Source organism: Rhinichthys klamathensis, unplaced genomic scaffold (assembly GCF_029890125.1).
Source record: "Rhinichthys klamathensis goyatoka isolate OS25496 unplaced genomic scaffold, OSU_Roscu_1.1 h1tg000064l_1, whole genome shotgun sequence".
In the NCBI taxonomy this organism is placed as follows: domain Eukaryota; kingdom Metazoa; phylum Chordata; class Actinopteri; order Cypriniformes; family Leuciscidae; genus Rhinichthys; species Rhinichthys klamathensis.
In genome coordinates this window covers 4,461,188-4,533,276 of record NW_026606607.1, presented here as the reverse complement: position 1 = coordinate 4,533,276, position 72,089 = coordinate 4,461,188, and the positions used below count along the sequence as shown (strand labels likewise).

Genomic DNA, 72,089 nt, shown 5'->3' with positions numbered 1-72,089 from the left:
CAGAAACGTCCTACATGGAGTTATGAAAAATGTTAATGTTAATACCTTTGATAATCTAAAAGGAATTGAAAGTTAATTCAAGTCATTTTCATCTTTTTACCATGTTGCTTTATGTAACATTTCTCACTTGCCCACAAGGCAATGCACAATGGCAACGCTTTGACAAACCTCTGCTAGAGTTTTAATGTTTTTTTTTGCACCCACATTTGAACCTGTTTCGTCCATGGTTTCGTCTCTTATCTAAATCTGACCATGGAGTTTACTTTGGAGTCAGTTCAGAGCTGAAGCTGAAGGTGATTTGCTGATAGGCTGTCCCAATTAGTGGCGCCTGCACAATCCAATCACGTTGAGAGGGAAACAACAAATTGAGGGTTTTCGAGATTTTTCTTTTTTCCTTTTTTTAAATTTTTTTTTTTAGAAGTAACGGGTACTCACGGTTATGCATCGAAATGTAGTGGAGTAAAGAGTACAATATTTGCCTCTCAAATGTACTTGAGTAAAGTCATGAGTAATCCCCAAAAATGATACTCGAGTAAAGTACAGATCCCTCAAAATTGTACTCAAGTACTGTACTCAAGTAAATGTACTCCGTTCCTGTCCGGCTCTGGAACCAATGAGGTTCATTTTCGTGTTACGCAGCACGTTTAAGCTTCAGCAAGAACCAATGAGGTTAATTCTCATGTTACGCAGCACGTTTGAGCTTCAGCAAGAACCAATGAGGTTCATTCTCGTGTTACGCAGCACGTTTGAGCTTCAGCAAGAACCAATGAGGTTCATTCTCGTGTTACGCAGCACGTTTGAGCTTCAGCAAGAACCAATGAGGTTCATTCTCATGTTACGCAGCACGTTTGAGCTTCAGCAAGAACCAATGAGGTTCATTCTCGTGTTACGCAGCACGTTTGAGCTTCAGCAAGAACCAATGAGGTTCATTCTCGTGTTACGCAGCACGTTTGAGCTTCAGCAAGAACCAATGAGGTTCATTCTCGTGTTACGCATCACGTTTGAGCTTCAGCAAGAACCAATGAGGTTCATTCTCATGTTACGCAGCATGTTTGAGCTTCTGCAAGAACCAATGAGGTTCATTCTCATGTTACGCAGCACGTTTGAGCTTCAGCAAGAACCAATGAGGTTCATTCTCATGTTACGCAGCACGTTTGAGCTTCAGCAAGAACCAATGAGGTTCATTCTCGTGTTACGCAGCACGTTTAAGCTTCAGCAAGAACCAATGAGGTTCATTCTCGTGTTACGCAGCACGTTTAAGCTTCAGCAAGAACCAATGAGGTTCATTCTCGTGTTACGCATCACCAGAGCCATATAGAGAGAGAGTTGCGACAACGGAAGTTCTAAATGCTTGGTTGTCACGTGATTCGCGGAGACCTCAGATAGTTCCAGGAAGTGCTTCGGCGCCAATTCAAATCGATGGAGATAGAGAGCTGAACTGTGATTTTTGGTAGTTTGTAGTCAATAAATGCGTTGGTTTACAATATGTATATAATACATTGACATTTGGATGTAGTATGTGTATGTAGTTACAGCAATATTGTTTTTAAAAGATAAAAATCTGCTGATATTTAATGGTTATTGTGGTCAACCAGTGTTGCCTGCCTTTGTTAACATATTTTCTGGCTAACTTTACCTTGGTTACAGACCGTGTTGCAGTTGTTTTGAAGTATTTTTCTGTTCTTAAACTTGTATGGTATTTAAGGGTTATCATGTAATGTTCACTATGGTTTCACAAGGACAGGAGACTTGCAGGAAACAGGTGATTGTCTTAAAAAGCCATTGCAAAAAGGTAAAATGTAAAATTGCATTCATCGTAATGTTTACAATGCTTATGCACTTATTACTATATAAAAGAATACATAATATATTTCATTTTAAAACAAAACATGATTATACACACACTTACATTATTTTCTAAGTGTCCAAGTACATTATTTCCTTAACATAATTTGATAAATTCATGACATACATCACTTTAATCTATAAAACCTATTTAGTTTAAATTCATTTTTAGTACATTTAGATAATACATATTTTATGTTTTGTTATCTTAAACCCCCCAAAATGTCAGGTTGTGTAACTGTCCGCACAAATGAACAGACTAAAATACTAATTTAAATGGTGTTTTAATCATATAAAAATAAAATTCTATGGCATCATTTTAACCTTTCATATAAACAAATTTTATACATTTCAGTAGATTTATAGCTGATAACTGAAAACCTTTTGTCTAACAATTTGTATGTCAGGGGGGCACAACTGCAAACATGGCTCTCTTATTATGGTAATTGCAGTGTGCATGATAATGCATTGTCCAGAGGAGCCATAATGATCCTTGTAGATCTCTATCAAATACTGGTAATTGCTTTAAAGTTATGGGTAGGTTGGTACACTTTCAGGTGAATTTAAACACTTAGAAATGTTCACAACTGAAACTTGTTCAAATACATTGTTCATGACACAAAAATATACATTACATCAGTTTTGAAAAGATTAAAAAAACAAACATTTCTTTGTTTATTTGTCAATGACCTATATATATATATATATATTTCTTTTCAAAACTGATGTAATTTGTTTATTTTTCAATGACATATATACACTTTTGCACTGAATTAGCACAATGGGATTTATAAATGTCTAATAAACTGCACGTCAAGCATGTTGTCTGGCCTTTCCTCTATGTTGTCAGACACAGAAAATATGCTCAAGTCAGGAGCAATCTGATCATACTTAGGTGTATCTGCACTTTTTCCACAAAGACCAACACTGGGAAGTTTAATGTTTATTAAAAATAGGGAGGAAGTAAAGTCTTGCAAAATCCAAGGAGCTGAGATTGATGAGGGTACAGCGTCAGTGCAGGAGTCTTCAAGATCCACCGAATCCTCTTTGTGCTTCTTGTGTTGAAAGAGATAAAGGAAACAAAAACGGGATAAATTATATATAGGAGTTAGTATATAATACAGTTATGGTATTTATAATACCCCATTTAGCCTAGTGTGATTTGATCTAGAACACGGCTTGCTGCCGTTTTAAGCATGTTTTTAATCTTACTTATAAACTTCCATCTCCCTTTCCCATCAATACAAATCAGCTGAGCTAAATCATAATATAGAAAGGTAATAGTCAACAGAAACACAATGAATAAAAAACGCCAACCATACGTTTTTCCTTACTCAAATATGAAATCTAAAATAAGGATTTTTCCCCGTTATTGCACATTTAATATGGAATGAAACCGATATTCTGATTTTATCAATTACAACTATCACGCTCCCCAATGTTATATTTAACCTCTGTTTAGAAGTATTTCCCTCTTATTATACAACAAAGGATAAACATGCATTAATAGAACGGGTTTAAACATTAATATGCTGTTCGTGGTTTGTTATGCGGTACTAACTTTATCCAATGACCTTTATTTTACCTGATAACGTCCCCTAAAACTACTAATTTAGAGAGCAATATCAACTAGCATGCTTTAATACAGTTAAAGTTACAAGTTAATTTGATTCAGATGTACTGATAAAATACAATCTTATTCTTTAAACGTCTTACCTTTTCAAAGTGCATCACAAACGGTCTGTTCTGCTGTAACTCTACCGCACTGCTGCTACTTCCGGGAACTATTGAGAGGCTCCGCGAACCGCCATTGCTGTAAAAAAACGTTCCATTGGAGTCAATGGAGTTGTCGCAACTCTCACTCTATATGGCTCTGCGCATCACGTTTGAGCTTCAGCAAGAACCAATGAGGTTCATTCTCATGTTACGCATCACGTTTGAGCTTCAGCAAGAACCAATGAGGTTCATTCTCGTGTTACGCATCACGTTTGAGCTTCAGCAAGAACCAATGAGGTTCATTCTCGTGTTACGCATCACGTTTGAGCTTCAGCAAGAACCAATGAGGTTCATTCTCGTGTTACGCAGCACGTTTGAGCTTCAGCAAGAACCAATGAGGTTCATTCTCGTGTTACGCAGCACGTTTGAGCTTCAGCAAGAACCAATGAGGTTCATTCTCGTGTTACGCATCACGTTTGAGCTTCAGCAAGAACCAATGAGGTTCATTCTCGTGTTACGCATCACGTTTGAGCTTCAGCAAGAACCAATGAGGTTCATTCTCGTGTTACGCATCACGTTTGAGCTTCAGCAAGAACCAATGAGGTTCATTCTCGTGTTACGCAGCACGTTTGAGCTTCAGCAAGAACCAATGAGGTTCATTCTCGTGTTACGCATCACGTTTGAGCTTCAGCAAGAACCAATGAGGTTCATTCTCGTGTTACGCAGCACGTTTGAGCTTCAGCAAGAACCAATGAGGTTCATTTTCATGTTACGCAGCACGTTTGAGCTTCAGCAAGAACCAATGAGGTTCATTCTCGTGTTACGCAGCATGTTGAGCTTGAGCAAGAACCAATGAGGTTCATTCTCCTGTTACGCATCACGTTTGAGCTTCTGCAAGAACCAATGAGGTTTGTTCTCACGCGTTAACGATCTTTTTTTTGTTACAATACAGGCATTAGAATTTTGTTGGGGGAAATTTTAGGATTTAGGATTAGGACATTTTTAGGATTAGGACATTTAAGTAGCTTTTATAAACGCGTCTTTAAAAAAAACATTACTGGTGTGCATCTTGAGAAAAAAAAAATAATGGCATTGACATTTTTGTAGATATGCCAGTGCACGTTTTTTTAAATTTATTTTTCATATGCCAGTGCAAGTTGCGTTCAGTTAAAACAGCTCAAACATGCATTTTAGTCATTTTCTGCCATTCCGTTTCTGCCTGCTCTTTGGCTCTGTCTATAAATGCCCACTAGGGGGAACTGTTATTCAGGAGATCAGTGGTTCCCAAACTTTTTAGAGTGATGTACCACTCAGGCATTTAACATCCTTCTGCGCACCGCCTCTCTTTCACTGAGACTGCAGTCTCACCTTTTCCATTAAGGGTCAATATTTGCACTTAAATTGATTTTCAGGTGCATTTTTTACAAATCTAACCCTATTAATTAAATCAGTATCAACAAAAGCCATCTTTGCACTGCAGTGGCACAAACCACATCTAGATGTAATTACGTACTGTTTAATGCTGCTCAGAGGTGGCATGAATGCAATTACAATGGCATAAATAATGTTTTGAGATAATGTTTTAAATAGAAATTGTTAGTCCACTTTAGACATTCTACTAACTATAAGTAACTTTGCAACTACATGTCAACTAACTCTTATTAGAGTATTAGTAGACTATAGTAGACTGTTAGGGTTAGTAGAATAAGTTAATTTGTACTTGCAAACTTACTTATAATCAGTAGAAAGTCAATTGGGGAGCGTCAAAAATTTGTTTAAAATGTACACGTAATATTACCTTACTATTTTATAAAATATGTGGATATTCGGGGGAAAATAATATGCATTCTTGCTCGTATAATTTAAAAACAACATTCTCAAACAGTGTGTGTTTTTGTATCGAACGGCGTCTGAGTCTTAAATCGGTCTCTATGCAGTCTGTCTGTGTCTATATTTGTTCTTCATGCTAGTAAGTGCTAAAAACCCAAGGTACATAGTTGAGAACGGCAGTAATGTAGCGTGATTTGCTAAGGCAGCATACTGTGCACGCTCTATCATATGCACACTGCTTGTGTGGATGCAGTCAGGTTTGAAGATATTTTAAAGAATGTTTGTAAATAACAATTAATGGACCAGATTGACTTCCATAGTATTTTTTTGGGGAATTCTATGAGGGTCAATGAGGTCCATCAACTGTTTGTCCATCAGCATTCTTCAAAATATCTTCTTTTATGCTCAACCGAAGAAAGAAACTCATACAGGTTTGGAATAACATGTGGGTGAGAAAAAGATTACATAATTTTCAATTTTGTGTAAACTATACCAGTAAGTACAATTGAAAATTTTATTATTCTGTCTAGATTCTCACCATGGATGAAGTTGGCATCGGAAAGATCAGCAAACAATGGACAGGACTTCTCCGAGAGGCTTTCACGGATTCTGACAACTTTGGGATACAGTTCCCTATGGATCTTGATGTGAGAATGAAGGCAGTGATGATCGGAGCTTGCTTTCTCATTGTGAGTTGGAGTGTATGGAGGATATGGTTTGTATTGTGGGAGAAAGGCCAAGAAAGTGTTAGTAATGACATTTATGTTCATTTTTTTCAGGACTTCATGTATTTTGAGTCGAATAACTAACTGCTATGCAGAGGGTGTCGTAACGTCCAGCTCTGTGGAAATGGGTGAAGAGAGATGTTTACCTTTGCACTTCATACATCTGTGAAACCCTATGGAATGCATGTGAATATAAAGGGAATAACGGTGCTTTTAGAGACTGAAAATAGCTTCAGGTGTGTGATAGAGCTGGTTGTACCGATTAAAGTGCATTGTTTTATATTTTTATCTACACGTAACAGATTAATAAAAATAACTCATGCTATGAATGGCATTTATAGGAATAGTTCACCCCAAAGTGAATAAATCTGTGGCTATTTACGCATGTCCTGGCTGCTCCTTTTTCACCATGAAATGAAATATACACAACAGCCATACGAGAGATTTGTGTGAAGAACAGAAAGTGAACTATTCCTTTAAGAGCTGTCAGTACGACTATGCATATTCAATTTTGCAGTAATACCTGCACTGAATGACCAGTATTATCCTTTACAAGACAAAATTATAATTTATTGTGAAACTGTTTTCAACACTTAGTTTTATTGATTAATTCACAAAACTATATTTTGCATGCAAACAGCTAAACAGTTGGTCAAAATGTTCATGAACATGTAGTAATTTGTTATTTATTGTGTGATTTATTTTGCTTATATATTGTTTGTTTGTTTGTTTGTTTGATTTGTAGTGTCAACAATAAGCTTATAAATATGATTATGTTTTTTAAAGAACTTCTTTCGTTGTACTCAAATTCTCCAGAAGAGGGCAATGCTGATCTTTACTGTAAGTATATAAAAATGTCAATGTTTTAGGTTCTCTAGGTAAGATATTAAATATTATTAAATGTTAATGTTTGTTATGACTCAGGTTTGCAATTTAGGCATATCTTCATCTCCATGACGCTACATGAATGCCTGTTATAGTTTATGTCTGACTAACAGAATGTATTTCTATCAATAGACTGTTCTCACTGTTTGTTTGTTTTGTTTAAAATGTTATGTATATTATATATATATATATATATATATATATTATATCTAGTGCTAAACATAATTTTATAAACTACACACGTTTGTCTAATCATTGTGTAGCCGATGTACTGTTATTTTCAGTCACTAGTTATAATTTAATGTTTTGATTGAACTTGTCATAAAAAAAAAAACAACAACACAAAATTGTGTCTTCTTGCATAAACCCTTAATTGAAATGGTATTTGTTGGGGAACTTAGGAAATGTATGTATGTGTTTACACACACACACACAAAAAATAAAAATAATAATAATTTCCTACTCTATATTTTTGTTTTATTTTCCAGTACAAATATCTAAACATTCTTAAATCAAGATACATTTTCTTGAGATGCTAAATTACCTTAAAAATTTTGAAAAAATGTTTTCTGAAAAATTGGTCAAAATGAAGAGTTTATGCTTAAAAATAGAATAAATATCTGCCCATGGAATCAGAAAAAAATTATCTTGTTTTCATCTTAATAATTTTTAAAAAAATATATTAAGTAATTTTGCTTCTCAGCTAAATGTATCTTGTTTCTTTTACCTGGAAAAAAAGACAAAAACACCAAATAAGAACTTTTTTTTTTTTTTTTTTTTGCAGTGTAGATATGAATATTTGGTGGAAACGTTTTACCCTCAAGCTACAGTCAACAAGTCAGCAGTAATGCCTCCTAATGAACTGAGTTATGAATACTGATGTAAGAGATCATGGCTGTACGTCATGCAAAAGCTGTTTATTGGTTTTAGAAAAAATATATATTTATTACAATTTAGCAGAGAGTTCTCTTCCATACAATGAAAAAAGATGTCCAGTCAAGTTACCTTTATTCATATAGCACTTTATACAATACAGATTGTTTTAAAGCAGTTTACAGTGAGAAACAGGAAAATAATAATTCAATGATGCAAACAGAATTAAATTATGCTCTAAAAAGGTAAGAGTAAACAGTCATTATAGCGTTGAATGTTCAGTGACTGCAATCTTGTGTCCTTGTTAACGTCGGAGACACCTGTTCTAATTCCGCCCTGAGCGAGTCAAGGAGGCCCGGTTACATTTGGTGCCGTGACCCGGGTGGGAGCGTGGTTTAAGGGGGTGAGTGTAATGGAGGCAAGCTAGTAAGAGCTGTGCGTGTAAACCTCACTCCCCTGACCTCAATGCAAGATCACCTCGCACTAGCAACTGAGGCTAATGACTACGGTCTTATAGCGTCCTTGTTAGTGCGCCCGCCACCCATGCCGGAGACACCGGTTCGAATGCCACTCGAAGCAGATCAAGTAGGACAGGTAACAGATAAAGCAGCTCTGGATAAAACAGTGATTATCCAGCTCAGTTTAGTTCTCATCCAATAGGGTCAGTGCAGTCAAGTCGCTAAGACCATAGTCTCTAACGTCAGTTGCTAGTGGGAGGCGATATTGCATTGAAGTCAGGGCGAGGCCATCTCAAAGAGGCACAAAATCACTTCCATGGACCTTTACCTGGACTGTTCCCTGCTGGAGGAATGACCTAACTCAACCCGAGCTGCTGAGTCTTTAGCCATTTTCAAGAAACTGCTAGATACATCTCTTTCGGTGAACACTTGACCCATTAAAGGGTAACTAAACCCCTGGTCAGAGCCTGACTCCACCCACTGGCAATATTTGAAAAATGCTGGAAAAGTGGGCGGAGCCCAGCGGAGATAGAGGGGATGAACGGATACTCTATCCTGATCGTTTTCAATACTCGCAATTCCAACTCCTGACTCGCTACAGTGGTTTTGACGAAACAAGATGGTTTTTATACTGCCATGGACGTGGTAGCTCGTACCAAGGGCGTGGTGAGCTGAAACCTGCTTACGTCAGCTCTTACCGCTACTATCACGAACTACCGCAAACATCCAATAGGAAAATTCACCTGCAGTAGCCACCGTTCAACCTGAAGAGGGCAGCACTCAGACGTTTTTACACCATATATTGTAGAATTAAAACACTTTATACCCAAATGTCAAAAAAGTTACTCGAATCAATGAACAGCATTAATAAAGCCCCAGTCTTACAGATCATTAACTAATAAAAAGTTGGTTTAGTTACCCTTTAATACTAACACTTAATATTCTATATCTGTTTTTTTGTTTGTTTTTTTTAAACACGCCTTGCTACTTGTACTCTACTAGATTAAATGGGACTGGTCACAGCACTTGCATATTGTTGCCCTATTGTTACTTTGATTGCTTCTATTGCTCTCCTCATTTGTAAGTCACTTTGGATAAAAGCGTCTGCTAAATGATTACATGTAAATGTAAGAAATGTAAAAGTGCTCCATTATCTTGCTCTGAACATTTTGCTCAACAGCTGGCTTTCATTGAGTGGAGGAAAACAAAAACAGCTTAAACATTTTGATATAAATATCTGCTTTTGTGTTTCAGAGTAGAAAGAAGAAAGTCATATGATGACTGAGGGGAAATAAATGATGAATTTTAGAATAGTTTTTGGATGAATATTCCTCTATCACTTCAGCAATGACGTTCTATTACAATATTACCTGTACGGTTTGTATTTGCTATTATGATATTGTATAGTCTATTTCACTTCCATGTACTGTATATTTAATCTGCTGTGAGTTTATATTCATTCAAGAACTGCTTTCAGGGAGCGAAACAAAATTTTTGACTAATATTGTCGATTTTGGAAAGACTGTTGGGTGCTCAAATGTCAGAGTTGTAACAGTGTTGTTATTGAAAGGAAGAACTTTTAAGTCAATCAGATAGGCAAACTGGCTTTCACGACTCACTCAAAATACTGAGATTGGACAGAGCCAAATCAATCTGCCAAGCAGGATGAGGACGTGAAGGTTTCCTCTCGGATGTCCCTGAGTGAAGCTTGGTTTGTGTTCTGTCTATTCGTTTCTAAAGAAAAATAAAGGATTACAATTGCTCAGGTAGCATTACAGGCCAGTGTTGCAATGTTTTACCACAAACCGCTATGAGTAACAAAAAATCAGATGATGGATTGAAGCACTTCTTCGCCCTTTGAAGAGCCTGCCTTTTTTCTATAAAGGGATATTTACATCTGGCCAAGACCACTGTGTCATCATGTGCAATGACCCAGATTTTATGATTTGAACATTTGAATGTTTTCTGGATAGTCAAACCTGGCTTTGGGAGCCCTTTTGAGCCTTTTTTAAGAAGAACTCATTCTCTTCATGACTTCTAAATTATTTCAAAACAGGTTTTCTTTTGTTGACTTTTGGACAAGGACTAATGTATACATACGCCTGATGCTGTTCTGTAATCTCCTGTGATGGGAGTATGGTATAAATAAAGCGTTCATCACTGAACTTGTCAAACTTTAAGAGCAGGGTTGGGTTGAAACAGCTAAATGTTTACTTAAGCTGCGATCGGTGTGAAGAGAACATCTCTGGCTTGTGTCTCCCCTTTTGTGTAATGACAGTGAAAGAAATGGTTCCCTGGAAGTTCAATGTACTCTCTTCTAAAACCTGGAGAAATATCTTGTTTGTTCTGTAACAACTTTACCCAAAAACCCAACCTTTATGTCAACCCATATATCAAGTAAATTGGTTTATAAGAATGTTCTCTAAGAAGAGTCTTTCTCTGTCTTTAAAATATGGTCGAGAGGAATCTTCTTTCAGGAGCAGAAGGATGTTGATCCAGGAACATGTCCTGTTAGCTAAATCTTGGTAAGCCACCCAAGACAATATATGTATGTAAGTGAACACAAATGTCACCGTCAGGAGTCTTTGTATGACAATTCAAGCCAAAATGATACATTTTACTACTTAGAACATCATTAAGTAATTGTTTTATTAATTTAAAAAAGTTTACTTTTGAATAATTAAGTATTTAAAGTGATATACTTTAGTGGGATACTTTGTCTTTTAATTGAGTAAGTTTTAAACAATACCCATACTTTAACATAGGTGTGTAATTAGGCCTATATAAAGTATGAAATGACCTGGTTGCATAAATGTGCACACCCTTTTTATAATGGGGCATGGTACACTGTCTGGAATTAACCGATCACATTTAAACTTTTGCTAAAAAGGTAATTATAATCATTCAGTCATCATTTAAGTGATGCTGGTTAACCTTGAATAAAAGCCATCTTCTATGGTTACATCTTATTACTGAATCCATCCTGAAAATGTGCCAGGCAATGGGTTTTTTTGGGTTTTTTTGTGGGGTTTTTTTGCAAAGCTGGACTAATAAAATAATTTATACATATACATTAATCAGTTTACATTTGGCCTTGCCATTGTGGGTCTGCTCCAAAAGATATATAGGTGACATGGGGCATGTATTTAATCCTTCAAACATTCGATTATGCGTTGTGTCATATTTATTTGGAAAGATTGAAACAATTGCTTGAATACGCAAAAACCCAGTGCAGCTCGATTATAAATGTGCTTGTACACTGAAAGAGAACGCTTACTGGAAGTGTCAGAACCAACACGCTATCATGGCAATTCGTAACTGTTTAACATTTTGGAAAAATGATGATGAATTTGTCTGCATTTCTATGATCCCCATGTTTTCGTAGGGTCTGCTCATGCCCCACAGTTTCTGCCTGAAATTTTTTAATACAATCAACTTGGATGTTTTTTTTTTTTCTGTTTAAATGACATTAAACTGACAAGTTGAAAATTGCTTAACTTATTTTGATGAGTTAAACCAATGAAAAAACATATGTTGTCAACTTATTGATCATATATATATATATATATATATACAGTGCACTAAGGGTTTCGTTAAGGAGTGGGAAATGGAATGGAAAATCATTGAAATGTTGTTCCAAGACAAACAAGGATGCTGATCCAGCAACATGTCCCACTTGGCGAAATCACAGTAAGCCGGCCAAGGCAATATTAAGTGACCAAGAACATAATATTGTACATTATGTCTATGATACAGTCAATGATAATACTTAAAAAATTAATATAACCTAAGACATCCATCACTTTTCTCATTAAATTAATTCCATGATAGTCAACTCTCCAAGCTGAAACTAAAATACCAGAACACTCCTATAAGAGCGGGGGATGTACACTACCTCAGCTCCAGATACAATGCACACTTTACCTTGATTTATAGGGTTCAACTGAAGTGCATATGTCAGAAAAAAAACAGCAGTGTGAGTTTTCTTATTTAAGTGCATTTATTTTCTGTATATAAAGGATGTTTAGGAATGTGATGGCATACCTGCAAACAAATAAATTATGTCATTGCTTACATATACAAACTTCAAGGACCCCTAGACTGTATGGAATTTCCTGTATCAGTGTGTAAAGACCATACAGTCAAACAGAGGTCCTACAAACATCTGTGCAAACAAAGCTTGGAGATACAGTCTCCAGTGGGATGGGACACTGAGAACTGGCTCGAGATACAGTGCAGCTGAATGAATCCACTGAAAACTGCAATGTTTAGGCATCCACTCCAGCTGAGTTATTGTTCAGAGTTAGTGAATGCCGTGGCGAGACTCTCCTCTTAGGTCTTGTCCACATGTGATTGGCCTCCCTGAGATTTTCTCAGATATACTTTTTTCTAACCATATACTCTAAATCCTGCTTAAAGTGCACATTCCTCGAAAGGCTCGTCCTTTCTTTTTCCCCCTGGAAATGGTGATGGTCAGGGTGTATAAATATATCCGAGAATCTCATTTCAGGCTGGCCTCTCTAATGATCATGTTTGGTATTACTCTAATGAGAGACTGCTCGTGAAGCTCACCCTGTATAATTAAACTTAAAATGAAGATGTCTCCCAAGAGGACAACTAAAGTTACCCAATGGAGTCCTTCCTTGGCTCCACCTAAGTTCTCATTGATTTATAACCGTCTCTTCGGTCAAACGCATGATGCCGTTGTGTGACCATGTCTCGAATGGTCACTGAAAAGTATAGTTTGAGAAAAAGACGTCACCCTCAAATTATGTTCATGCTGCTCTTTTCCGTACAATGCAAGCATACAGTGACTAGGGACTGTCACAAAGCACCAAAAAAGCACCAAGTAGCCCATACTTAAAAGGTTGTGCACTAATTCAAAGTCATCTCATGTCAAATGACAGCTTTGTGTGAGAACCAGGCTGAAATGTAAAGTATTCAAATTATATTTAAAGTATATTTATATTCAGTGTTGAAACATATTACCTTAGGTTTGATGTCTATAATATTGCACACCATTGATTCCTGCATGACCAATCAATGTGGGAACTTTGAATACGCAGGATTTCTAAATTAAATATGAGCAAATGTCAAGATTTTCAGTGACAATAACAATACAACATTTATAAATTAAATTTTCCTTATGAAATTTGTATTGAAACTTGCATGTGATGTATTTAAATATATTTGTATTTACACATCTGTAATGAAGAAAATGTAATTAAGTACATTTAAATATACAGTAACTAAATATAAAATCAAATAACACAAATTACACAATTATAATCAGGTACTTTAGTATGTTAGTCAACATCAAAGTGTGTTAAGAAACAGATATGAAAGTTTGTTCTTTTTAAGCAGAGTTTAGTGGCCTTATATTTCATTGATTTAATAATATGTGTATTAATATTATGTACAGTTTTTCACAAGAGTAGTCTTTTCAAGCAAATGTGTGGCCAATTGACTCCATACCCTATATTGTGTGTTTCTGAAATATCCAACACTGTTATCTGCCTGTCCTCAGTCTTGCAAATGGCGCCATTGCGGATGATTGCCACCCATATGAATGATGGGTTCTCAAGGATGGTTATAGAGCAAGATGAAAATTTGTGTTTCCATGGAGGTCAAGTTCTCTTTGTGATTTTGGCTGAAGTGTGGGATTTCCCATCTTAACTGCACTCAAACCAGTATACAGATGTGGAAATGAGGTGGTCAGACTGAGAGAGACTGGTCTATCAAGAGGCACTGGTCTTCTATCGTTGCCAGTTTGTAATTAACGCAAAGTGGCAGGATCAAAGCCATATATTTGAAACAAAAAAGCTATTATTGGAAATAATTATAGCAAAGGATTCATCAGGTCCATGAGATCATGGCGTCTTGGATGGGTGACTCATCATTGTAATCGAGAAACCATTTGCCAGGCCTGCCAGTACCGCAAAGACACGTATATATATATATATATATATATTCGGTTTGCTCCCTGTACTAGGGGAAAAAACTAGGTGGGCTAATGCTTTTAGATTGTCTTACTGTGTAGTTCAAGACAAAAGGTCTCAACGTCTGTTAAAGTGTTTATCCCTGATTCATTTATTGGTTCTACCACCGCCTGACTCTGTCATCAACATCACAATTCACTGTACTTGAGATTTCCGATGAATGGAAATATAGATGGAGATTCCTGAACGCCTTTATTGCCCGCAGACATCAATGTCTCCTCAAACTAATCTCTTTGCCTTTCAAAGAAATTACAACAAGAAACACTTTGATTAACTTTATTTCCCTTTTAGGGGATCTTGTACACCATAAAATCTTAAACTGCCTTGAATAGACACCAAAACCTTGGCCAATAAGAAGAATTCTCACATTTCATCCCAAAAATGAGATTATTTGCATTCAGACAAAATTTCCATGACAATTAAGCACATTTTACCTTGATATTATTATTATCATATTGCGTATATAAGTTTTACTTTGGATTTTTTGTTGTATTCATAACTCATTACAATTATACAATTATCTTTGTGTATGTGTGTGTGTGGTCGTGGTAAACCCTGCTTTTTGGGTACCACATGCCCCCAACAAAGATAGAATTGACCTTGTGGTGACTTTTATTTATTTATTTTTTGGTCCCCATGAGGAAAACAGCCTATAAATACTCTAATTATTATTATTATTATTTGAAAATTTAAGAATGCAGAAATGTTCCTATCATGGGTAGGTTTAAGGATAGGGTTTAGGGTTAGAGGATAGAATATACCGTTTGTACAGTGTAAAAATCATTATTATGTCTATGGAAAGTACCCATAAAACATGAAAGCCCAACGTGTGTGTAAGTAAGCATGCAAATATACATTAAAAAACTTAAGCTATGTTCAGACTGCAGGCAAATCAGATTTTTTTTTCTAAAGTCAGAACTTTTCAGGTAGACTGTCCAGTGTCCACACTATCGATTGCAAGTGATCAAATAAGATTTGTGTGTCCAGACATAACCAACCCGTCACAAACTTAAGATCCAAACTCAGTATTTATTAGAAAGGATAATCCACAATCTAAGTAAGAACAGGCAAAGGTCATACACAAACACACAATCCAAATGTTAACTGTGTACATGGCAGAGGCAAATAGAGAAATCCAAGGAACAGGCAGAAAATCAAAAGAAGGACACAGGAAAAACAGGAAGAGGGTCCGGCAGGGTGTTCCAGGTCGACCTCTGTGCTCATTTCAGGGCAGTTCATAAACAACCTCTGCGGCCATGTCGAGGCAGACAGGCAGTTCAGGAATGACCTCTGTGGTCGTTTTTGGGGCAAACAGGAGGACTCAGTTAGCTGGAGCGCATAGTCTTGAAGCATGTGTGAGATCACTCCAATGGTGTGACTGAACGTCATAGACGGGATAACGACTCTTTAGAAACCGCTGCGCCCCAAAGCACCTGAGGTGGCGGTGTTGGCTGACCGGTCCCCGGTGAGTGTACACCACTTCCCTCCGGAGGGGCATGCCCTCAGAGGCCTAGCACTGGTGGCATCATGACTTCTTGGCTGAAGCCTTCCTTGCTAGAAGGATGTTCCTCAGATCTGTCTTCCCGATGTCAGACTTTGAATTTGAGCGTTTCCCCGACCCCCAATCTTTTTGCGGGGGGCTTGAGAGGCAACGCTCTGCTTTTGCTGTGCCCGTTGTGAGGAGCTGGTTTCCGGCTAAGACCTTAGAGCGGCGAGGGAGATCCTGCTGGAATGCTACCGCCTGCTTTTTGGCCTCCTGAAACCTCTCAACAACTGAGTTGACGGGGTCGACGAAGAGACCAGGAGGTGAAAGCAGGGCATCCATCAAAAAGGACTTGTCCTTCTCTTTTATTTTAGGTTCAACCATAGGTGCCTCTCCGAAGCTACCAGGGCTGCCATAGACCGACCTAGACCGACCTGCCATAGACTGACGTAGCCCAAAGAGACAGGTCTGTGGCCCGAGGCAGTTCTCAAATTGTATCAGGATTAACTCCCTTGCCCTCATCCAGGTCTTTTAGCAGGTCGGCCTGGTATGCCTGCAGTATACCCATTGTGTGCAGGCATGCCCCGGCCTGACCTGCTGTAGTATAAGCCGGCTCGGAGGGAAGGGTCGGGGCCTTGATGGACGATGCCGTGTCAGGGAAGAGATAGCGCGTAAGCGTCTGCTCCACCTTAGACATTGTGCCATAACTATAGTCTTTCAACCCCAGGATATTCAAATAATTCAAAACCTATACTCGCGGGAGGAAGTGGATAGTGAAAAAATGGAAGGCCCCGACGTAGAGGTTGTGGATTAGCCTTAGTAACAATTTACAATAAGGTCTTATTTGTTAACATTAGTTGATGCATTAGCTAACATGAACTAAAAATGAGCAATATCATTTTTTTAAGCATTTGTTAATCTTTGTTAGTAAAAAAACTAAGTGTTGTGTGTTCATGTTAGTTCACAGTGCTTTAACAAATGTTAGCAAATACAATTTAAAAGAAAAATGTACGTGTAAATGTTGAAATTACCACCGATTAATAAATTATGCTGAAGTATTGTTCATTTTTTGTTCATGTTAAGTTGCATGCACTGAACTTACATTGTTAACCGTATTGTAAAGTGTTGCAAATACTTAAAAGGCAATACAATAAATACTACTTAAATTATTAATTATACTCTCTTTTGATTTCGGGTTGAAATATGAAGTGTGGTTTTGGGAGATTAACCCTTTAACTACACATTTGAATTGACAGATTTTAGACAACATCATAATGAAATTGTTCAGCTTTTTCTGAATCACTGGCAGTCTTCTGTCTCTATAAATCAAGATATGCATTCACTTCACTTGAATGCAAGTTATAACAATGTAAAAGCAATCTCATAAAGTTGACCGCCCACTCAAAATACATGTAATTTGCACATCCATGCTCACATCTATATTGTTTCTCAATGAATAGCCAAGACCAGATGTGGCAAATGTTTCTAACTGTATAATAAGTGATTTCAGCTGTTCACGCTTTAGTAGTGGCCCCCACTTCCATCCCCCCGATACGTCCAAACAAACCCCTCTGTCTCACAAAGCTGTGAAATGTCACAGGATGTACAGTATCTATTGGAGTATTTCTGCACTTATTTATCATTCCTGCCATTATTTATCTCTGAAACATTTTCCATCTGCAGTGACAAAGACTGTGACAAGACATTTTAATGGCTCACAGAGAACTGTGAACCTTTGATGAACTTGTGTTTTGAGTATTTGTATTTCTCGGCTGCTAAATGCATGAGTGAAACTGAATCTGGTAAAAAGGAATGAATGAGAATACATTGGCCTCAGTGACATCAATCAGTGCACTAAGAATGTTGGACGTGAACCAGATTACCCCATTATAACACTGTGTGCAAAAACACCATATTGTCTGAAAGCTTGAGACCACAATAAAATGCATAAATGGCATGATCAAGATCCAACCCTGACGTATAGTTTTTGTTTGGCACAGATGATATTTCTTTTCAATGTACTGCAATGTCATTGTGGTATAGCAATGGAGCTCAATTTATATGCCCGCAGGGAAAATTATACAATATATATATAAGTACAGCAGTAATCAAGCGGTCAGTGAATGTATAGTGGGCAGCCTCGACACATTTGCTTTTCCTAGTTTGGGATTTTTTTTTTGTTTTAATGCTAAACTGTTTCATTACAACATTATTTAGAATGTTTATTAAGCTTTTTATGCTATTTACGAATGGGGGCTGATGCCTGGTTCTCACAATGCAGGCGATTTTTTATGGTATTTATACTTTTAGTAACACTTTACTATAAGGTCCCATTAGTTAACATTAGTTAATGCATTAACTCACATTAAGTAATAGCTACATTTGTACAGTATTTAGCGTTATATAGCAGCACATTGATAACAGATACAATTTTTGATTTGAAATAATGTATTAGAAAATGTTGCAATTAACATTAACTAACATTAGTAAATGCTTTATAACTATTTTCCATTGTTAGTTAATGTTAACTAATGCAGTTAAAAAATTGAGTGTTACCATACTTTTTTATTACCATTGCTACACACACATACCGGTATGTTTGTAATATCAGTGCGGACCTCCCATTGACGTATATTGTTCTTAAAAATTGCTAACAATAACAACTTTAACCCTAAAATACACGTTTGAAGTAAAATAAGAAAATATTTGTTGTCTTTTTGAACCATTTTCTTTCGGCTGACATCCCCAAAAGAATGTTCTGCAGGCAGTATCAGCAATTTTATCCACAAAGTATAGCTATCTTCACAAAAATGTGGTATCATGTGATGGAATTCAGATGATAATACCACACTCTTAAACATAAAACTTACAAAAGAGGGGTTTTGCTGGAATAGAACCATTTTGGGTTTCTCAAAGAACCTTTCAGTGAACAGTTCATAAAATAACCAATTTGTTTCTAGCGATAAGAAGATTTTAGTAATCAGAAGAACCGTTGATATTTGATAACACTTTATTTTACAGTGTCCTTGTTATTTTACAGTGTCCTGTAGTTACTGTAATAACTTTAAATCATACAGTACATGCAACTAACCCTAAACCAAACCCTAATCCTAATAGTAAGTACATTTAGTTAATTATTACTTAGTACTTAAATGTATAATTACACTGTAACACGTACACCTTAAAAAATGTGTAACCAAACTGTTTTCAAAGAACCTCCTGTGCATTGGACAGTTTACATGGATGTAAAGGGTTCTTCACGGAGCCATCAATTCCAATAAAGAAACGTGCAGGGAACTAATGCAAATGAGTACAAGTACTGCATTCAAGGACCATAATATTTATAGGGTACTTATATTACCTATATGAGTTATATATATGCTCATATTTTATTGTTTTTTATTTTTCTGTCACTGATATTTTCTATCCACTACTATACATTTAACTCCCAAAGTTTTTATATTTCCATTAAAGCATAATTTATTATGTTTATAAGCCATTTTCCTCATGAGGGCTGTGGCTGCTCCCCACAATGAAGGTGATTCCTGGTTTTATGGTTATTTGGGGGTCATTTGGTGCTCACAATGTAAAGCCCAACCCACCCCCTACACATACATTTATATGATGATGAGGACCTCCCTTTAGATAAATCTAACTGTAAATTCTACAGTAACCCAAACATTTGGCATTTGTAATGGGACAGTATTTAGTTCCTCAATGAAGCTGTTCCACAATAATTTGAAGTTTTACTTACTATCTTGCTTTGTTCAACTTATTTTGATTTTAGAAACAAACAGGCATTGTGACATTATCCATTCAGTTTATTTCTCAAATGAGTGATTCTATAATTGGAGATATTTTACATTTCAAAAAGTTAAACTGTTCACCAACAGAAATTCTTCAATCTTAATCTTTACATAAAAATAAAAAAAAACAGTTTTTCCTATAGTATTGTTGTAAACTGTCAATTATGTTACAACATGACGGTAACAGAATTGACAATTTTAAACTTTTTATCCAAAAACTCCACTTGCTAGCACAAATGCTAAGAGCACATGACACTAATGAAATCATGATTAAGAGACTTTTAAACAACCCACTGTAATTGTTTTGATATTGTGGAAACAATTATGACGTTTCACAAAATAACTTGTGTACGACCTTTTTAGATTACACTATTTTATCAGAGAGAGCATACACACCTTCCCATGCTTCATATCTTATCAGTGAGGTAGAGTGACATCATTTCCTGTCTCTTACATAGTTATGGGAGATAATTGGACCAATTTAAAGGCAAAGTATGGTACGGTAACATAATTGACAAGATTTAGACACACATTTGTATAAGATAACAGTTATTTATAAAAAATTTAATGTGGTAGAATTAGGAAAAATACCATTTAGGGCTTTTATAAATACAATAAAATAAATGAAATATTACCAAACGAAAAGTAAAATAAAATATTTTGATTACACAATGAGACAAGATGGGGAAAAATGGACTGACTAATTCGGACAACAAGAAATCATAATTTGTAGTTATAAGACACTTTTTACAGAAAATATTATATTGTCATGGTATAACATCTTGTGACCCATGAGAATGTGTATTAATAAAATAATTACAAATATAACCATTTGAAAAAAGCAGGAACAAAATAATGACTTTGGACACATGTAGCCTACCTGATTATAGAATCACCCATATGCACTCTGTAAAAATGCCTTTATTTTATTCTAACATCATTTTAACTTGTCACAATGTTTTCTATTTTGCCATTTCTTTACATTTTTAAAGTTTTAACTTCGTTTTATTCATCTACTAATTTCAAAGTGGTCAACAAGTGATCTTCACTATAGATCTCTAACACTTAAAAAATAAGAGCAAGTTTTCACTTTTAGTGTGCTGTATTTTTATTATTATTATTTTATTATTTTACAGTGGAAGCAGCGTGACTCCGGGTGTGAATTAGGGCGGTGCAGGGGGGGCATTATTTGAGCTCGCGTTTGAGGACTGCAGGAGGGAGGAGGGGTGCTCAAACACAGCTGGACTTGTTCAATCACACACGCTCCTGTCACCCTGTCCGGGGAACATCACACTCAGCTCGTTCTTGAGGGACTAATCAACACGTGTATCGCTACTGCTTTCCATTTGAAATGACTTTACATGTTTGAGAAATGTTTTATTAGCTACTGACCCCAGGACTTCTCGGACTGACCAGCAGCAAAGCTAAACAAAACTTCGCAAACTTGCTCGTCCACGCTGTCTCTGAGGACTTCACCCAAGCGACGATGGAGCATGTCTTTTGCGCGTTCGTTTTGGTGCTGATGTCCTGTGTTCATTATTCCCTGAGCATGGAGAGGAATAAGGATATTCCAACAGGTAAGCGAGCCCGTTATATTGGGAGCGCGCTTTGCTGTGACACTGAATGCGACGCAACTAGAATTAGAACTAGAATTAAGCTTCCTCTAAACTTCTTAAACGATGATCTGAACAATAAACTCATGTGATGGTAACTCTAATTATCAATGACAACCTTAAATCATTATAATCTGATTATGCCCCTTTAAAGATAGTCACATGGTGAAGTTGTAACAAGGGAACATTTTAAGTCACCCAATGTGTGTGTGTGTGTGGTCCTGGTAAATCCTACGTTATTTGGACAAAATGTTCCCTAATCCTTGTCGTTGTGGGAACCTTTTTTGGTTTTGGTACCCATGAGCAAAAACAGCTTATAAATCATAAGTGATGTTTTTATTTTATTTATATATATATATATATATATATATATATATATATATATATATATATATATATATATATAATACTGCAGAAAGCTTTCTGTGATGGGTTTAGGGGATATAATTTACAGTTTGTACAGTATTAAAAAAACATTATGTCTATGGAATGTCCCCATAAAACAGGAAACCATGACAGGGTTCCTCATATAGCCAAAGTATGTGACAATATTCCGGTAAGGCTGGAATTTCTTGTAGCCAAGATTTTAATGTTTGTGCCTATACAGAAAATGATTTTCAAAAATAACTCACCATGAGAAGTATTCACTGGAGAAAAGAAAGTCTGAGAACTATAGCCTCAGTCTCCACTACAGAACACCTTGCTTCTTGGTGGGACGTGAGGGATGTCAGGTAGACCTTTTTTTCCACACATTCGTGTTGTGAGGGAATGTGTGTGTGAGATATATAACACTGGTCTGTTCAAACTACAAGCCTGAGAGTGTAGTTGTCTAGTGCAATCACTACACTGTTATAAAATTGCAAAGCACACAGTTAATGCACACAATAATGAGTCAAGCATTACTTTCAAGCACAAACAAGTTTTTTAATTACTTTCTGGATTCCATTAGGTTGTACTGTAATTTGTTTGCAATAGTAAAACATTTACAGCATAAAAACGTGTATAAATAATTAAAACGTCTCTATGTTGCCTGTGCACTTTTTAGTTACTGTACAGGAATACAAAGTGGCTCTGTTGAGTTTTAACAAGCCTAGTCAGAGGGAAATATATGACCCATACAGTTTTCATTCATTTCCATGCAACAGAAATGTGGCAATCTTTGAACTTGACTGTCCTAGAGCTTCATTTATATTGCATGCACAAGGCGATAAGCCTAACGTATCTATCAACCCAACTTTGAGACAAAGTGCTGTGTGCTTAAGAGCGCAATTTATTGCTTAAATCAATGTCAAGTATTTTAGAAAACAACCCTGTGTGCTCTGGATCTGATTAAATGCTCTTAATTGGGCCTGTAGACTAAAGTCAATTAGGTTTTATTAATGCATTTATAGGCAATGGAAATTACATGTAGGTCAAGTTCTGGACAAATGTGTCATAACTTTATTGTAAGCTTTACTAAATAACATCACATCTACAAAGCATCTTTCTAGAAAGGTCACTGCGTAAAACTTTCCACGAGCAAATACCCCAAAGTGGAGCCATATGTCACATTCGAGTATTGTACGACTGTGATTTCACAGGGCAAAGGTGTGAATATTTCATGTGAATATGTATAGGCTATCTGCTGAGAACGTTTGTAACATCTGCCGTTTAGTATAACACAACTAAAGTACTGTTTTCAAGGAGTCAATCTTCTGTTTCACATTTGAAGCCTTTGTAAGGTGTTTCTGTACAAGTCAATGAGCCTTGTCACTCGCCAAAAGTGCTGTTTCCATATCCCATGTCATTGCGAAAAATTAGCTTTTTTTCCCCTTTCCCCTACTCTTTTCATTTTCTAGCAAAATAAATCTGCTCCCAGTTCACATATTTATTACATTTATTTCCTTTTATTACTCCAACTGTAAGGCTGTTCCTCTAATCTTGAACTGTTTCGATCTTTTGGTCTTTCCATTTAAATTATATTCCTTGATAATCAATCAAATAGCCCTGCTTACAAAAACCTGCCTTAGATTGTTTGCTGGTCTTAGCTAAGATTGTCTCCCAGTCTGATTTGCTAAAAAGAGCCCAAATCTCTTTAAAATCACCCAAAAGACCAGGCCAGGGCCATGAAACAAGTTTAGGCTGGTCTAAGAGGGGACGGAGACGGCTCTCTTGATCAAATGTGTTTGTACATATTTAGGCTCCTCTATTTGGTTGAATAGTGGATGATATTTCATATTAACAAATTTTTTTTATATATAAAGCGTGCATTATTCATTATGGACAACACCATGTGTGACCCATTTTACGTCCATAATCAGAAACATGCGTGGAACCAGAAAAAGTGTAGGGTGGGACTTGGTTTTATCCATCAGAAATTGATAGGATTGTAAGAAGTCACATGGAAGTCATATAGTTGAAGGGGAGGGGCTGAAAAAGAAGAGGGCTTGATGACATCACCCAAAGGAAAGTTGTTTAAAAGCAAAGCAAGTTTACAAAAAAATAATAATTTGGTTTTGTGACATCCACAGATGAATCACACAAAATTAGACCATTGACATGCATTAAAAAATGTACATTTTGACCATGTGGACTTTAAACTGTACCACGTTTCGTAAGCTGTCGGTTAAACAACTGCACTGACACATACCGACCTCAAGAAATCCGGCTGTAAATTTCCAAATTTAAAGTGCACAGCAGATTAAAATCTAAATTGGTCTCTTAATTGCCCCCGATTTGAGTTTTTTCCGTACCTTTGCACACAGTAATTAAGCTACAGTCATTAACAGTTACTGGTAGATGACGCATGCTATCCTAAACGCAGGGGAAGATATAGAAAGAAAACTACATGGCTTATGTAGCAGAAAGAGAGTGAACGGCACAGGAAATCTCTAGGCCTAGTGTTTGCGGCATGACATCACCCCAGTCTGAAAACCCATCCGTCAGCCTGCGTAGCCCAGAAACTCAAAACGTTTAAATGACCTAGCGTCATCTCTACTCAAATGCCTGTGGGTGAGCTATCACCTTCTGTGAGTTTTCAATGTCCACCCACGTTTAGCCCTCTGTGAACCCTTCACAATGAAATACTGCCCTGTGAGTTGAACTGTAGTGTGAGATTTACGACTTCTGAGTCCCAGTAAAAGAGAACATATAGGCTAGTCCATAGTGTTGACTGCTGGACCTGGCAGCACAAGCCTGTAATTGGTCTTGTGCAACTTGGTGTCAGTCAACCACACTCTTGATTAAAGAAGTATGGTTTTGTAAAAGCAGTTTAGATGGATGTCTGCTGTGTTTGACAAATCGTTAAATGACTGTCCGAGCCAAAAGACACATAAACAGAAATACAGTTGTATCGTCAAATTTAAACATTGTGCCACAACCTTGTGGTCTCTAGTCTCGGTTTTTACTTTTTCTCTGATCAAGTTTTGCAGGCAGCTGCTCAGATTTGGCAGAAATGACCATTTCTGTCCCTGTGACTTTTATTTGATGAACTATGAGCTCTGAGGGACACTTCAGCATGTCTGTTCCAGTAGACAACACAGAAGACATCAGCCTTCAGCAGACTATTACAGTAAAATACATTACTATATTGTAAATATTTCGACAAGAGTTTTATTCTTTACACAATAACTCTCAGAATTTTTTTTGCAACACCTTTACCCTTAGGGGTACAACAGGAAATTGTTGTTCCTTATTTACCCATTAAAGTTCATAGAAGTACCTTAGGGTACATATTTGTACTAAAATGCACCTTTTAGGGGTAGATAAGGTACAATGTTTTCCTATTAAGGATACTGCCCCAGTGAAAAGTTGTTATACCCCTAAAGCTGCAATTTTTGGACATTTTCTCTGACAGTGCACGGACTGTGTACAGGTCATCTGGCCAAGAACCATTTTTCTAAGGTGAAAACACACAGAATGTTCTTCGGAGGGGTTTATTATATTATGGTCACTAGAGCAGGCTTGTTGCCTCCTTCAATGGAAGTCTGTGGGATTTTACACCCGCTTTATCCATTAAATCGTAATTAATAGCATGCACACCCAGGGTCGGCCTGTGGCATAGGCGGAATAGGCAAATGCTAGGGGTGCCGCCCATCCATAGGGTTGCCCACACTGTATGCCATCAAAGTACTGTGGGAGCTTTTTCGAAATCATACAGAGCCGTCTGCTTTCTAATCACTCTCGCGATAATTTGATGTCATACACCAATCGGTCTGCGCAGTGCCATTTCAAGTCGAACACACCTACTACAAACTTCAATTACCTGATTGTTACAGATGGCCACACTCACTTGATAAATTAGCATTAGCCTGCCATAGATAGGAAGAAGAAGAGAAGAGGAAGAAAAAGAGAGATAAAGGCAGGGGTAATGTGATGTATTGAAAGAACATTTTATCTAATTGCATAGTAGTCAGACGATGATGTTGGTTGTTTTGAAAAAGCTAGCTATCTAGCTAGAGTTAACGTCAGTTATTTTTACCTTAAAATAGCAACATTTTATGTAAAATTCACTTTTAAAAAGATCTACATTTCTCGGTTTCAGTTATGGTGACAAGTTGACAACATGCAAAATGTGCCATAAGACAAACACTTTTACAAATAATTTTGAAAATGAAACAGTATGGTAAAGAATTGGTCAATGATTACATCATGTTTTGTGCTTGAAAGCTAATTACTCTTGCTATTTGTGTTTAGACTATAATGTGGCTCAAATGCTTTTTTTGTATAGGTTTCGCCATTATCAGCTTAAAATGATTATATATATATATATACGGTATAGGCTATATATACTGTAACACCCAATGGTCACATATACACCAGTATTTATGCAGTTTGAACACAATGATCAGTGGTGGAATTGGCTGTGATGCAAGGGGCACCGGGTAAAATCTTGCCTAGGGCAGCAACTTGGTCAGGGCTGGCCCTGTGCACATCTCCTTAAAAAGCCATTAATTTTTGTAGGTATATCATATCCATTCCATGTAGTGCGAAATGGGTTTCTCATCAAAGTTTGAGCAAACCCCTAACAATATGTGTCTATTAATGTGTGGAGCGAGTGGAACAGTGTGGTAGGGGTGTAACAGTACACAGAAGTCACAGTTTGGTATGTACCTCGGATTTGGAGTCACAGTTTGATATGAGTTCGGTACAATAGCAAAAAATTGTCACACTTTAGTTTAAGGTCCAATTCTCACTATTAACTGTGACTTTTGCCTTAATAAACCCGTAATTATTGCTTATTAATAGTAAGTAAGGTAGTTGTTAAGTTTAGGTATTGGGTAGGATAAAGGGATGTAGATAAAGGTCATGCAAAATAAGACATTAATATGTGCTTTATAAGTACTAATAAACAGCCAATGTCCTATTAATAGGCATGCTAATTAGCAACTAGTTAATAGTGAGAATTGGACCCTAAACTAAAGTGTTACCAGAAAAAGAAATGCTAGGTTTCTTTTCATTTATTTTGAACAGACAGTAGTGCAAATTACACTTTGTTCCACCTAGTGGCATTTAGTCCCCTCTGAGGTAGTTGGTACAGTACAGTCTCCTTTAGTGTATCAAGCACTAAGCAGAAAACCGAGTGTACTCTTGTGTAGCCCCTCAGCTCTAAGCGGGACTCGAACTCGGCCCCATCCACATGGGAGGCAGGCGCTCTAACAAGGAGGCTAAAGACTGTAGTCTCGTCTAGAGCACCTCTTGAGATTAGGGGAGTGAGGTTTACATGCACAGCTCACACTGGCCTACGTCTGTTACACTCACCTCGCCAAACCTCACTCCCATCCGGGTCATGGCACCACCTGTAGCCCCTCCAGTTCGAACTGCTCACTCTAAGCGGGACTCGAACCTGGGCCCATCCGCATGAGAGGCGGGCGCTCTAACAAGTAGGCTAAAGTTTGGGACGAATACATGTACCGTCACACCCATACATTGTGGGCATTTTCAATTAATTCCTATGAGAGCCAAGCATAATGCTCACATGTTGGATCTTTTGAACGTAGAAAGCGTTAGGAATGGTTAAGTCCAAAAGTTGAGAAAGCGGGACTTTATACAAATGAGGAGCTGGACGGCAGCAAGTCGCAGTGAGGTGCAGGTAGTGACGTCTGTCTTGGTTTACAACTATATTTTTCAAATGCAGTTTGGATGCTAATGTGACTAGACTAGTTGGGTTAACATAAGTGTATCAATTTGTTTAAATAGATTGATTTAATTTTGAGCAGCCCTCAACAGACAGGCACAGAAAAGGCTGAAGAATACTTCAGTTATGACAGTTTTGAATACTAAGTATGCTTACAGTGGAACTCTAAGAATGAGCAGTGATGCTTGCCTTCGTAGTTCATATCCTTATCCAACTCTTATAACTGTGTGCGGTCTTCAATCTCTAGGTTACGAGGGTTTCCAGAATCAAACAGAAGCTGTTCCTCTGTTTGGCTTGTTTAATTGCTCTGGCCAACAGCAACTCCATGGTAACACTCAACTCAGCTCAGCACAAGGAAGTGATCACAGTAATTGCGAGCTTTAGGTCACGGCAGGCGCAATTTTGGTGATGTTAACCAAATATCCTCCTTCTTTTTCTCTGTTCTTTATATTTGGGATTGTTTTTCCAGCCAAGGAAAAAATAAATAAGAGTTACTGGGAAGTTAAAGCCCCAACCGAAATATTGTGGCCGAGCCCATGTTAAACCAGATGCTGCTGATGTCATTCAATGTTCCATTCTAGAGGCAATTACAGCTGCTTTGGAAGGGGTGCATTTGAAGCACAACTCCCTCTGCCACTAGTGTACTACAAGATTCTCGGGTTATAGACACGGGGGCATGTTTAAACAATCAAGGAAAATTTCCAGGCCCCAAGAGAGAAAGTTTTTCTATATAAGTTGCGAACAGCTGAAACAATGTCTGTCTACAATCCCCCCACCACCCGTTTCCCCTAGTTGGTTTTGCACCCAGCCTTCAAATTTGGTTTCTGGTCCCTAAGTGATAACACGTTTGGCAGTCACCTGACTACAGACAGAGATTTAGAGCATTTTGGAATATCAGCATGTCTGTGTTTATAGATAAGTATCTAGTTGTTGAGTCACAGCTACCTGTGGTTACATTAAAATTCTTCAGATCCGATTCCGTTTTTTTCTTGCAGTGTAATGAGGTGTAAGTCTGACCTCTAGACATTTGTGTGTATATGTGTTCTGGCAGTTGATTCTGGTGATTTTGGTTGAGTTTGAACTAACATGCTCATGTTAAGCGGGCAGAACAGGGTGCTCCCTACACCAATTCGGAAGTGCTGGTCTGTTGGAGAAACATAGTGACATACGATGAATGAATAAATGAATGGGTGATGTGGTAAAGTCTGGCTGTTGAGGGATCAGACTGCCTAATGAGGTCAGTTATATGACTCAGTAGTGTTTCCCAGAACTGCCTGAAGTGAGATCACCTCTGTTAGCCTCCATTTTATTTGCTGCCATAACACAGTGTTCTTTTTAAAACTGGCTTCATGTTAAGAAATAGATTTAGCTAATGTTAGTAATTTGAATAATTTTATAGCAGAAATAAAAAAATATATATTAATTTTCTATTTTTAGTAATTTTGATTCAAATTATAATAAAAAAAAAGATTTTCCACACAATTTTTTTCAGACCAATGCGCACAAAGTGCAAATATTATTGGTTGGCCAGTTTTGTGTGACGGAATAGAGATTAGAACATCTCTATAGGAAAAAAAAATATGTTGCATTGATGGTATGCAAATGGCTGTGTTGCTTTGAATAGATGCAATCAGACTGCAGAATTATTGCAGTTGATGGGCTAAAAAACTTTATCTTTTATGATAACATTATCATTTACTTTTACAAAAACCCATGTATAGTGCAACAATTGTAAGGACTCAGTAATTCTCCAGTCCTCAGTGTCTTAGTTGGGATACAATCGACTACTGTTGTTTTAGAATTCCAAATCCTCAACTCTTGAGCCCACCATTATTGCACCCTCTTGAGAAGAATAATGTTGACTTTGTAGTGCAAGTAAATATTAGTATTAATTTATAAAATATTCCCCTGGTTTCACAGACAAGGCTTAAGCCTTGTCCTAGACTAAAATGCATGTTTTAACTGAAAGCAACTTGCACTTGCATATCTTAAAATATTTCAGTGCCATTGTTTTGTCTCAAGATGCACACCAGTATTGTTTTTTTTTTCTAACGGACATTTATAAAAGCTACTTAAATGTCCTATATTTGAACTAAGGCCTAATCCTGGCTTAATCTAAGCCATGTCTGTGAAACCAGGCCATTTATTTATAAAAAAAAAAAAAAAACAATATAAAGTCCTATTCTACAATTTTACTCTACTATTTTTTAAAGAAGGTTTGTACAAGTTAACTTTCATTTTTAATAGACACATTTTTCTTTGTATTTCTGAATGGTGATATGCATTTATTCTACATCATTTGCAACATTATTCATTTGCTTTTAGAATAAGGCCTGTAAAACATGGCCAAATTCGCCAAAACTCTGCTCTTATAGCGTTGCACAACCACCTCACAAATAAGCATTTTATATCATTCATGGCATCAGTAATTCATCAAACAATGATAAAATGATGGAGAAGAGCACCATTACCAGAATTAATGCAGATGCGCTGTGTAGTCACGAACTTTCAGCATTTTAAAGAGCCCATTCAAGTGCCTGGAGTGATAACGCACAGTTCCAGATAAATAAGTAGACTGTGTTATCTTCCATAACCAAGCAATCAGAACCAGCTTACCAGATGGGCAATAACACCATGCAAGTACAATTCATTCTTAGTTCATTCCCCCAGTATGATTTACCCACCTGATGTATGTCGAGCCACCAGAGAGCTGACCGAAAAAGTGTGAAAGGCCATGTTATTGTAGACTGAGAGCTTACTTAAACATACCGTCTCCAGAGCCTCAAGCATTACTTGGAAGATAAGCTGAGAGGGCCACAGAGAAAACAAAGTGTGTTCTCTAGTTTCCCAGTCATTTTGTTGAGAAATGCTTACTTTAAGGGGCATTATTTTGCTTTATCTTGGACTCTGACTGTCCCACTGAGACTTAATTGTTCTTTGTGGTAGAAGTTCTGAGCGTATTACGGTGCCCTTCCAGTGCATTGTGAAAGTTTACACAGACAGCCCTGGACTGTGTGAGCAGGAAAACTTTTAAAGCACCACACAGAGAAATGAAACAGCTAGCCTGTCTCAAGCAGCATTCCTCTGGACCTCAGCAGTTCACACTGATCTGTCAAACACTGTCTCCTCAAGTCAGCCCAGACTATGTACTACATTCAAAATAGCCATCTTTTAAAAGCCCACACCGCTTTTTTCCGCAAATTTTTTTTGCTCTAAAAACAGTGTTCCTACATCAAGGAGCGGAAAATGAAATTCTTTGGAGTGTTGGACAGTGACCTCTCTGTCTGCACTGAATGTCTGCCTGCACTACATTATCTGTGGACTCCATTAACACACATTATTGCCCGTACAGGGTGCATGCACTCCCATAATATGATTCTTCTGGTTTTGCAATTCTTACTGTTTTACATGTAGGCTAAATGAATCATGGAAAATACATCTCGATCGAGTGCATTATTGCAGCTGCTTTAAGTGCTATATTTAAGTGCGGTCGCCCTACAGGTTGGAAGCGGAATTGTCCATTACTGCTGTCGTAAATAATTTAGCCCACCGCTTCCTACTGTCGCACGCGCACGCACATGCTCTCTGTTTATCCAGCACCGGCTTTGGAATCATGATGACAATTCAAAAGCTACCCGGCTGCTAGGTATCTTACATGTAGTTGTAGTCTACTGTCGAGTACGCTCCACCTATCGGCAATTGAAACGCTTGCCGTAAAGCAAGTCAAATGTGTAGTTTTCTTATGTCTCATTCGGACTACAGAACACACCAAAAAAACGAAGCAGACATGCGCTAAAAAACGGCCCGACGTTGCCCGACGGCTGACCATCGGCTTGGTGTGTCCCTGCCTTTATGCGAAATCTGTAAAAATGTACCTCATGCAGTTAATTCCCTGTTGAAATTACTGGATTTCAATCATGAAAATTAGCTGAACAACGGTTAATGTGAAACACCTTAAGTATTAAATGTAGGTGCATAACTCTTCTTAAACTGTCACAACCAATACCTCAAGTCATTTGATTAATGATGCTATTGCTTTTCTAATTGATCAAACTTTCAGTTTTTGCCTGGCCAATAAGCAACCATCCAGGGGTGTGTTTCCCGTACAACGACATAACTCGCTGCTTAACTACCATAGTATGATGCATCGTTGAAGAAATCAACTAGTCACGACTGTTTCCCGAAACCATATTGTCGCAAAGTCGTGTTCAACCACATTGGTTTACGACGTCACGCGCACGTGGTGGAGTAATAACTTATTTTAATGAAACTGTTTAAGATCGAATTAATGCTAGATCTTTTGATATAAATTACAGACATGCATCTGAGGAATATTTCAAATTTTTCTCAGTTATATCTGGAAATAAAATCTCTTTATTTCCAGATTTAATCATAGGCTCCTTTTTACATAGTAGAGCACATTCGCACATGCGCAGTCTTCAAAAACGGTGCTTTAAAAATCTTGACAAACTCAAGACGTAAATGGCATTTGTATGTATTCTAAATAAAAGACACAGGTTGTACTGAATATCAGCTTGCTTATTTTGCTCAAGATACGGATTTATTAAGTCCACATGTCATGCAATCTAGAAACTATGCTTTTAACCACAGCTCGAGAGCTGTCGTTCCGAACACACAACTTTGCGATGCTGTTTGTGAATGTTCGTTGGAACGATGGTTTCAGGAAACATCGACTTTTTGAACTATGCTGATAACGATGGAACTTGCGACCATATTTGGCCAACGATGCTTTCGAGAAACGCACCCCAGAACAACCTAGCAACAACTAAGAAACATCCTGTCAACCACCCACACTGTAAAAAAGTGATTAGTTGACTTAAAAAAGGAAACCCATTGCCTTAAAATTATTAAGTAAATAAATTTCATGCAAAATAAAAAGTCATGTGTGAAAACATTTAATCAAGAATTTTAAGGCAACGGGTTTCCTCACTTTTTTAAGTTAAGTTAACTGGTCACTTTTTTACTGAAGAACCTATAGCAACCACCTAGCACAGGAATGGAAAACTTTGGTCCTGGAGTGCCACTGTCCTGCAGAGTTTAGCTCCAACACTAATCAAACACACCAGAACAAGTTAATCAACATCTTTAGGATTACTAGAAAGCTACAGGCAGGTGAGTTTTATCATTATTGGAGCAAAACTCTGCAGGACAGTGGCCCTCCAGGTCAGGACCAAAGTTGCCCATCCTTGATCTAACAGTACCCAATCAACCACCTAGAACCCTCATTGTAATTGTCATTGTAAAATCAATTACTCTAAACACCTTAACAACAGCAGTAGAAATGGTACAAGAAGACACATCTTCCTGTGAAATCTTGTATTTGAGCTGAGTGGAATGTTTAAGTCACCTGCTTATCTTCATATCATTGCAGACAGAGCTGTTCGACCATTACGGCAGAAGCTGTGCGTCATCACATACTTGTTGTGTGTACTGTTTATGTATAGACATGGCAACTGATTGTCTCTAAGTTTGGTGAGCTGGGCTTGTAATCCAGCCCTCAATCTCTCTAGCATGGCACACAGAAAGACAGTGGCTAGCGTACGCATTGTCGGCTACTGAGGTCATTTGTTTATTGCTGTTGTCTTAAAAGGACAGGGGAATGTTAGGTCACTTGTGGGTCAAAGCAATTGGTTTATTTGTTGGCCTTAGGATAAGACTACAGACAGAGAATGTAACAATCAACCCCCGATCGCCCACCCTCATCTGTTATGCAAATGTTTTGAGACATGCTGGGAAATAGCCTCCAAATAATTTTCTGGTGTGACTTTTCAGATCTGCATAGCCAGAATGAAATAGAGTCAGATAGATATTGTGCTGTGATTGATTATACACAGACATGGATTATTGTAAGTACAAGGAGAAAACATTGAAAGATGAATGCCGGCACAGTCCCAGTGGTGCAATACATTTTTATATTGGCAAAGCATGAAGTATACGTGAATGAAAAACGTTGGCGTATTCTGAAAATAATGACATTTAGATGTCGATTCCAAACTAGACACATAGCTCAGTGTATCTTGGTTAAACAAACAATCATTGATTTATCCATGATTTACAAATCCCACATGAAAATGTTATTTTTCAGTGGTTGATCTCTCAAAGCTCTAAAGATTTTAAGATCTCTTAGATCTTAGACAAAAGTGACACTTCACTGCAACATAACTGAGATAATTCTCATAAAATCCCAGAAGAGAAATCAAAATAGAGACAAAGGAGACATTTGCTGGGATACAGTAAGAATATGTATGGAGTTATAAAATTAATGTGGCCATAATAGCGAAAGTTATTTTATCTTGGAAGAATTTGATACGGAATGTAGCTAGGCTATGAGTTCATATTGAGATTTTGATAGAAGACTTGGCATATTGGCAAATCTAAGCATATCTTTTCTGAAACTAAGCTAAGGAGATGCTGAAGCCCCCTAAAACCTCAAATGCACATCACTATTTGGTCACTATTTGTATTTAATCTTGTTGCTGTCTAGGAGAAACAACTGAGATTTTTTTCTTGCCCATGGGAGTGTACAATGATTAAAGACCCTTCAGATTTTCTTTAACATGACTCATGTTTAAGGCTGACGTAACCACTGAACAAAAACAGCAGTCCAGACAATTTCATTGTATAGATTTCCCCAGCTGTTACTTTAAACTCAAGCTGCTCTCAGAAAGGGGCTTTCTCAGACAATGAGGCTCAATGAGACCTGGACGTTTATGGCGTGACCATCATTACTCTAGTGGCCTTACGTTGGATATAACATTACCGTCTAAGCATCCAGATTAAACATTTACTGCATTTTATAGAACAGCATATAGCTTGTATGTGAGAGGAACCAGGCCTTTCAGTCTGGAACTTAGAAAGGGATCGGAGGGATCATAGTTCAGTTTAAACAAAAAAGCAGCAATGAAGCCTGCTTTGTGATGGTCTCCAGGGCTTTCAGCCTTTTCTTGAGAAGTCCCTACCTATTGTATTGTGTTCTTCAGAATATTTTGGCTCTTTTCTTATACATTGACTCATACTTTATTTATGCTTCCATGGGAGCTGTGCTCTTTTTCTAACTTTTGAGTTCTGACTGTGGAGGAAATTCAGTGGAATTTTCTCTCATTGGCTTTAATATGGTCAAATCTGCTGAAAGTATCACACCCTAATCTACAGCTGAAAAAAATAGTCCAATAGATCTAATAGACCTGTAGAGAGCTATATGTTGTCATTTCCATTCATTTCAATGGCAGTTGAATGGTACACGACCCGCTGGAAATATGTGACCTGGAGGATGCCATCTTTTCTCCGTTTTGGATAAATTGAGCCGTAAAGCCATGTGACTGATCATATTGCAAGCATATGCCTATTTAATGGTGATAAGAGCTAAGAGCCCTAGAATGCACGCCCAACAGCAACAGTGACTAGGGAAAAACTCTCTAAGATTCTTTGGTAAGATGAAGAAAAAACTGCAGGACAAAATACTGCACATTCATCCTGTAGGTAGGCTATTGTTGTTCCAACTTCAATAGATGGGCCGGTTTAAACATCTAACCATGAAATTTTCAGAAGGGCTCAGAAATAGATTATTTTCAGTAAGCTATATTCTTAACGCGTGGAAGTCATTGGATTTTTAATGTCAGTTTGAACCAGATGTTGCAATCGAATTTAATTCAGTATTCTGATTTTGGACTGAAACTTAATATTAAATGAGAAGAAATAGAGATTGAGGCTTGATTTAAGTTCACCTCCTCGCCATCTTGGTTGGAGGCGAGTGGCTAAGGATGTGGTCGATGGCCTTATAGCCGTCAAACTGACGTCATCAGAGAAGGAATACATAGGAATGTATAAGACGTAGTTAATGTTACATTTCCATGCTTTGCTCAGCACATATGGAGCACTAACACTATTCTGAAATTGTACCGTTGAGCCATTTTATGAGGTGAGAAATCCTGTTGCTCCTGCCATAACTTTTTACAGCTGAATGTGTAATAATGTGACCCATTCCGAAATGAATGAGGCACAGGCACTGACCAGTTGTGACTTCTCATTCAACTTGATTTTCACCAGAGATATTTAAAAACCCAACAACGTAGTTCCTACTGTAGAGAGCATTTTAAGTGCAGTTTTTCTTAGTGGTCAAAACGTGAAAGTGACTTGTGAAGACACTATATGGTAACCCAAATAGTTTCTTCTAGTCCAGGTAATTCAACAAAGACAAGTATTGTGCCACCTTTGCTCATGGACACTATATACCTGTTTTTTAAGCCCATCACCTGAACCGCAAATACCATATGACAAAACACTCTGATGTATCTGGATTACTCTGGATCTAGACTTTTGCACTTTTATCATTTGTTTGAATCAGTACAGTTGTAAAACATACACTGTGTTACAGAGTTACAGCTGACGTACACACATCCTTACTCTTAAGTTTGCTTAAGATTTCTCTGGGGCTGTTTTCCAAACCAAGAGATGACGGACGATTGAAGTTACCCAGCCCTTCACACCCCAGTCTGGAATTTATTTTCCCACACTGCTCTACTAGAGGGTCTGTACCTGCTCACTGGCACGTCCAGCGGAAATGTAGTGGGTGCTTAAGAAACTTAAGACCCTCTTCTGCAGCTAACCATCAGCACCACTGTTACCACCATCAGATGTAACACTTGTACACATTATGGAACACATCCTACCAAAACTATTTTAAATCATGGTGATTTTAACTTTACTCTGCATTTATCCTAACAGGAGGAAGGGATGAACTTTGGGAATCAGTTTTGCGAGTGTTGACATAGGTTTGAGGTTTGGTTGTAGTTTGGTTTGGAGTAATACGATACCGTCTACTTCATACTGTAGGCAAAAAGCAACATATATATATATATATTGGAAAGGAGGCTTTTTAGTGAATGGCAGGGTTTGGAAAACCTCATGAATCCTAAATATCTTCAGGCTTTCAAGGAATACAGCCCTGGAATGGTAGTGTTTCTACGTTTAGACACTCTTTATTTCTATCTTTTTTTTTCTCTTGATTATCTTTGTCAGAAAAACTGCTTGTACTTACTGTTGCAACAGAGGAGACGGAAGGCTTCCACCGTTTCATGCAGTCAGCAAACTACTTCAACTTCAATGTGAAGGTAAGATTTATTTCACACTTCATTTATTTCATAAAAAAAATAAAATAAAAAAAAACACAATGCCCCAATGCGAGACCACTGCTTCTCACCTGGGTGCTTAATTTTTAAAGGGTTAGTTCGCCCATTTAAGACATGAAGTTGTATGCAATCCTTACCAGCACTATAGTGCATACACACTGACCCACTCTGTTGTCACCTCCCTGGTCAGAGTTCTGGCCGCTGGAAGTTTTTCAATAAAGTACTCCCGGTTATTTTCCGGGGCCACAAAACTGTGCGTTTTTACGTGAAAAAATGATTTGCGTTTCAAAGCTTGATTAATTTACCACACAAAAAACACGCCGGTCAAAATTCAAACCTCAGTTTTAATCGGCACTATTTTCGATCCATTTCTATCAATCCGCGCTGCTGTCAACGTCAACAGTGCACACGTTCCGATCGTGTGATTTTTTTTTCCCAAACCACTTCAGCGGAAATCCCGCCCTGCAGCTGATTCTAAAGTTGTCATTGGTCATGTCAATCACTGTACAGATTGCCTACACCAAACACTGATCCCTAAACCTACCCGTCACTGTAACCTAAACCAATGAAATCGGCTGCAGGGCGGGATTTCGTGGTTTGGGGAAAAAAAAAATCACGCGTTCCGATCAGCTGTTCCATAGTGTTTACACAATCGATTGACAACGACGTAAAAAGTATTAAATTAACAATGGTGCGAACTTGTAAATTCCCAGGCTGTGACCACAATTGTGCCGGGATCAAAGTTCAGATTCCATCGTTTTCCTGTTTCGAATATAACTACGAGACAGCTTTGGCTGGTTGCCATCGGCTACTCTGCGGGAGCTAAAATATCCAGAATAAAGGATTTTCGTGTGTGTAGTGCTCACTTCAGCGAAGACGATCCCCAATCAAGGAGGAAAAGGAAAATTAAAGAGTTTTGCTGTACCAGTACTACGGGTAAGCTCTATTTACTAACTTTATGATTCCATGTCTAAACTGTACGGTAAACAAGCTGATGTTTAGACTCCATTATAAAACACGTGAAAAGATGTCTAATATAAAAACAGTATATAGGGATATTGGTACAATTTGCTGAGAAAACTATTTGATTGAACACACACACAATTGAGGTTTTGTGTTGCAATCAATAACATTGTCGTTGTGCTAAAATTACTTTCATCATCTGATCCGTCTGGCATTGTGATAAAATTGGTTTCATCATCAGAAGTTTCGCAGTCAGACATGTTGTCAGCGAGTCGCGCTATCAACAGCTGATCGGAACGTGTGCACTGTTGACGTTGACAGCAGCGCGGATTGATAGAAATGGATCGAAAATAGTGCCGATTAAAACTGAGGTATGAATTTTGACCGGCGTGTTTTTTGTGTGGTAAATTAATCAAGCTTTGAAACGCAAATCATTTTTTCACGTAAAAACGCACAGTTTTGTGGCCCCGGAAAATAACCGGGAGTACTTTATTGAAAAACTTCCAGCGGCCAGAACTCTGACCAGGGAGGTGACAACAGAGTGGGTCAGTGTGTATGCACTATAGTGCTGGTAAGGATTGCATTCAACTTCATGTCTTAAATGGGCGAACTAACCCTTTAAACTCGTTCACAACATGCGGGTAGATGGAGGTGTGATGGTAGTATGTTGACTGAGCTGCTGTTTGAACTGACACATGCTGAATGCAGGTGCTGGGGATGGGAGAGGAGTGGAAAGGAGGGGATGTCGGACGGTCCATCGGTGGAGGCCAAAAGGTTCGACTGCTGAAGGAAGCCATGGAGTCTCTGGCTGACCAAGAGGACTTGGTGGTCTTGTTTGTGGACAGGTAGGTGTGCTTGTCAATTGCCTGTTGAAAAAAAAGACGGTTGGATGATATTTATCTGGCCATGGAGCTGGTTTCTTTTAGTAGTTTGATGGGTTTGTACAGGTTTTGAGAACTTTTCAGATGGTCTGGCTATCAGGCTATACACATTATATTGATAGTCCACTTTAGACATTTTACTAACTATAAGTGACCTTGTAACTAAGGTCAACTACCAGTCATTAGAGTATTAGTAGACTGATGGTCCCCCAACAGACATTCTACTCAATATAGGTAACTTTGCAAGTACATGTCAACTAATGGCGAGTTCACACTGCACGATTTTAGGCCCGATTTTCACTCACCAACTGGTTTTGAGAGATTGCCGACAAATGCCCGAAATCATAGGCAAATCGGTGCTCGTTCACGCAATCACACAGTGTGAATTATCAAAGATGATAAAGCATGGTTAATATCTGGACCTGTCGGCGATTCAAAATCCTGCTGTGTGATTGTGTTCTGACTGAAAACTACATCGGTGATGACCTACAGCCAATGAGAGAGCAAGATACGGCACAGCGGGATGTTCAGGGAGGAGTTATAGACCAGAATATCAGTATTTGAATAGATATATTTACAATTATATCAAACAGAAACAAAGCACAAAGATTTGCTTGAGCAGCAGCACATTACAAAATTATTTATTTACCCCCAAACACACAATCCTTGCTCCCCGCGTCTCCCCAACCATTTCCTCCTGCATAATCTGTTTTTCTTTTTCTCCTTTTCGCTGCAAATCAGCGCACAGACCATTTGGATCTCAAGCTTCTTGCGGGCTATCATTTTTATAAATAATTTCAGTCTCGCGCGAGAACTCCGGTCTCATGCACGTGCAATCTTTGTTTGGTTGTGAAAAGTAGTTTTAAAACCCGATAGAAGTTGTCGCGATTCTTTCTTTTGTAAAGTCATGCAATGTGAAACCCACTGTCGCCGATCCATCGTGCAGCGTGTGCACACAGCAGAAACTGAATGTAACCCCAGATAGTCGTGCAGTGTGAAAAGAACTGCGATCTGACTACTTTGAAAATCGTGTAGTGTGAACTCTGCCTTATTTTACTAACTGTATCCTTAACCTAACAGTCTACTAATATTCTAATGGCATGTTAGTTAGTTGATATGTAGTTGCAAAGTTAGTTATAGTTTGTAGAATGTCTAAAGTGGACTATCTAAAGTGTAAGCAATGTTACATCATGAACTTGGACTAACAACTTTAAAAGTTTGAGATGCTTAGCCAAGATGTACAGCTGGTGCATTGTTAAAATACCACACTAAATCCTGGGTTAATTTTTTTTTCTTCTTTTTTTTAACTAGTTAAAGACACGTTTAGCCTTGGGTAAACAAAAACTGAATTGAAATTTTGAAAGTGGGTTTAGCACCGCTTTCGACATTATGAAGCCTTTGACAAGCCTAAACTGCATTTCATGGCAACTATTAATACTGGGTAAAATATGAACAATCTGAAACATGAAGCAAGACAGCCCAAGATTAAGTGTTAAGGATTAATAAACTTTGTTAACAATTCATGTGTGAAAGGCCCATACATGGTATCAGATTTACTAGACATAAAAATACTGGTCCACATACCAGAGACAGAAAAGGTTCCAATATCCATTTCTCTATGTGGGGACTAGCTGTGAATAGACTCTTATCTGCCATGAAATGCTTACTACTTACTTTGCCTCAATACTTACCATTATTATTTACTTAGTAATTACCTGTAATTTAAAGTAAATTACGCCCATCAAAATATATAGTCTAGATAAAGGCAAAATAACTGGCTAAATGTATTGTAGCTTTTCATCAACTATAACAAATGTGTCATACGTGTAAATGCATATCCTTTTCCACCCACCTCAGTAAGAGAAATCTTACAGTATCATTTCCAGTTCAATGGGAAACATCAAGACTCTGTGTGAAGGCAAAACGGTCGGGAATTTGTTCAACAATTCTGTAGACCTACCTTTAAAACCAAGGCTCTTGCAGAAACGGTGGCGTTTTGCTCAATTTATGGAAATTAACCATAATAAATTGCACGTTATTTAACTTCATCATTCAAGGGAAATTACAGCATGTCAATTTATAATGAAAGTGTGGCGAGAGTTGTTGTTTTTTTGCTGTGTAGGCCTGGGTGTGTTCTACAGAATTGTGTGCGATTATTATGATCACAAAGTAGAAAAAGATTAGTGTTTGAAGTTAACTTCACGCTTACCTGCCACATGCAGTGTCGTTTTATCAAGGGGCAATTTATATAAATCACCTCAAATCGAATCAAGTCCTTATTGCAGAACTCTCTGAACTCTGAAGGAGCTATTTATGCACACCCATATCTGGAATTACACATATTTCTAGGTCTCCTAAACAGCTCAGAGTTCAGAGAAGTTTAGAATAACATTCAGGGCCGCACGTTAGTGAATAGCTAGTCTTGTGTATAAGCTTAACATTTAGGAAAGTAGCTAGCAAATCAGAGTTCTTGGTTCCTCTGAAGTATATTTTACAGTATTATTTCCTTTACAGGTGTAGTTGAGGCCATTTTGCCACATTAAAGCTGTGTCACATATTCCAGAGATGAATTTTAAGTCATGATAGAAAAAAGGGAAATGATTTGTGTGCACAGGTGTTCCCCAGATGAGAGGAAACCATGGTGCCTCCCTCACAGTTTACTTCCTCCGATGACATTTATAGTTACTAACGTTACCAGGCATATTAGTAGTGCCTGAAATAGAAGACCAAAATGTCTAAGAAATGCCCTCCACTCCCTTCCAGCAGTTCAGTGAAAATAGACACAGCTGATTAAATAAACTGGACGTGGATTAGCAAACATAATTTGTGCAACTGCTTGATAATGTCTTAAATGTGAAAATCGCTGATCCGTTGGGACGCTTGGTGAACATAACAATTTACTTATTTTCCCTCTTTAGTTATGACCTCATCTTTGCTGGTGGACCTGAGGAGATTCTCAGAAAGTTCCAGCAGACCAATCATAAGCTGGCGTTCGCTGCTGAGGGAATCATCTGGCCAGATTCTCGACTGGTAGAGAAGTATCCTTCTGTCCGGAGTGGGAAACGCTTTCTTAACTCTGGAGGTGTGTAAAAATGGGAATGACAAATACCTATAGGATTTGAAAATAGGAAAGTTGCTTCATAGTTACTCATAATGGTTTATCAGATGAGCCCAAAGCCATTGTATTATTGAGTTTCCTTCAGTTCGGTTCAATTGGATTTCTACAGCTCTTATATTCTATTAAAACAGTATGAGGGCATTTACATGTGCTATCTTATACTGATTATGCTAAATAACCAAATAAAGGTCATGCAAAGTAATGTAAATGGCTTAATCAATATTATTTTTCAAGGGAAAGGCATAAACACACGGAAACCACACATGCAAGCTAGAAACATTTCTGTTAACTTGAATATAGTTGCTACATTTACATGATATTTTTAAATTAATAAATGTGCTTGAGCTTCTCACCAATTTTGGTATAAATAAACAGACGTTTGCATATAACTGGTCAAAATCCGATTGGCACACATTTTTGGCTGTTACCCTAATTTCTGCATGTAAGCACCTTTACTGCCAATCTGGTAACTTATTCATTGTGTACACATCTTATATTTTTATGTCAAAACGTGACGATTTTCTTGTTGTGTTATAGATATTCACTTTCACTAATCAGCATTTTGTAAACACTTTTTGCATTTTGCAAATGTAAGGACTAAAACAAACCCTTCAAGTATATGAACAAACGTTTTTAGCTTTCATGCATCAACGTGTGTCAAACACACTGTTACCACAAGGGGCGCTATAAAGACCAGTGTGAAATAGGTTACGTTTCAGAAACAGTTAAAGGGATAGTTCACTTTGAAATGAATTTTTGGTATGTTTTAGCTTACCTCAAGGGCATCCAAGATGTAGGTGTCTTTGTTTCCGCAGTAGTTTCAATTTTGATATTTTTAGGTCAAACCGTTCTTGTCTGTCAGTCATATAATGCAGGTCTATGGTCACCACCTCAAAGAGCATGCACAGAGAAGTCCAAATTAAACATGATTTAAATGAGCGGTTGTGTGAGAAAACGAACAGTATTTATATCGTTTTTTTTTACCTCTTGTAACGCACAGACCGAAGCGCACGCGCCCTCAGATCACTTGGACGTGGCTGTGGTTACAAGAGGTAAAAACGATATAAATACTGTTCGTTTTCTCACACAAACCGCTCATTTCGTGTCTTAGGCCATCAATGTGTACATACATTTACGAGTCATTAAATCATGTTTAATTTGGACTTCTCTGTGTATGCTCTTTGAGGTGGTGACCATAGACCTGCATTATATGACTGACAGACAAGAACGGTTTGACCTAAAAATATCAAAATTGAAACTACTGCGGAAACAAAGACACCTACATCTTGGATGCCCTTGAGGTAAGCTAAAACATACCAAAAATTTATTTCAAAGTGAACTATCCCTTTAAAGACAACTTTGCTGAGAAAGTTAGTTAAACGGTTGACGTACTGTATATAACAGACTACCTGAATCTGGTTTAAGAGCACATGCACGTTAAGATTGTGCACAATTAATTTGCACAACTGTTTAGTCTGTAAACGTGCTATTGGTTCTTCACAGCTTGTAATACCTTATGGTTTACATTCTTCAGCATCCCATGTTATTTATACACATGTTTGCATGTTTTGCTTGTGTGTTTGGGAGGTCAGTCTTCAAGAATTCAACTCAGGCAACATATCACTGGAAGACTTTATGCACATGAGGTCATGGCCAGCTGCCAATCAGCCGTATCATCGCAGTGCAGTTTGCCCCGGACGCTTCTGTGTGGGTTTGTTTAGTCTGGTAGGATTTAGAACAATGCAAGGAGGGTGATTATAGAGAGTGAAGTACAAACAGTGGAATTTCATTATCTTTATAATATGATAGAGAAAGTGTTTTCTGTGTAAACTGCCAAGCGGCGGCCACTCACCCTGTGGAATTTCCTGAGGGCCACCAGGCATAGTGGACTATTCATACAGGGGACTTCATGAATGGTGCATTCATTTGAGTGTGTGTACGTGTGCACCCATCCATCTTTCTCAGATTGTCCACTGAAGAACAGTAACGTCAGCCCCTCTGTACTAAAACAACCCTGTGGTCATTGTTCGTCTAAACTTTGTAGTCCTGATTCTTTCTATTTTCATCTGGTCAATTACTGCTTTGACTGCAGTGGTCACTTCGTCTTGTGTAGTGTCCTGTCAGGGCGTTGAGCCTGTGTCATTAACAGGACAAGTTTGTTTGTGTTGGACTTCCTGTTTGATTGCCTGCACATCCAAAATTGAAGGTTAGTTTTATCCCTTCGGCTGCTCCGTAGATTGCGGTGACTACTGTTTTGTTTCAGTTGGACCAGAAATGTCATGTTGACCAGTGCGTTTGTGGAAATAAGAAAGACTGCATTGCACAGCTCGTCTCTTTCTGATCATCCCTTATGTTGCCCAAATTCAAGCTTCTTGAAGGTAGAGTTCATTTGATCTGTGGGAAAAAAACATTCTGGATTCTAGATTAAAACCACATGTCACAATGCATTACATCTGGCTTCAGCTATTGCTTTCGAACCTGGGCATTATGTCAAGGGTTTTACTTTATTGCACTGTAATAAAACAAGATTCATGTCACCACATCTGAGGTGACCGCCTTCAGACTAAGAATATCTGCTAATTTAGCGAATGAACTGACATGTAAATCATATTTGCTTGAAAAATTGCCTTGTTTATCTTCTTCTGGATTCATTTCCAGTAAAATCATGTGATGGGTGTGATAGTGCCTTCTGAACAGAATTGTACAGATTCCTACTAAAGCCACTGGGAACATCAATTTGATGTGTTTTAAATGGTTTTCAGATCAGCCTATGAATGTAGGCAATAGAAAAAGGTTATTAGGAATTAAAAACGTCTAGGGCGGTAACTTAAAATAGTTCCTAATTCCTGCGTAATGATGATATCTAAAACTGCACGGAGGCCAATGTGAGAACCAAGCCCTACAATTTTCAACTTTCAACAAGAAAATTATGAGAAATCCATACGCAGGTTACTATAGAAACACAAGAGCCAGCACATATGCTGATCAGAGTCCTCCGTCCTGAGTAGATGTAGAAAGTCTGTGCCATCTGAGGTTAGACGTGGCCACACAACACTTGTTGCTTGTTGGTCAGATACTTCTGCCAGAATTCCCACTGTTTTGTGGGTTTGAGGAACCACACCAGAATTGGGAGTGAGATTTAAGATTCTCAGAAAAGGCATAATTGAAATTGGAATTGTTGTGTCCAAACATCCCATAATGTCAACGCTTCACACATATCTTTTACGTCCTATACTTTCTTTTACAACACAGACAGTCCATAAAACAACCAATGTGATGTCTTTCACAGGCTTTATTGGCTATGCTCCATACATACAGAAGATTATGAACCAGTGGGACCTTCATGATAACGATGATGATCAGCTGTTCTACACGAAGATCTACGTGGATCCACTTCAGAGGGTCAGTGAAGAAACAAGCCTTAAGGCACTCTTCGAGAACACAAATGTGCTTGTAACTTGACCACATGCACTTATAAAACGCTTACAACCATATCATACGATTCGAAAGAAAACAAACTGGTTAAAAATATGAAACTATAAAGAGTTTACACAAGGACAAAGGTCACACCGTCACTTTTACACAAACTCAAGTGTGTTCTCTTCTTTATTTTAGGAAAGGCTTAATATGACCTTGGACCACAAGTGCGAGATTTTCCAGAATTTGAATGGAGCAGTGGGTGAGTCAATCCAAGATGCTGCTTAAAACTTGCTATTAAACAAAAGTCGTTTTTTTTGTTTCATATATTGCATTATACTGGTGAATAAAGGGTTGCCAAAGTTTAATGGAACTGGGTTCCTCGGGTTCGGGGCAAATTCCGAGCTCGGAGCCCTCCCCCGGACAGCACACCAAATACGCCTAAACCTAAACCTTTACTCTTGATCTGATTATTTGTAAGTGTGAACTTGTGAAACTGCCAGTGTGAAAGCACTCACACCTTTTGTTCTACAGACACCTCAAATTATGTGGCCTACTTGAGAAGAGGTGTACAACATCTAGTCTCAGTGCCCAGACTTACAATTTTTGCCTGCTGGGCAATAAAACACTCAGAAGAAATCCATGGACTTACTGAATGAATGTAAATATCCTTTTTTTTTTTTTTTAGATGAAGTTCTCCTGAAGTTTGGGACAGAACGAGTGCGAGTGAGGAACACTGTCTACAACAGTCTGCCAGCGGTTATCCATGGAAATGTGAACACCAAGGTAAATGTCAATGAATAATGCAAACCTGGAGTAGACCTGGATCAAAATACCTACAGTTTTCTGTGTGCTTAATGTTATGTCTTCATGCACAGATTCTAACAGATATTGAGGACTTGAAAGTCTTCTGAACGTAGGTTTAATGCGGTTTTCAATTGGCACTTGAAGTGTCATTAAAACTGTGTCACTCAAAGCAAATTAATTTCCAAAACAAAATGTCTTATTAATTGTCATTGATTATGTAGGTAAACCAAGTGTTTTGCCAGTGGCAGAACTCACTTGCATGTCTAAATTTGTCTTACTATTCAAGTCGCACCATCTGCAGTTGCTTTGATTTAAACAGAACAATATTTCATCTGCATTCATTCATGTTCATCGAAACTGATAATATGTTCCAGTAGAACACTACATGAGTTATTTTCAAAATGATGCCCCTGACTGTAATTGTACAGTTAGTGACTAAATACTAGACAGTCCTTTGGCCGGAATATCGCAGTCATTGCCCAACTCTCTCAGCCTTGCAGTAGAGTTTGACATTTTAACAGGATGCCTGGGTGATATGTAATCTCAAACCCGTAGAGCTTTTCCTTCTGCGCCTCAGTGACAGATTAAACAAACACAGCACTGTGTGGAGTCATCTTCTAATATCCAACCATCTGGTCTGTTTCTAATGAATAATCATCCATCCAGAGCTCACCCTTATGCTCTTTGATTCATTCAAGCTGATCCATGTCCGTCCCTCATGATCTCTCTGAATCTCCAGTGTCTTTAACATGCCCTGGGGAATACAGATGTTCTCGTAAATACTAAAACAACGTCCAATAAAAGTAGCAAGGCTTAAGGATACACAGTAGTAGCTTACAACCAGAACATGAAGTCAGCGGCTTGGTTTATAGCCTCTTTTCATTTGGAATCAGTGAGCAATATCTATTTTCTGTCAGTGATGTTTAAACAAGTGACCTCACAGCACTAGAGGTCATGACCTGTGTCTCCAAGGGGTTGTCTGTCTTAGCAGTCAACAATAAAAGTTAAATGATCTAAAACTATCTAACACGGGGCGAATAAGAAAGACTGCATCTGGATACCATCTGTAATGTGGTTGAGGCTGGATTGAATTGAAGATCCCCTCCTTACAATTACGTTCTAACTTCCTGTAATCGAAAACAGCATGGCAAGTGTGTGCAGTTGTCCTGCCAAAATCTGTATCCAGCAGTCAGTGAACAAATTAACAAGGAATATGTGTCAAAAACTCAAATCTTTGGCACATGGACCGTTTTAAATTAAGGTGGAATATCACTTAAAAAATACCTAATTGTATATAAAGGCAAGTCGTTTAGATAGAAACATGTTGCCATTGTATCTTGACAGATTCCCGTACTTCTAATGTTCATGACAGTAGTCTTTGGTTTCTGCGTTACAAATATACAGCAGTGATAAATGTTTGTCAGTGTAAATACTATTTGATCTGGGGTCCCATGGGCTTCACAGAGGGTGGGTCCCTGGAAAATGCTTGCCTTTATCTCACCAATCAAAAATAAATATTTAAGGTTTACTCTTTCAGCAAAATTTGAGGCAACCTGTTTATGGTAACAAGTTAATTTCAGTATCCTAAACTAAGATAAAGAGGCGTTTCCCCACAAGCCAACACACAAGAACAAGAAAATTATTCATTTCAACACAGTTAATTTGCTTGATCAATCACACTGTTTAAATACAAAACGACCACCAGATGGAAGTCCGCCCCCCACCCCCCCTTCCTCAAATTCCCAGCTAAGATACAGAACTCGTTCTTTAATGTGTGTTGTGTGATACATCTAAAGTAACAGTCCAGCAATAATTACAGTTCTAGTTACAGTAGTTCATGAACATTTGACAGCAGGATTCATTTTGGGGTTTTTGTCCTAACCAAAATTGGATTTAACTACTACTATATGGGTGGACATTTCCTATTCTGAAGCTTAAATCATCTGGACCATGTAGAATAAATATTTTAAAATATTTTGTATATATATATTTTGAAGTGTATTATAAAATTAATAACTAAACTAAAATGACTTTTTCCCCCCCACAGATATACTTGAATTACTTGGCCAACTACATCCCCAATGTGTGGAACTATGAGCGAGGCTGTACCATCTGTGACCAAGACATGGTAGATTTGTCTCAGCTTAAAGTGAGTCATCCAATGAAAGCCACAGTGGCTTTTTTTGTTCCTTTTCCTCTCAGCACCAGAAAGTTATGTCCTAAAACTGCCATTTAAAACAATGAAACATTTCCAACATTATTAATACATGTTTGTATATATTAAGTGAATAGTTTTTTTTTTTTCAGTTTTCACTTTGAGATAAGGTAAAAAAAGTGAGGGATGGAAATGTTGTGTTGTTTCCAACAATAACATGCATCCTAAGCACCCCATGTCCCTTTTTAACACTCCTAAAAAAGATTATAAATGCCCATGAGGAGCCACTTGAGGAAAAGGAAGTTGTACACTGCTGTGGTGCAGGAAATGTCTTTTGGTTTTAGAATGGTTTCACTTACTGGGGTGTTGCTGTCAACCAGACCTCTCTTTAGCGGGCAGCTCAATGTGGGGTTTTATCCACAGGGCAACTTACAGCGGTTGTCCTGAAAATGTGTCGTAGGGTTCAGCTAAGGTTGGCGAAAAGAACTTTGAGTTCTATACATTAAGCTTGAGTTACTGATTCAGAAATAACTAATTTCTGCTTGTAGTACTTGCCTGTGCAAATTTCACCACAATGTTGGAGCTGAACTTTTTTGTTTATCAGCATTTCCTAACACACTGCTAATGTTTTTAGAACATTATCAAAGTCACAATGAAACGGAATCAGCAACAGATATTTCTTTCTGCATTGTGATGTACATTTGAGTAGTATCACTTCACAATAAGGTTCCATTTGGTAACATAAGCCAACTACATCAGTTAACATGAACTTACAATAAAAATAGCATGTATTATTTTTTATTTATACATTATTAAAATCTAAAGTTGTATCTGTTAATATTATGTAATGGACCTGAGCTAACATCAACTAACAATTAACAGTTGTAAACAACATGACAACTAAAAAAAATAGTAAATACTGCAACAAATGTATTGCTCATTGTTATAGTTTGCCCCAAAAAAAGAAAATTCTGTCATCATTTACTCACCCTCAAGTTGTTCCAAACCTGTATGAATTTCTTTCTTCTGTTGAACACAAAATAAGATATTTAGAAGAATATGGGTAACCAAACAGTTGTGGGGCACCATTGACTTCCAGAGTATGGAAAAATAAATACTATGGGAGTCGCTCTCAGGAGCTCAGTGAATTAAAGCGTGGTACCGTGATAGGTTGCCACCTGTGCATTCGGGCAATGTCCTCACTACTAAATATTCCACGGTCAACTGTTAGTGGTATTATAACAAAGTGGGAACAACAGAAACTCAGCCAAGAAGTGGTATGCCACTTTAAATCACAGAGCGGGGTCAGCGCATGCTGAGGCGCACAGTGCGCAGAAGTCGCCATCTTTCTGCAGAGTCAATAGCTACAGACCTCCAAACATGTGGCCTTCAGATTAGCTCAAGAACAGTGCGTATAGAGCTTCATGGAATGGGTTTTCATGGCCGAGCAGCTGCATCCAAGCCTTACATCACTAAGTGCAATGCAAAGCGTCGGATGCAGTGGTGTAAAGCACGCCGCCACTGTACTCTAGAGCAGTGGAGATGTCTTCTCTGGTTTCTCTGTCTGGCAATCCAATGGACAAATCTTTGTTTGGCGGTTAATAGGAGAACGGTACTTGCCTGACTGCATTGTGTAAAGTGTAAAGTTTGGTGGAGGGGGGGTTATGGTGTGGGGTTGTTTTTCTCTCTCTTAATGCTTCAGCATACCAAGACATTTTGGACAATTTCATGCTCCCAACCTTGTGGGAAGAGTTTGGGGATGGCCCCGTCCTGTACCAACATGCCTGTGCACCAGTGCACAAAGCAAGGTTCATAAAGACATGGATGAGTTTGGTGTGGAGGAACTTGACTGGCCTGCACAGAGTCCTGACCTCAACCCGACAGAACACCTTTGGGATGAATTAGAACTGAGACTGCGAGCCAGGCCTTCTCGTCCAACATCAGTGCCTGATCTCACAAATGTGCTTCTAGAAGAATGGTGAAAATCTCCCATAAACACACTCCTAAACCTTGTGGAAAGCCTTCCCAGAAGAGTTGTAACTGCAAAGGGTGGGCAAACTCCATATGAACCTACGAATTAAGAATGGGATGTCATTAAAGTTCATGTGCATATAAAGGCAGACGTCCCAAAACTTTTGGCAATATAGTATATGTCTTGGACCGTCCGTGAAATTTTTTTAGAGTGTTTTATCATCCTCCAGGCAGAGATTATATATCCAATCACTTAGAAAATGAACACACTTTTCCTTATTTTACCTAATCAATCTGTATATGAGATATGTAATCAATGCTGTATTGTGAGTTTAGTCACGACTGATGGCATTGTTTGGCTCAACGCGAAATGGAGTAAATTGAACAGCATCAAGGCATGGATCAACTATATTTTTTCTTAGTCTGTTAAGGGGAAAAGTATGTAAAGATATAAGATATACTTGGGCCGTACCTTGCATTAAAGCACGGATGGCAAGAAAATTTTTCATTTCAGTAATTGACAGATGACTGGTCAAGTGAAACAAAAAGCCTAGTTTTAACCCATCAGATACATTTGATTTATTGCTAAAAAGCACTGGAAAGGCTGATGAGATGAGGCCCAGCCCAAAGTCTGTTGTTTGTCGAGGAAGTGGCCAGGTCGTACCACTCTCATCTGCTCAGTGCTTTTGGGCTGGTTGTTGAATAAGGGACGAGAGTTCAAATTCTCACACTGCTTATGCAGAGGTTGAAAGGGCCTTTTAAAGGAAACTGTCCTGGTCTAGACTCCACAGAATCCCATGTGTCTCCTGTTTAGTCCCTGCTCTACTGTCGGTAACAATTTAAAGACCTTTGGCTCGATTCTAGGACACTCCCTTCAGGAACCCATGACCAAGGTCGGAACTGGGAAATTACATGGTGCCACTCAGCACCCGTTTCATCTAGTGAGCTGTGTAGACTGGTCAAGAACCACAAAAGTAGTGGTGACCGATCCATGTAACCTTAAGCTCAATGTCATGGGAAAGAAGCTTCTACTTTCTCTAAGACCTCCAGCAGCGCTTCTTACTATGTGAGAAATAGGGCTGGATGGTATGATGGTACTGTATATTATTTTGCTATACCATAATAAGTGTGTAGGACCGGACAGCTTTTCATTATTTGCATGTGAGAGAGGAACATAAAGAAATGTGAAAATAGAGCGAAAACAACCCAGGATAAGGGAAATCTTATTTAGGGGCGTTATAGAATTCAACTGATACGGTCACAGTTTTGGTATAGGCTATTAGCTATTTTACTACTGTTTGATTGTAGTTTATCCTTTCAGAAGTAATAGTTGTTTTACTCTTTTGAGTCTTTTGGTTTTTCATTTAAGTGTTAGCCTACATAATGTGATACTATTTTGGCACTGATAGTAGACTGTTTTTTATGAATAACCTAATCTTTTTTTTGCATCTATGAAATAAAGAGACAAAATAATCAAATTATAATAAGTATCTTTTGTTTTTCAAATATCTAATTATTTATTAAAAAAATAAGCATTACCACGTGGTAATTAAGTATGCCTCTGTGTGTTAGCCCTGTGATGAATTGGCTATCCATCCTTCGGCCCAAGGAGAATGGTCGGAGGAACATGGTTATTAAAAAAATAAACAATATTTAGTTGAATTTTCCAGCAAAATATGTATGTTGCAATACACAATCACTGTGCAATAAAATGACTCCTGCTGTGATCTTTTTTGGTTATACCACCCACCCTTAGTGAAAACATTGTGAATAACTCAACTGCATGAACAAGTATTAATGTTTGACCAGACTTTTCTCTTTATCTAAATAGGAATTTCCACAAGTGACTGTTGGTGTATACATCGAGCAGCCAACTCCATTCCTGCCAGAGTTCCTCGAACGGATCCTAAATCTAGATTATCCCAAGGATAAACTGAATGTCTTTGTTCATAACAATGTGAGTGTCTGGCTGACAAAGCAATGAGAGGCATTTGACCTTTTGGATTTTAGAGTCTGTCTTTGACCGTTCTTGTTCCATCTCTTGTTCTTCAGGAGGTTTACCATGAGAAGCACATACAGAAGTTTTGGGAAGAGAACAAGGATGTATTCCACAGTTTTAAGGTTGTTGGCCCCGAGGAGAGCTTAACTCAAGGAGAAGCAAGGAACATGGGAATGTAAGCGTCCCTTTAATTTAAGAGTGACTCTTGAAAATATGCAAATAACTAAGTAAATTACAATGCAAATCTGAGCAATTTAAGATCTAACTCCTGATCAAAGATAAATACAAACATTTGCCACATGTCAGCACACTTTCAACTCTTTACAAAAAAAAAAAAAAAAAACACAGGAACAACTTCCGACTCGCCACAAAGCAGTCAATCTACCACTCCTATAGCAATGTACCAACAAAACACAGAAGACACTCCTGTGAACCCTTCTATTTGCTCTCAGTTTAGCACTGCTGTCTCCAAGATTCCCAGCTCGGCTCTAGAACCCTTTAAATCTGCTTTTACATGATCGCTTTCATATAGTGACCCCAAAAGAAATTAACACACTTAATAAAAGTATAAATGTCATCATATTTTCTCAATCGACTTCCCTGAGCCTTTAACCAGCTGGTTCCAATGTAATTATTGCTGCTTGTTTAAGTGTCACTACTACTAATGTTCATATTCAGGAAACCCCGAAACTCAGATATTAATTTTCAGTTTTAGATTTGCACAAACAATCCCAAAAACTAACATCCATTTTAGTGAATGTATGAAGTCATATACCCTCAAATATGTTTTGGACTACTCAATGGGATGTGTAAATACATATGTTGATTATCTTAGCTGGTCCTGATGCTATTTTCACTGCATGTCTGTGTTTGGCATTAGTAGCTGCTGCCATGGTGATATCCCTCACGTTGTTTGTCTTAATTAGTAGGTTCGAAAAATGCTGGTTTGCATAAGACGTCAGAGCAGACATTAAAAAATGTTTGTTTTCAGACACCTACTATTGTGCTTCAGAGCAGAACATAGAGGAATATTCATAATAAATATTCACATTTGAACAGAATGATACTCAAATGAACTGGATTGGATGGATTGTCATTTGCTTAATGTAATTATCAACTTTGTCTCAGATATTATTCTAAAATACCTTGTATTGTGGGACAAAAGGGATCATACAATTTGGTTTTGGATAAATATGTTGAGATTTTGCATTTATATTCAGATCTCTGACTTGAGCAGTTGAGCAGTTTTTTCAAAATTCGAAAAAAAAAGAAAAAAACTAAAAGCCACAAGACTTCAGCAAAATGTTCAATTTGCTATCAATTCAATCTTTCTCACTGAAATATCAAGTAAACATGTGACAGGACTAATGGATGTTGTGAAGCGGACCCGTGTGATTACAAATAAACCAGAGCTGATGTGAATGTGCCTTGTTATTGTATGAAATATCTAAAACTACTGATTGATTTTGCACTCCTGACAGAAATTATGAAATTTGTCACTATAACCTAGCCTGGTTAAAACCAGACCATTCTCAGTTGTAACTGAGTTATGGTCTGGCAAAGCGTCATAGACAAATCATTTCCAGAGGGGCGTCACCAACGGACGTCGCGGATAGACCTAAACCCAATCAGAGCGATGAAGGAGATGACGTATGCAGAGCGGCGGAGAAACATCTCCGAGTGTTGTTCTTTGCTCGGTTTTTAACAAAAAGGAAACGTTCAAATTGCTTAAAACAGATGCGATAGCTGAATCGAACGAGTGATGTTCGACGGCGGCATCCATCTTTGTAATGTAGGCTACAAAATCTGCTTCAAAATCCCAGCGCTGTCGTCATCGTGTAAAGCCCGCCCCAACGTTTCTGATTGGTGCCTCGATTTCGGCGGATTAGAAATGGGCTTGAATGAGCTCTTTGCCAGACTAACTTTCAGAGCAAATCTAAATTTGCCGGAAGTTGTCTGGGTTTTCCCAGGCTAACTATAACCATTTTTTAATCACAAATAGTGGTCAAATATTGAAACTACAGTCCAAAATCTTTCTAATGATACACAGTTTCAAGATGAACTCTTTCCCCGCCATTGACGGAATTTTCCGGCTCTCCGTGTTCCACTGTTATTCGGTAGACGCGCTTGCGGCGCTTTACACATCTTCTTAAAGAGTACAGAATCTCCGAATCAAAACACAGGCGAAAAAAATTGCAGAAACAAGCGATGAAGGCATTGCTTATGCATATTGTAGTCTTTGGGGGTGGGGGTGGGGGGATGACAGGTTTCTCAGCTTTGTGTTCAAAATGTTGCTTTTTTATGAAACCTACCCACATTCAAGTGTTGATAAAAAATTAAAAAAGATTGTCTTTTGTTTAAAAGCAGATGCTCTGTTCTTTCTTTTGAAATATTGCATGTTCAGATATTCATACAAAAAAATATTCTGAGGGCCATGGAATTTAGGTAAAAATTATCAAATGCGCTGGCGGTGGCTGGCAACTTGCTGCCGGGGAAAGAGTTGAATAAGAATGGTGATCTTTGCATGTAAAGAGGTTGAGGGAATCAACATTGCACAGAACGTTTCCAATATTAATAAGGACACCCTCATTGCTTTCTTACAGGGATTTGTGCAGAAAGGATCTTTCTTGTGATTATTACTTCAGCATTGATGCAGATGTGATGCTCACCAACCGACAAACCCTGAAACTCCTCATTGAGCAAAACAGGTACATTCACTTTGATGCTAAGCATTTCAATACTCTGGAATCTTCCACAGTAACCGTTTTGTCTGAGGGAAAGGACTTGAATCCCTCAAGTGCTAAAACCACAGGAACATTACAGCCGACTGAATGCAAATCCCTTACGGTTTAAAAATAAGCATGGGTGGCTTCCTGTTTTCCCATGGCGCATAGAAACAGTCTGCTCTATATCGCATGAACTCTTAAAATGGCACTTGACTCCTACTAAAAAACAAGCCCGAACTCAGTCACATTTAACGTGACAACCTAAGCACTCTTTCGCATGACTATAGAGGAAGGCCGTTTTGGATATTTTGAGAGGTCTTGGGAACTCTCTCTGCTGGCCTCTGGCTTGTGGAGTGAAATCGTAACTTGCTTTCACATCGTTGACCAACACTATAATTTCCACTAATGTGTTTTGAATGACATGTTTACCTCAGTAAAGTGATATTCTGTATGCTTGTAGAGTTTAAGGTCACACTAGATGTGAAGGCTTGACTGTGTTACTTCAGGGTCACTCTCATGATTATAGAAACCATACCATGTAAAACTGCTCTTGTGTTCCTGAATAAAAGGATGCACTCTTCTCAACCTCACACAAGAAAATGTTCTCACTTGAATCATCTTAACCACTTACTTGTGCTATGTTAAAGCAATATGCTATAGTGTCATCTTGCAAAAATTCAGTACATCAAATCTACACCTGTTTTGTGGTCATCTTTCAGCATCAGATTTTCTTGTACGCCTTCTTAGTAGACCTACAGGATGTTGTACATTTATGAGCTGATGCTGATTTTTGTGTCATTTATCTTTCTCCACCTCAGAAAAATAATTGGACCTCTTGTCACCCGTCACGGAAAACTGTGGTCCAACTTTTGGGGAGCCCTGAGCCTAGATGGTTATTATGCAAGATCTGAGGACTACATTGACATCGTGCAAGGAAAGCGTGTGTGAGTGCCTTGAGAGAATGCGATTCAGAAATGATTGAGATCTAAAATGTCATTGTAGGCTATATAATCTTATTAGACAATTAAGAAAATCCATAATTATCCTTCTCCCAATCAAAAAGAGGACTCTATTAAAACTCAGATTGCTTTTTAGCATGTACATTTCTCACCAGACCACTTCTTTAACAAAGTCAATCTATTTTAATCTATCTATTAAAAATATGACTATTTAATACCAAACATGGTTTCTATTCTCATTGGCCAATAAAATTTTTACTTTTGCACACACACACACACTTATTTCAGTATCTTTGTGGGGACTCCATAGACATAATCATTTTTATACTGTAGAAACTGTATATTCTATACCTTAAACCTAACCGTCACAGAAAACGTTCTGCATTTTTACATTTTCATTAAAAACATCACAGTATGATTTATAAGCTGTTTTTGCTCATTGGGTCCAAAACATTTCCCCACAAAGACAAGAATTTCGGGTCCCCACAAAGATCGCAATACCCAAAATCCTTGTCTTTGTGGGGACATTTTGTGACATGTAGGGTTTCCCAGAACCACACACATGCACGCACACACACACACACACACACACATAAGCATATAACCCGTCAAAAGTTTGGAATAATTGCAATTTTTAACATTTTTAAAAATTACAAATTTAACAAGGCAGCATTTATTTGATACAAAATACAGTACATTCTGTAATATTATGACACATTATTACAAATTTAAATTATTTATTTTAATACATTTTAAAATGTAATTTATTTCTGTGATGCAAAGCTGAATTTTCAGCATCACTCCAGTCTTCAGTGTCACATGCCTCTTCAAAAAACATTGTAATATGATGATTTTGTGCTCAAGAATTTTTTTTTACTGTTGTCAATGCTAAAAACAGTTGTGCTGCTTAATATTTTTGAGGAATATATAAATCAAATCTTTTGTCTTTTCTTGTGTAAATAGTGGTTTGTGGAACATCCCCTTCATGGCCCACATCTACCTCATTAAGGGCCAGACTCTGAGGAATGAATTCAAAGGGAGGAATGTCTTTGTGTTGGAGAGACTGGACCCTGACATGGCCATGTGCAGGAATGCCAGAGACTTGGTATGACCGCTGGAACACAAAACTGTGCAATTGTAATACAAATTGAATCTAGATCAGCAACAATTATATTATTTATCTAATGATAGTCTGTGGTTTCAAGTATTTAGGTATGCAATGTCAATTTAATATAATTTGTATCTGTGCAATTAATATAAAAAATTCATGCTAACTAAAATGTTTACTAATATATTTAATATTGTATTTAATATTGCTCTCATTTAAAATGTTCAAACATGCATTTTAGTCTCGGACTAGCTTAAACCTGGTCTGTGAAACTGGGGGTTAATTTTTAAGTTAAGCTCTATCAACAGAATAAATGACATGCTGTTTTTTGATAAAACACACATTTCAAGTAATGCACCTACAATGGAAAACTGTTAAAATACATACCATTTCGAAAGTAGTCACAACATTTTTTTTGTGTTATCATGAGTGGTATAATTGATAACTAACTTTTCTGTGCAAAATGATGGCCAATATTTCAAGTTTTATCTTAAACATTTAGAGTCTGTTATCACGGAAACATGATACACACATAAATTATGTTTACATTACACTGTTTACTTCTTACAAATACTGTTTACTTCTTACATTTAAACTCCACCCACATAAATTATGTTAGTAACATATACAGTGCTGGTCAGAATTATTTGCCCCTTGGTAAATATGATCAAAGATGGCTGTAAAAATGTAATCTGCATTGTTAATTTTTTTGATATTTTATAAAAAAAAAAGAAGCAAAAATCTAAGCTTTCATTGAAGTAAAAGAATTGAAAGCGGGGGGAAAATCACATCTCCAAAACACGTTAGGAACAATTATTTGCCCCCTTTTATTAAATACTTTTTGCAACCTCCTTTTTGCAAGAAGTTGGCGCTTCTTCTCTTTAGTTCAGCCCACTCATCTTCTATAGGGTTCAGGTCAGGGAACTGGGACGGCCATTGCAGATGCTTGGTTTTGTGCTCAGTGACACATTTTCAAATGATGTTTGTTTTTAGATCACTGTCCTGTTGGAAGATCCAAACATGGCCCATTATAAGATTTCTTGCACAGGCTGTCAGGTTTAGATTTTTTATCTGTTGGTATTTGATCGAATCCATGATGCCATGTATCTGATCAAGATGCCCAGGACCTCTGGCAGAAAATTAGGCCCACAGCATTAAAGTGTTTCATTTTACACATGGGGTACTTTTTTATCCCTGTATGAACCAACCCCATATTAAGTGTTTGCTGCCAAAAAGCAAATTTTTTGTTTTATCTGTCCAGAAATCTTATAATGGGCCATGTTTGGATCTTCCAATAGGACAGTGATCCAAAAACAAACATCAAAATCAAAACATAAATGGGTCACTGAGCACAAAACCAAGCATCTGCAATGGCCATCCCAGTCCCAGACCTGAACCCTATAGAAGATGAGTGGGCTGAACTGAAGAGAAGAAGCGCCAACATGGATATGGAGATATTCTGTATGGAGGAATGGTCTCTGATCTCTTGTCAGGTGTTCTCCAAACTATTCAGGCATTATAGGAGAAGACTCAGAGCTGTTATCTTGGAAAAAGGAGGTTGCAAAAAGTATTTTAAAAAAGGGGGCAAATAATTGTTTCCAATGTGTTTTGGAGAAAAATATTTATTTCATAATGTGATTTTCCCCCCACTTTCAATTCTTTTACTTCAATAAAAAGTTTGATTTTTGATTTTTTTTTTAGATAAAATATCAAAAGGATAAACAATGCAGATTTATTTTTTACAGCCATCTTTGATCATATTTACCAAGGGGCAAATAATTCTGACCAGCACTGTAACTAGTTAATCCAGTGCTAAATGGTAACTGACAGCATGTTACAGATTCTGTCGATAGAATTTAAGTTGGACTAAGGGGGAATGTAGGAAGGTGGATGATAAAGCTTAACCTCTTCAACAGCCATTGTTCTGTATTAGTTTGCACATGAAATTTTAGCCTGATTTCTCATTGCTTTTAAACATCTGCTGCACTTCTGTGACCAAGATGTAACTGGCAAGTATTCAAAGTATATCAGTGTGCTGTTGTGAAGGCATGACCTCTCTGTCCTTTTATGGTAGCATCTGTGATGCATTCAAAGTGTTCATTATCCTTTTCCTCTCTCCCTTTTCCACAAGTAACATGACATTGAACCAATGGGAATGTCTGGCTGTGTGTGTTTGCCTCTCCTTAAACATCCTACACCACTAATAACTAACTCTGCTGTTTTTCTAACTAAAATACTTCCTGTTTACTGCTTAGGACACCTTAAGGCAGTGCACAGCTCTTTTCTAAACAGAAAATCAGCCAACTAAAACACAGGCACCTCAACTGTCCAAAAAGGGCATTCTTCCCTAATATGCAAATTACTTCATCTCTCTCTGTTACTCACATGGTTTATGTCTCATTATATAATTTACATGGTGCTTTTCCTTCGTTTTAGACAGTACACAGAGAAAGAGAATCTCCTTCTCCGGAAAGATTCCATATGCTCAGACCCCCAAAGGTTCCTCTTGTTTTGATTATTCTATTTTATATAATTTAAGATTCAAATGTTTTAAAGCAAGGCGTCACTTTTCCAAGTGTTAAGAAAGTTATATTCCAGCCATACTAAATGAAGTAACAAATGCATATTTTTGGAAGTAAATGCCACTAACATTTAGTATTTGCTTGCTTGAGGTAATCTCAAGATCACAAGCATTGTTGTCAGATTACAAAGGAAAGTGTAAACCAGATTTGAGATAAATTACTATGCATGTGGAAAAACCATAAACCCCCATTTTATGCTCAGTGTGGTTGTTTCATGGTTTTTTTCTATTCCAAACATTTATCTGCATGTCCTAGTAGGCATTCAAACATTTGATTTAAACATAACGCCATTTTAGAATACATCTTGCACTGACAGCTAACCAGCGGAACCCTTTGGGAAATTGACGCCATTGTTTTGATAAACTACCTCTGCTTTTTGATGGGGTCAACCTGGACAAAGCACCAGATTATATATATATACATATACACAGAACCATACAATTAAACACCCCTTATGAGTTAAGTGGTGGAAAAGCCAATGAAGGATCTAATAAATATCCTCCATTATAGTTTTCCCTGCAGTGACCTCTATATCCAAGAGCAACCCTCTCCCAAGCACACCAATACCAATAACATGAAACTTACCCTCATAAGCTCCAAGACTTATCTCAGCCTAGGTACTTATGTAGCACTTGCTACTTTTGTATTTTTGCATTGGATTCAACAATTATGCTAATATTTTTGAGATTGGTGCAAAATGATATGGAAAAACCTAGACTGAGAGTAAGCTTGGATCTCCCCACATTTAGTTGCAAGAAACCTTGTCCCTGCTTGTAGTATAATAAACAGGAATGTTGATTCCTGGAGTTGCACTTTTCCCTGTGTTCCCGTTCCATTCCCTCTCAAAGCCGTTCCCAACATCTGTCCTCCATTGTTATTGATCACACATTTTTTATAACAGATTTTGATGCTTTTTTGTGATTTATTTTATCATTGACTTTAAATTATTAGGGTTTTGTTTATTGCTTATTTTACATGTACAGCACATGAGGGTTTTTTTTCTGAATTGTGAATGTTCGACTTTTTCCATTATAAATATAAATTGTAGTATCTAACTACATTTTCTTTGTCCGCTACAGGGAGTTTTCATGTATATTACAAATCGTCATGAGTTTGGAAGGCTTATTTCGACTGCCAACTATAACACATCCCATTATAACAATGACCTTTGGCAAATATTTGAAAACCCTCTGGTAAGTGACTACACAATTTGTGATCGAATGTTTTCTGTATACAAAGTGTCTTTTACAAAAACCCAGAAGTTCTCATTTAGTGGTTAATTTGTCATCAGTAATGAAGTGGAGTGTTGACAGGTTAAACATAAGTCTGTGTTGACCTCCATTTCTGTTTTAGTCTGTCTGCCGAATGAATGCTGCTGAGAAGCTTATCAATGTTTACAATGCAGGTCAGTGAATGGACCAAGTACTAATTCTCTTTCTTTTACACAGGACTGGAGAGAGAAATACATCCATCCCAACTACACTAGAATTTTTACTGACAACATCTTGGAGCAGGTATTTATTAATTTAGTAGATGCTGTTTGGGTAGAGTGGGAAAGATCATTCCACCATGGATGTACAGTGAAACTTAATATTCCGGAAAGAGACTTTATTCACTCTCTTATCGACCAGACTTATCGGAAAGATTTGCAAAAGTGGATGTAATAAGGAGGCCACAAATGCAGAACCAGTGGTTGTTCTATTGGCAAGCATCAGTACCTTGAACTTTGAGGGCAGCAACTGGCAATCAGTGAAGCAAGGCAAGTAGTGGTATAGCACAGACTCTTTTGAAGACCAAATGAACCACATCTGCAGTTTAAGTGTCCATGCAAGAAGGCAGCTAGCTGAGCATTGCAATTTTCCAGTCTAGAGGTGCACATTGTTTAGATTAGAACTAGATAGGACCTGATCTTCTTGATGAAGTACAGTGTGTAACAGACGTTGGCTAGTGAGAGCTATGCATGTAAACCTCACTCCTCTAATCTCAAGAGGCGTTCTAGTGACTGACACTAGAGACTGCGGTCTTTAGCCTCATTGTTAGAGTGCCCGCCTTCCATGTGGATGGGGCCGGGTTGGACTCCCAATTAGAGCGGGCGGTTCGAACTAGAGGGGCTACAGTGGTGCCGTGACCCGTTTGGGAGTGAGGTTTAGGGGGGTGAGTGTAACAGACGTAGGGCAGTAAGAGCTGTGCGTGTAAACCTCAATCCCCTAATCTCTAGAGGCGCTCTAGCGAATGGCACTGGAGACTGCGGTCTTTAGCCTCCTTGTTAGAGCGCCCGCCTATCATGCGGACGGGCCCGGGTTCGAGTCCCGCTTAGAGCGGGCGGTTCGTACTGGAGGGGCTACAAGTGTAAATCTGCATGTCTGGACAGCCTTTGCAATGGTGCGTGAAGCTAAACTAGTCATCAAACACTACCTCCAAATTCTTCTCTGACCTGGATGTTGTTTTCTATGATGGGCCTAGCTGAACTATGATGCTGAAGACAAGAGCCTTCGTGTTTGTTAGGTTGAGCCGAGATTTGGGCTGCCAAAGGCAAGAATGAGAATTAGAACTGTGTTTCTGGCATAGGAGTGTTAGGAAAATCCATGGTATTAATGATAAGTCTAAACAACGTTGTGTATATTGAGAAGACAAGGCAAAGCACCGAACCCAGAGTCACCACTGTGGTTACTTGATGGCAACTTCTCCAAATACAGAGGAGATAGGATTCAAATCAGCAGTTTCCAAGATTCCCAGTTATGAGAAAGTTTATGGCAGGATCTGGTGATTTACAGTGTCAAAACATCCAAGCTAGTTTGAGTCCCAGCCTTTCTGTGTGGAGTTTGCATATTTTTCCCATGTTGGTTTGGGTTTCCTCTGGATTGTGTAGGAAACCGGAGTACCCAAAGACATGGGCTCCAACATTCCCACAAGCCTATATTGCATTGGCTGGGCAAGTTAGGCCCTCGAGGTCCACTGACCTGCAGAGGTTATTTCCAGCCTGGATCAAACTGACCTGCCTGTAGCATTAGATATCCTGAAAACCTGGATTAGCTTTTCCAGGTGTTTGATTAGAGTTGGAGCTAAACCCACTATACTGTATAGGAAATGCAGTTCTGGAGAAAGAATGGATTTGGAGGCCTTAAAGGGATATTCCACCCAAAAATGAAAATTCTGTCATTATTTACACACCCTCATGTTGTTGCAAACCTGTTTGATTTTCTTTCTTCTGCTGAACACAAAGGAAGATATTTTGAAGAACAATCGGAACCAAACAGTTGTGGGGCACCATTGACTTCCATAGTATTTTTTTTTCTACTATGGAAGTCAATGGTGCCAAAGAACTGTTTGGTTCCAATCGTTCTTCAAAATATCTTCATTTGTGTTCAGCAGAAGAAAGAAACTCATACAGGTTTGCAACAACATGAGGGTGAGTAAATGATGACAGAATTTTCATTTTTGGGTGGAGTATCCCTTTAAAGCAGAAAAATTACCCTCTACACTTTTGTAGCAATTATTTTTTCTAATTGTAATGTTAGTCAAGCTTTGTGCATCAAAAATAATTGTTATTTAGATTTATAGAACAATTTTGATAATTTTCCACCTCTTTGATTTTTTATAAATGTGCTTGGTAGAGTGGGCTGGGAGCTACAGTATCACTACATACTTTAGTGCTTTTATTTAAAAAAAAAAAGATGATATTAAGCACCTGTTTATCTTTCTGCAGCCATGCCCAGATGTTTTCTGGTTCCCCGTGTTCTCGGAGAAAGCCTGCGATGAGCTGGTGGAGGAGATGGAAAAGTATGGGTCATGGTCTGGTGGAAGTCACGAGGTCAGATAAACCCGCCGGCCTTAAAACAGTCTGCACACTTTGTACAGGGATCACCCTTGAATGAAAATGACTTAAAAATGTGTAAATACAAAAGAAAGTAGATTATTATTCTTAGCAGAAGGAAATGTGAGAATATCTACTATTTAATCCTTATTTGGGGCATTTATCCCCAGTGTATATGAACTTTAAAATAGACTTTACACAGCAGGGCAATTGTGCGTTTTTTATCATTGAAGGTTTGCCCAGTCATTGGGTCTCATTCATGAAACATTCGTAAATATACGAGTAAATATGCGAGTGATTTGCGCGTAAAGAGACCTTCCCGAAAACTCTTCTCCTGATTCACAAATACTTCGTAAACGTCAGATGTGATAGTGAAATGTGTGTGTGTGTTAATGAATTCCAATCAGTCGTAAATGGGATGCGCGTGCACGTTCATTCTCAATTACCATAAATCCCGCCCATTAAATCCGACTGACAACTATGGGCATCATATTATGACATGAATGCGAATGAAAAAAAAAAATTCTCAGATGCAGAAATTGAAGTTTTATTATCAGAAGTTCATTCAAAACACCACATTTTATTTTCAAGCGTACATAGTGGCGTATCGGGTCCTAAAAAAAAGGAAGCTTGGCAGCATTACAGATGCAGTTAATGGAGTTTCATCTGTTAATCGAACATTCCCAGAAGTGAGAAGAAAATGGTTCGACATTAAGAGCAAAAAACGAATTAGTTCACTTCGGAAAAATAGTATTCAAACTGGAGAAGGACCACCATCGCAGATGCTATTACTGGCTCTCATAATAAGAAAAACCGTATGTAATTACTATATATAATATTTTTTTTAAATGCTGTGCAAATATGTACCCGATTAAGGTGAATTAAAATGCAGTCTTATTAATGAGCAAAACGTTCGGGTGTTAAGCGCACTATTTACGCGTGGCTGGGAGCAGGTGTAGATTTCTTGTGTACCAACTAACATTTGGAAAATCCGAACATTTTAATGAATCGGAAAATTTACGCCAGAACCACTTTACACACGATTTACACACAAATTTGTTCTGCTCGTGTTTCATGAATGAAACCCATTGTGTTTTCTCTTTGCAGGACAAGCGTATCACTGGAGGCTACGAGAGTGTCCCGACAGATGACATTCATATGAGACAGATCGATTTCGATAAGGAATGGCTGCACTTTATCAGAGAATTCATCTCCCCCATCACTCTCAAGGTTTTCTCTGGCTATTACACCAAGGTGAGCCAGTCTCTCTGGACCTGGACTGAGTCATAATCAGCTGTTAAAATCAGAATGTCTCTTCTACCTCTACTTCATCTTTTTGTAAGGCATTATGTCTTCCTATGTTTATTAGGTTGAAACCAGTGTCAAAAGTCTACTTTTCAATTAAGGGGCCAATTTATTTTATTTTTTTACTTTTTAAAGGTAATTTGTATGGTTACCCTATTAAATGTATCTGTGTCATTTTTTTTTTTATTAATTACTTCAACCAGAATATAGACCGTTTCCCCAAATCAACAAAAGTCATCGAAGGTGGAAAAAAAGGTGTATCTGACATGACATGTTTATTTACAAAGACAGTATGCAGTTGCTCAAAGGTGCCATACATGTATTTACGACAACTGCATGATGTCGCATAATGTAAATAGCCAAATAAAGTATGTAAAAAAGACAATTAAAAAACATCTGTGAAGATTCTAGAAAAAAACATGGTTATTTTTCACCCCCAAGTCAAAATAGTTTAAGATATAAGGCAGTTAAAACCATTAAGAACAAAAGATCATAAATGTTTTTTTGTGTGTTGTGACATTTTTATCACAGTTATTCACTGTCATTACAGTAATGCATGTTTTACTTATAAAGTTCTTTCTGTATTATTATCTGAAATTACAAATTTAAACCAAACACAGGTGGCATGCTCAAAACAAAACACTTTGCCAAAGACTTAAAGCCAGCTGTATCCTTACACCAGGATGGGGAAATTTGTTTTATTTGTTGAATTATTGCAAATTTGCATTTCAGTGTTTTTTCTTTTTGCAACGCACACAGTATTTATAAATTCCACACTAGATTTTCCAACATTTTAATTTAATTGCAAACTAATGGTTTTGAACTTATACCTGGTTCTTGCAGCATTTTTTACTTTGTGAGGTTAAATATGACCCAGACATTTACTTGACAGGCTTCTTGAAATTCATCCGTTAAGTCCAGATGATTTGACTCATGACTTCACATTCTAATGCAACAATTGAGCTGCTGCTTATTAGTTATAAATAGGGCATTTTCTATAATTTGAGCAATTTAAAGATTTTATTTTTGTCAGCCACATGGATCTTTTTTGTACATTACACATCGCATGATTTCCAAAGGCTTATTACAGCAGCCAGCTAAAACACAGCTAACTAGATGAGCTTTGTTAGGTCTTTGGTTGACGTGACTCATGGAATGAGTCAAGTCATCTTTTTCTCTCTGTAATTTTCAGCTTTCCCTCTCTCGCTGTTCTTTCGGGAAGGCACTGTGCACTATTGAGTGGACGAGTGTTATTAGGTCTCTGGTTGATTTGACTTATGGAATGTGAACTCCGGTTGGCACCATGAGTCTGAGTTCTTTGTAGGTAATCCTTTAAAGGGATAGATAACCCAAATAACGGAATTCGAATTTTAGAAGAATCTTCTTGAAGCTCTTTTCCATGGAACAACAGTTCAAAATGGCCAAGTCTGTTAAAAGTACGGTATGCAAGTAGTCCATATTATTCCAAGTCTTCCAAAGCCACATTGTCATTTGTGTCATCTGTTGTTGTATAGTAAAACTTGCGTGAACGTGAAGGCACTCTTTTTTTTTTCTTCACAAAAGAAAAAGCTGCACAAATTAAGGTGCCGTTTACACAAAACGGAAAACTTAATTTACGCGACAACAGCTTTTTGGGGGCCTGAAAACGCAAACTTTTGAAAACGATACTGTTATTATCTCTGTGTAAACTACAAAAACGCGCATTTGTATAAATGGTGATGTCATGCGCATATTACGTTTTCAGTCCGTAGTGTTTCTTTACAAAGGGACATCGCCAACTACTGGCCTGGCAGTAGAATACAGCGTTTTTAATTGTTTTTGCAGATCATGTGAACGGGGATTGCTTTGACAACAGTGTCGCCTGTACGAGAAAAACGCAAAGGAAAAAAAAAAAGTTTTTCGTACATTGTTGTCAAGCAAATCTGTCTGATACTTTAGAGAATTGGGTTTTGATTGTGTCTCCTATCTTTTTATGTCTTTCAGGGCTATGCAGTTATGAACTTTGTGGTGAAGTACACTCCAAACAGACAAGCCTATCTGAGGCCACATCACGATTCATCAACTTTCACCATTAATGTTGCTCTCAACAACAAGGGCTTAGATTTCCAGGCAAGCTTGTGATATACTGGCCTTACTTTTCCTAAAATAGATTTTAAATACTTCAATCACATGTAGTTAAACTTATGACGCATTTCCTTCTATTTCAGGGTGGAGGTTGCCGATTTCACAGATATAACTGTTCCATAGAGTCTCCTAGAAAAGGCTGGAGCTTCATGCATCCAGGTAGACTCACCCACCTTCACGAAGGACTACCTACGACCAACGGCACACGCTACATAGCAGTGTCCTTCATAGATCCTTAGACTCCCTGGCAGATCTAGCAGTTCTACACTAGACATTTACTGGCCTTGATATGTTTGTGTGGTGTCAGCTGTTTGTTTTTACTGATTTATTCTTGGTTTATGTGTTGTGTGACTGTTTGTGTTTGCTGTCTTTTGAAACATTTACTACTGTCGAAAGAGAAAATGCTGTTCATCAGAAGTTTAATAAAGTGGGTGCACACATACTCACTCCGGCAGACTTCATACATATAAACCTCGGTCAGAACTCAAAATTACATTCAGATATTTTATCATATTTTTTCTACTATAACTTTGACAAAGAAATCAGGTGAGCTCAGTAACTCTTCATTTAAACAGTTTTAGTTCGGGGTGTTTAGCATTGGCACACGTTCATAATAGCTGTCTTCAAGTCCTCCTGGAAAGTTAGCATATTAGTTTGGAAATTGTAATTTTAATAAGATGTGCATTTAAGTCATTTTTATTAGAATAAAATTGCATAAACATTGCACAAGCCTGTCACCCTTTTAAACTTTTATTTTCTAGCAAACATTAGTGCTATTCTACATCAACAGCACATTACAGTGAATGTCAAAAAACTAAATTGTACCATCAATATTGGGAGTTACAACTTTATGATAAATATTAATTAGCTTCCACCAGTATTCTCAAACCGACATGCCCCCAACTCAAGGTCTGGGTTAAAACAAATAAAAAGAGTGTGCAAATGAACAATACTCATAAATGCAATTATTCCAACATGATTTCAAAGCAGCAATAAGTACACTGTCAGCTTCCTACCATCAGTAAAATAAAAAGGTAAAATTGTTTATTTCAGTTTTCATTGATAATTGGTACAAAGGAAGGTGAGCTTCAAGGACTGTAAAATAATCTAGATTACTGTAAAATAAGAGCTGTTACTGACAATGAAATAACATGACTTCACTAGTTCTTCCATGTAGCAGTTAACCACGTTTTTAAAGACATGAAGGTAATGTTATATGACTTACATGACAAGGTTACATGACTATGAAACTATGAAAATGCTGTCAACAAAATACATATAATTTTGTATGTTTGCACAACAAGAAACAACAGGATTTTAAATTAATTCTGGTTAAGTTTTTTTTTTCCAAAGATTTGCTGAAGGTGTTTGTTTTTTTGTTGTTGCTGTTTTTTTTTTTTTTTTTTACTGTAAAAACAAGGTAAAATATGCCTTATTTTCGGAACTGAGAATATCTCAGAGATGTCAAATGTTTTACTTTCTTGTTCCTTTTAAATGTCTCAGCCAGGTCAAAACTCTTAACTTATTTTGAAATTGTTGAAATAATAAAAATGTTTTTTAAAGAGAAAAAGCTTTTTATATTTGACAATAAATGCTTTGTGTTGAAATTTGTTCATAAAAAAAAAAGATTTTTGCACTAAAAATATGATCAAGACAGATCAATATTGGGAACATCACGATAATTTAAACACTGACCTTGTAAAATACAATGCAGCTTTAAAAATTTACACCATTAATTTAAGAAAATATGTTATGACATGTCACCTTTATTTATATAGTGTGTTTTACAATACATATTAGCAGATTAGGAAAGCAACTTTACAATGATAACACGAAAATAATGCAACAAAGTTTGTTTCTAGAAGAAAATAGTCTAGGTTCAGTGATGGTTCAAATCCTGACATCTTGAAACATGCACATTCCACATGTCATACTAATGTAATACAGGATGTGTTATGTGAACACTTGCGTGTCATATACATAATATGCCACTTGGCTTGTCAAACCATGCATGTCTCTATAGAGTCAGTCATCGCAGCTGAAAAATGAATGTGTTGACAGTGTTCATTCATCTCCAGCTTGATGCAATCGCTGTGACAGTACATGGTCAATGTCAGTGACACATACTTGAACTTGTCTTTAAGTATGATTGATGACATGATACAATTTTAACGCAACAATTTAAGGATTGTGCGGGGGAGTTGAAACTGGTTCCTCCTTCCATGCAGCTGGATCCTTTTAAGTGGAATCAGAGATGAGCGTATCCCCCTACAGCACAGTGTTGTCATCCGGCAATAGAAAGTTTTGTTAAGTCCTATGTTCAGTACATGTTTCTTTAAATGTTTGCAACCAAATATAATGTTTGAAAAAGTATCAAAGAACATCCCAATAAGGTTTGGGAGTCACTATCATGGACCATTTGAAGGTGGGACATCCTTTTCTGACACATAGTCACAGGATCACATGGTGTGAGAAGAAGACAATTACAAAATTACATGAACTGTGCATAAAAAATATGTGTGTTTATGAAGGTGTAGATAAGCCTTTTGGCAGGTTTTATGAAGTTTTTTTTATTTAATTTGCATGTTCACAGTTTTGTTTTTGTGTTGCCTCAGGGCAATGTTGTGCAATAGATGTCTTTTGATGATGACACTGGTTTCAACTTTTCAAGGATGTCTTGGACAATTGACCGTTTGCAAAGACCCGTCCCCTTTAGTTACTGTTGCTATGTCCGACAAGCCACGCCACTCTCACACCATGTTCTCACGCAGTGAAAAATACATTGCGGAGCAGAGAGGACACTGACAACGTGCTGACAGACAGGACAGACCAGGTTACTTTTGATATGAAACAAAGTCTCACATTTCAAATTTGGTATTTTTTACCGGCAACTATAGTTGCCGCAGTGTATAGTTGTCATTTTCCTTTTGCAAGTATTTTTCTAGATGTTATCCATGTCTCAATGCCATGCAAGGAAACAACCAAATAAAGGATTTCAAAAAAAAAAAAAAAAAGGTATTCACTTCCTTCCTGTCACATGAGGCTGTCAACTTCCTACCCCTACTTCCAGGAAGCATGGCGAAGGTAGCCTGACTTCGTCATACTCATATTCTAGTCAGAATGTGAGTCTGATACTGCTTCATAGGGCTTTGATTATGAGGCGTGTCTTCACCGAACCAGGAAAAAAAAAAACTCTGCACTCAATTGGATAGACCTACAACCAATGAGAGCAACGCAGTAAGTCAACTACTTTGCATAGCACAGTTGTCAACTACAGAACTCAAATGCACGCACGCTGGAAGAAGTAAAATAACGAGTGTTGCTTCTTTTACTTGGCCCTCTATGAGTGCGACCAAAGGAGAAACCACAACGACCACAGGGTTTTCATTGCGTCCCATCTTCTTAGTTACCATCGGAGCCAGCTGATAAATTAAACTTTTGCCGAATCCCATAGGAAGGACGGCAAACACATCTTGACGATCGACAAATGCCTTGATTGTAGTTCTATGTTCGTCTTTTAAAATGAATGCGCTGTCGATTTTTTTTACAACGGATGCGATAGCGGAATCTCTACATCTCAGTTCTCCAGCGGCAGTCATCTCTGAGGGAAACCTGTTCAACCCAAGCACTCTTTGATAACGTGAGGATTACGTCCCTGCAGATCATCTGTCCATCATCGTATAAAGCCCGCCCTGGCAATTTGATTGGCCCGACGATTTCTGAACCGATCATAATGGGCTCTATGCACGGCGGTATTTCCGGTGAAGGTCTAAGGATGCTGGATTACTTCCGCCGATCGTAGAGTCCAATGCTATACCGAGAATTTATATTGGTTTTTATACTCTATTGCTATACTAAAGAAACGTTAGTCACAAAAACAGACAAAACAGACACTCCTCATTTTGTTTATGCTTCTGTGTTTATTATATTAAATAAACATAACTATATATAAAATTACATCTAAACGTATTAAAGTTTCGTTTCAAAGACGAGAGGACAGTCAATTTTGAAGACTCTGCCATAATCCCGTTTTCCTCGGTTTTCCTCCGCTTTAAATCTCCCCAACCGGAAACGCACGAGCATCCTTGTGTCAAACGCGGAAGTTATGCGTGCATATAGCCCATTACTCCTCAATGGAGCGAGTCCAGACCGAACTTCCCGATCAAAAAATGTTGTGGGCGGGGTTCGGGCTGGCATCCAGGCTATGGCGAAGGCAAACCCTCCCAAAGAAAGCTCATTTTCATATTACTAATAAGTTTTTTTTTTGTTGACATATATATATCTACATAATCATGAAGGTCTCTAGAATCCTCCAAACAAAACAAATCTTATGATAGATCTATAGTTTTTTGTATACTTAGTCAAAAGTCCAAGCGGCAACTGGTGGGCAAATGCCTTGTAAGTACATATATCATGGGGAAATGGGGTATACTGTGTTAATAGGTTAATAATTTTAGGTTATTTGACTAGTTTAGTGCATAAACATAACTTTACCCTTTAAATGACATCTCTACTGTTCATAAGTACTGTCTGTATGCACTGTTATTTTAGTTTTTTTCCATTTTGTGATTTGTTTGTTATATATATATACACTACCGTTCAAAAGTTTGGGGTCGGTACGATTTTAAATACTTTTAAAATAATTCTCTTCTGCTAACCATGGCTGCGCTTATTTGATTAAAAATACAACAAAAATCAGTTATAGTATTAAATATTATTCCAGTGTAAATCAGCTGTTTTCTATGTGAATATATAGTAAAGTGTAATTTATTCCTGTGATCAAAGCTGAATTTTCAGCCTCACCAGTGTCAGTGTCTTCAGTGTCAAATGATCCTTCACAAATCAGTATAATATGAGGATTTGATGCTCAAGAAACATTTATTATTATTATCAATGTTGAAACAGTTGTTGGTCTGTCAGTTGTACAGTTTTTTTTGTTTTTTTTTAGGATTCTTTGATGAATAGGGTTAGGGTTAGAATCTTTTGTAACATTATAAATGTCTTTACTGTCACTTTCGATCAAATTAATTATTCCTTGATAAATAAAAGTATTGATTTCTTTCCTCCAAAAAATAAAAATAAAATTCTCACTGACCCCAAACTTTTGAACGGTAGTGTATATATATATAATTTTTTCTTCATTCTATTTATTTATTTTCTTTTAACTTTTTGTTACACAATGCCCTGTTATGGCTGCACTTTGTTCTGCACTCTACCACTTTAACCCTTGTGCGCTGTTCATTTGAGGTTTACAGTCGGGCTGTTTGTGGTCTCAGAGACCCCAGGCAACAAAATGTAATTTTGTAAAAAATTTTGTAAAAATTTTTTACAAATGTAATTGGTTACATTTTGTAACAAATTACATTTTTGATATATGCATATCTACATATTATGAAATCATAATTATAACAATAAAAGTTACTTTTTGTCAAAGTTTAGCAGTTTTTGTACTGAAAAACAATCGTCTTATTTTTCAATAATGTTACATTATAATTAGAATCAAACCTGATCAAGATGTTACAAAGAGAAAAGTTGGAGTCTTCAGAGTTTATCATTTATTTCAAACATCTGTTTTTCACATAATTCTAAAAATTGTGTGCAGTGTGCCACAAAATTTCTGTCTATGTGTGTTCTTTCTGATTTTGAGGATGGATTTTGTCCAT

At 37.6% G+C, this 72,089-nt stretch overlaps 2 protein-coding genes across 4 annotated transcripts in view; both read left to right on the top strand.

Annotated features, from left to right (window-relative positions):
- The window catches only part of si:ch73-206p6.1 (phospholipid scramblase 1), an 11,078-nt gene extending 4,613 nt beyond the window's left edge, over positions 1-6,465 (top strand). For both annotated transcript variants that reach the window (XM_056249919.1, XM_056249918.1), the window contains exons 6-7: positions 5,922-6,080; positions 6,171-6,465. In XM_056249919.1, the coding sequence (XP_056105894.1) occupies positions 5,922-6,080; positions 6,171-6,200 (189 nt within the window). In that variant the 3' untranslated portion in view covers positions 6,201-6,465. The remainder of the gene's footprint in view (positions 1-5,921; positions 6,081-6,170) is intronic.
- Positions 6,466-20,906: 14,441 nt separating this feature from the next.
- Positions 20,907-66,873, top strand: plod2 (procollagen-lysine, 2-oxoglutarate 5-dioxygenase 2). Of its 2 annotated transcripts, XM_056249913.1 has the most exons (20): positions 20,907-21,197; positions 36,388-36,479; positions 38,169-38,305; positions 41,260-41,423; positions 44,749-44,861; positions 45,075-45,138; positions 45,565-45,662; positions 47,731-47,832; positions 51,641-51,766; positions 51,862-51,983; positions 54,412-54,516; positions 55,353-55,478; positions 56,457-56,598; positions 59,038-59,100; positions 60,263-60,376; positions 60,632-60,697; positions 62,890-62,994; positions 64,105-64,251; positions 66,286-66,411; positions 66,510-66,873. In XM_056249913.1, the coding sequence occupies exons 1-20, from the start codon at positions 21,107-21,109 to the stop codon at positions 66,663-66,665; spliced, it is 2,259 nt and encodes a 752-aa protein (XP_056105888.1). In that variant the 5' UTR covers positions 20,907-21,106; the 3' UTR covers positions 66,666-66,873. The 2 variants fall into 2 exon arrangements, with proteins under 2 accessions (XP_056105888.1, XP_056105889.1); XM_056249914.1 differs by lacking the exon at positions 59,038-59,100.
- Positions 66,874-72,089: the final 5,216 nt, after the last annotated feature.

Coding starts and splice junctions, on each gene's coding strand:
- plod2 (XM_056249913.1), top strand. CDS start 21,107: ATGGAGCATGTCTTTTGCGCGTTCGTTTTGGTGCTGATGTCCTGTGTT. Junction 54,517..55,352: donor CTCCTCATTGAGCAAAACAG/GTACATTCACTT, acceptor TCTCCACCTCAG/AAAAATAATTGGACCTCTTG. Junction 60,698..62,889: donor CTGACAACATCTTGGAGCAG/GTATTTATTAAT, acceptor ATCTTTCTGCAG/CCATGCCCAGATGTTTTCTG.